Source organism: Toxorhynchites rutilus, chromosome 1, assembly GCF_029784135.1.
Source record: "Toxorhynchites rutilus septentrionalis strain SRP chromosome 1, ASM2978413v1, whole genome shotgun sequence".
NCBI lineage: Eukaryota > Metazoa > Arthropoda > Insecta > Diptera > Culicidae > Toxorhynchites > Toxorhynchites rutilus.
Genome location: NC_073744.1, coordinates 27056285 through 27128161, shown reverse-complemented (window position 1 = coordinate 27128161; position 71877 = coordinate 27056285). Strand labels below are relative to the sequence as shown.

Sequence of the window (71877 nt, the reverse complement as noted above, 5' to 3'; positions counted from 1 at the left end):
TTAAAGCTATTTCATGAAAATATGACATGTTTGGAAATGGAATAGTCCTACGTCAGAAATTTGAGAAATGTTTGTTTTTTATTGCATTTATTGCACCCTAAAACCTCAATATGCCTAATTTGGTTTCATTTGTTTGAATAATTCTCGCTGATTTTTCTAAATAATTCAAACGAATTTTAAGCCAAAAAAACCTAAACATCATCATTTTAGGGGCTGTCCACATACCACGTGGACAACTTTAGGAGGGGTAGGGGTTACGACAATGTCCACGGTTGGCCACGGTGAGGGGGAAGGGGGAGGGAATAATGTTCACGTGGACACGTAAGGGCCCGAAATCTTCGAAGATGAAAAATGAAGACTCTACTCTCAGTAGCTTCGCTTCGACTAGAACTGCTTCGGCAGTCGCCGTCAACAAAAAGTGAATTGACTAGTGTTGGAGATACCTTGCACTGGTTCACTAAATTGACCAAAACGGCTTTAATTGTGAATTTAACAAAACGGACTTTATTATAACTTCGATTTAGTTTTGAGTGACACACGGATGCTGCATGCTTTTACATGCGAATTTATTGGAGGCTTATACACGACTAACTTCTAATCTGAGTGGACTGTATTTTTATAGATTTGGTAGCGGAAACAGTGAGTAATTGGGAGAGTGGCGAACCTAATCTGAATTCCCCACTGCTTTTGCTCTTCGCCACTGGAGTCACTAAACGAGAGTTAGTGTACTTTGAGTGGATTCCGTTTTATAGCAAATAATCTTGCTAACTTCAACATTACCGGCCGCCTTGAAATGCCAGTAATTTCAATCTATCTATCTAACAGAATAATAATATATATAAAGAAATTGCCTATCTCTATGCTAATTCATTTGATTTTTTCCTTATAAATGTTTTTTAATTCACGTTTCCATTTGCGTTCTTTTCACGTTCTTATACTGATTGATGATTTTCAGGTGGTCTTCTTCCTTCAATGGCGATGTCTTCTTCTGGTGGGGTTCTTCTAGTGGAGTGGCATTATCCTTCACTGGGCCCATCTGCGCCCATCTTCTGTCACGATGGAGGGACGTGGTCCTCGATTAAGTTTAACTATTTAATAAGATGAGAAACGATTTTTTAAATGAAATATGTTATGCTTTAACGACTTCTCTGAAGCGGTGGCTTCGAGCCACCGCGAGCGCTCCAAGCGCCGATGATGTTGTTGCATTCTTCGTAGGTCTCGAGATTGATTCTTCTGTGATTGATGAGGTGTTGAGCGATGTTCGTTGTACGTTGGCGTCTTCGTTGACCTTGGAAACAGGATTTGGCTGGCCAGGTTGTATCCTACTGTCTTCGTGCTTCCGAGAGTGGTTGATGCGGATGATGGACCTGCCAAGAATGAGAGTGTTGTTCTCACGAAAAACTTTGCTTATTTGAGTAACGTAACTGAGCGTGGAGGTTCCTTAACCTCCACTGTTTACAAGTCGCCCTATATTTTAATAGAACTGGAACATCGACATAAAACTGAATTGAGCGGGTCATCTTCTGGAATTTCTACGAGATGATACTTGTTGAGAGATTTTTTTTTTTATTAATTGTGGTTTTCGATAACATCATTGTCCTTGATTGGCAGGACACAAATCTTCGCTATCGCTCTGGTGTATGTGCCGTCCTTGGTTTTTACCTCCACGACGCGCACATTACCATCTCTTCCTCCGTGGACAGCTATGATACGACCGAGAGCCCATCTAAGTGGAGGTTGATTCTCGTTCTTGAGTAAAACCATCATTCCCTCCCTCAGATTCCTTCGCCTCTCCGTCCATTTAGTGCGATTTTGAAGGTCTGAAAGGTACAACGTGGACCACTTTTTCCAGATTGTCTGGAGATGTTTTTGAACCCTTTGCCATCTGGATAGGGTGTTTTCCTGGAGATGATCTAGCGATGGTTCTGGTATCGCGGTCAACGGCCTGTAGACTAAGAAATGACCCGAAGTCAAACTTTCCAAATCCATTGGATCATTACTGAGTGGTGTTAGGGGTCTGCTATTCATACAAGCTTCGATTTAGGTCAGTAAGGTGGAGAATTCTTCTGGTGTGAGAATTTCGTTGCCAACCGTCCGTTTAAAATGATATTTCATCGATTTCACGGCGGCTTCCCACAGACCCCCGAAATTTGGAGATCTGGGGGGAATGAATTTGAAGTGGATTCCTTCACTAGCCGCTTCTTGTGCAATTGCTTGCTGCGACATTTGAGAGTTGAAGAATTTGCGTAGCTGGTCTAATTCCCTTTTTGCGCCGACAAAGTTTTTGGCGTTGTCGCACAGTACGACTTCTGGATGTCCACGTCGAGCCACGAGACGTTTCAAAGCTGCTAGAAAACCTGCTGTTGTTTGATCGGAAACCATTTCGCAGTGTACTGCTTTCGTCACGAGGCAGACAAAAATAGCCACGTAACAGACTCGAATGTCTGCTTTTCGATGAGGGAATCGAATGTTGAAGGGGCCACAGTAGTCTACGCCTACTCTTGTGAATGGTGGAACTGGATTCACGCGCTCCGCTGGCAAGTCAGCCATTAGCTGGTCCTCGACCTTTGGTTTTACTCGGAAGCATCTAACGCAGGTTGGAACACTTTCCTCGATAAATTCCTTAGACGAAGTGGCCAGAACCGCTCTCGTACACTGGCGATCAATAATTGTTGACCCGCGTGTAGAAGCGATTGATGAAAGTGCTTTACTATCAGTAGTGCGAGTGGATGACGATTATCGAGGATGATAGGATGTTTCCTACTTGAACTGATGGGGCATTCTCTAATCTACCTCCTACCACAAGGATATCTCTCGTTAGATGAGGATTTAATTTTCTTAGGCGTGATGACGATTTGACTTGTCCATTCAATTTTAAATCTACTATTTCATCTGCGAAGCTTTCGTTTTGAGCTACCTTGATCAGCTGATTTAATGCTTCCTCGCGTTCGATATATGATATATATCCAGTTCGTGTATTTGTACGATTTTGGCAATTAAAAACGAATCTGCGACACAATGCAGTTATTCGTACAAGCGAAGACAGTGTTGATTTCAGTGTGAATAATTCGTTAGGAGCTTCGACATGTGCTGCTGCTGATACGACGACTTTCTCTTCTAATAATGATGCGTCTAAATCTTCAATTTGAGTTGAGTTAATCGGAGGCCACGAGCTTCTCGGGTTGCTCAACCAATCTGGGCCTTTCCACCACAAATGATGGTCAGCAAATTCTTCCGGTGTAATGCCACGTGATATGGCATCTGCTGGATTGTGTGTTCCAGCGATATGGCTCCACATACCTGATCGTGTCAGGTGTTGGATTTCTGACACACGATTAGCAATAAAAATGTGCCAGCGGGATGGTGGTGACGATAACCAACATTGGACGATGGTAGAATCAGTCCAAAACTGTGGTCTTGCAGAAATTTGGATACTACTTATGATCTTCTCATACAGGTGACTGAGAACGAGGGCGGAAGATAATTCTAGTCGAGGTATAGTCATCTTTTTCTTCTTACGTTTGGTATCATCTAGCGGTGCGACTCTAGAATTCGCAGTAATTAGGTTGACCGAAATGGATCCGGAGACAGTAATACAGCGGAGGTAAACACAGGCACCGTATGTCTTCTCCGACGCGTCACAAAAACCGTGGATTTCCGCAGAAACAACATCATTGCTAAAGGCAATCCACCGTGGGATTCTCAGGTTTGTCAGCCCAACCATGCTTGAGCGATATGTGAGCCACCATTGTCGAAGCTCTTCCTTTAATGGTTCAGTCCACGAACACCCTTGTTTCCAAAGGTCCTGGAGAAATATCTTCGCTTGGACTATTACTGGTCCAACCAGCCCAAGCGGATCGAAAAGGCGAGCGAAATCGGATAATATTATTCGCTTGTTAATCTCGGTAGATTTATTCCACTGAGGTACAGTGAATTGAAAATAATCTGAATGTGGCTCCCATATCAGACCCAACGTTTTAATGGTTCTTTCGGATGAGTCGAATTCAAGAGAATTACTCATGTTTTTCAGAGAATCTGGAATCTCTGCTAGGATTTCGGGACAGTTTGAGTTCCACTTTCTAAGTGTGAAACCCGCGCTTCGGAGTAGTCGAGTCAGTTCGTTATATATTTTCACGCCTTGTTCCGCGTTATCTACACCAGATAGGAGGTCATCCATGTAGAAGTCCTCGGACAGTATCTTCGCTGCCGTGGGATACTGCTGCTTGCCATCAACTGACAATCGCTGAAGGCACTTCGTGGCCAAATATGGTGCTGATGAAGTCCCATATGTGACAGTGGTAAGCTCGAAGGTTTTAATCGATTCGGTACCACAATCTCTCCACAAAATTCTTCGGAGACGGTAATCTGCTGGGTTGATGTTGATCATTCGGTACATTTTGGCTACATCAGCCACGATGGCAAATTTTCGGAGACGAAATCGGATTATTATTGAAAGTAGATCCTGTTGGATCACAGGACCCACTAATAAGACGTCATTCAGCGAAACCCCTGAGGAGCTCGCGCAGGACGCATCGAACACGACCCGTAGTTTCGTTGTGGTACTGTCTGGTCGTATCACAGCATGATGAGGAAGGTAATAAGGGTAGGGCTCCGAACCTATTTCCTTCTCTGCTACAGAGATTTCTCGCCTGTGCTTTAAATTTAAATATTCGTGTATGAAATCACTGTAAGCTGTCTTCAGCGAAGGGTTAGAGTCCAAGCGACGCTCCAAAGATAAAAAACGGCGCATGGCAATTGAACGGGATTCACCAAGCCTGGCGATTACATAATCCTTTTTCGGTAACGTGACATTGAATCTACCTGTTGAATCACGAGTGGTAGTTTCGTCGAATAATTTTTCGCACATCGATTCTTCCAATGAGAGAATGCTTGTTGTACGACATGTTTCTAACTCCCAAAATCGCGTAAGAATGTCGTCTATTTTTTCCTCGGTACATGGGTGTGAGAGTGTGGTCGATTCGATAGAAAATTTATCTGCTATTCTGCCGGAAACGATCCATCCAAAATGAGTATTGCGAAGGCTAGGTTCTCCTTTCTCCAACTTGAATTGACCGTCAACTAACAGGTCAAAAAACACTTGGGCCCCTAGGATTATGTCGATGCTGCTTGGGTTGTGGAATTCTGGATCCGCTAGCACAATGTCTCCAGGTAATCTCCATCTACTGACATCGATTTGTTTGACTGGTAAATCTCCGGTTACTTTAGACAGTACGTAAAATTGAAGTAGGATACTGAACTCTGATATTCGAGAACTGATTGTAGCAATAACAGATTGATTTGAAACCACGCCAGCTTGACCGATGCCTTTCACTTGAAGATTTTCTCGACGACGCTTACACTTCAATTTCTGAGCTAGGTTTTGTGTCATAAAAGACAGCTGAGATCCAGAGTCTAATAATGCTCGAGCAAATATTTTATGGCCGAAATCGTCAATTATGCCCACGAGGGCGGTAGAGAGAATGACGGTGTTCGAATAGGTTTTCGTGTTCACCGACATGACAGTGTTATGACTAGTAGAAGGGTAGTCTGTGGTGCTTGGGAACTGTGGTTGATTGATGCTTGGGTTTTCAGTGTGGGTGGATGGAGATTCTTTGTGTGGCAGTTGTATTGTCTGAGTGTGTGTTGAGTTCGGTGCTTGGTATATGGATTGACTCTGTGGTGGTCGCGGGTTCGGTCCATTGTCGCGTCTTCTAGGTTGCGTATTCGGGTGCTGAGCTGTTCTGGTTTGGTAGCAGCTGAATGTAGGAGAGTGTGATGGCTTTTTCCACAAGTATGACATGATCCTTTAGAACAAAAGCGTGCAATGTGACCTGGCGATAAACAATTCAAACATAACGACCTTCGTTTGACTTCCTCCACACGATCTACTGTTTTAAGTTTCGTAAATTTGTTGCACTTGAATGCAGAATGCATCTGCTCACTGCAGAAAGGACACAGCGTTGATTGCTGAATTGCTGTATGACTGGTTGCAGATGGACGATATTGTTTAGTGGGCTCCCCTCGGGTTGATCGAGCGGAAGCAATGTTCCGTAAAACTTGGCATTGATTTTTCAGAAACTCAATTAGTTCACTGTAAATCGGTACATTTTTCGAATTATGGTGGCTTTCCCAATTCCTGAGAGTGGCGGAATCTAAGCGTTGACACACCATATGCTGTAAGATGGTACTCATCCCATCTACTTCTTCACCCATCTTCTGTAACATCATGAGATTGGTTTCGAATTCACCCACGATTCGGTTTAATTGTTCATAGGATTCCCTCTCCATTGGTTTTATAGAAAATAATGCGTCTAGATGAGATTTTATTATAAGCTTTTTATTCTCGTAACAATTATTTAATGCTTGCCACGCAATATTATAATTTGCTGTCGTCATTTCGATTGATGAAATCTCCTTCAGAGCTTCCCCCGTCAATGATGTTCGCAGATATGTAAACTTGTCGATAGCCGACAAATGAGAATTGCTGTGGATGACGCTTGTAAAGGTGTCACGGAATGTAATCCACTCCCGGAGTTTTCCGCTGAAAGAAGGCATCTTTAATTCCGGGAGTTTGACCCTAGGCTGCGGTTCTGATGTCGTCGTGGATTGAGTTTGCGCTCGGGCTGAACTGGAACTTCCACCTGCAGGTATCGTGAAAGCAGCCAATGACTGCCGGAGATCATAATATGTGTTTTCGAACTCTTGAATCACCTTGGCGTTTTCCAGTTCCCGTTTCTCTTGGATTTCAGCACGCAAGAGAAAACTCTCCTCCTCGGTTTCTACGGACTCCACAAACTCCTCGTCATTATCATGATCGTCAGTTAGCAATTCGATCTGCATACGTACTTCTACAAACTTATCGAATGTCTGGTCCAATTTGTCCATTCGTATTGGTATAGAATTTCGATCACGATCCTCCTGGTAATTCCTGATGAAAGTTTTCAGGTTATCAATAGAACTACGTAGAGTACGTTCCTTCTTAGACAGAAGTCGCATATTTTCCATGGGCATGGTTATCAGTTTTTTATCACTGCACCAATATAATAACTTGTGATTGACAGCGCGTAAATGTAGCGATTCGGAAAACTTTCGACTCGAAAACCTCGCGATACCACCAATAGAAACATACAGAGAATATCAATTATAAAATTTGAGATACATCAATCCAGGGCTCAACTCAGACAATTAATTTATTATATTGTAAACCACAGAATGCATGCATCAATTTTATTGTTTCATTTATTCCACCTATTGTTTCAACCACGTTTCTCACTTTCGCAATGGCAACCTGTCCATGCAAATCAGGTGCGCACCACAGACATACCTGCTTTGTTCTACTTAGCCTTTGTTCCAATTGTTCCAATTGTTCCAATTGTTCAATCTTTGAAATTCCGCGTGGTAATAATTTCCTCCCAGCATCCGTGCAGCGGTGATGATGAAATCAGCGGACGATGAATTTTCCTGTCCTCCGCGATATAGCAGTTCTCTTTTTCGGCGCCAATTCCAGCTTCTATTGCTCAACGCACAATGAACAATGTGACGATGTGGATTCACTCTGGCTTTTCTCAACTTCATAGAAACTTTTTCCGGAATCCGGTTCGTACCGGACCAAATGTTGGAGATACCTTGCACTGGTTCACTAAATTGACCAAAACGACTTTAATTGTGAATTTAACAAAACGGACTTTATTATAACTTCGATTTAGTTTTGAGTGACACACGGATGCTGCATGCTTTTACATGCGAATTTATTGGAGGCTTATACACGACTAACTTCTAATCTGAGTGGACTGTATTTTTATAGATTTGGTAGCGGAAACAGTGAGTAATTGGGAGAGTGGCGAACCTAATCTGAATTCCCCACTGCTTTTGCTCTTCGCCACTGGAGTCACTAAACGAGAGTTAGTGTACTTTGAGTGGATTCCGTTTTATAGCAAATAATCTTGCTAACTTCAACAACTAGCGTTGACTAGTGATGATGACTGATGAACTGGTTCAGTCAGTGGTTATTTGAACTGACGCGACTAATGAATACAAATATGGGCCCTTTTTTCAGAAAACGAGACGAGCAGACGAGCGCTCGTCTCGTTTATTTTCATACAAGGTGTTTGTTCACCTTGTTGATTGAAAGCATCGGTATTCTTCTGCTCCGCCTTTATATTCAAAAAATTTTTCACGGCTAAACTAGTATTGCATAAGCAATGTATGTTTTCAACTGCAACCATCAAATTCAGTTCAGTAATTGCTAGATTTTACAGATTTTCAAATGGGCCTCTTCCAAACAACACAACCAAATGTGAACATTGAACTCATATCCAGGGATGCTAGATGACTGTTTTGAATATTTTAAGGGTCTTCACATATCGAACGAAAATGAGTAATTCAAAACAACTATTTTATTGGAAATATATATATATATATATATATATATATATATATATATATATATATATATATATATATATAAATTATGCCGTGACTTAACTCGCGGTTTAAAAAAAACTTTTATTTAATTTCTAATTACCCTTTTTATTCGTTTATAACACTTTACATTCGGTTCATAAACCTTTATGCCCGTATTCAACTCGGCTACGCTCAAGACTAAATTCTATAATCGTATTACAAGGCTTAAATAGACTACATCTGCTGATCTCATTATTTCCGTCGGTGGTTCGAACCTGATCGAACCTTTGTTCGCGTCGTTCGATTGATTTCCGCGGCGTCGGCAAATGTTGGTTTACACGCGCGGTGTAACTTTGACGCCTCTGTCTGTTGCTATGGGTTCGGCTGGGCTTTTGCTGACGTCTTGACTTCTGGGACGCCTTGGTCGGTCGGTTGTGGTGTAACGCCTCCCCCCTTAGATTCTCGTCCGTCCTCGGACGATCTTTCGAAAAGGACGAGACTCGGTAATGGTCCAAATTCTCCTTTTCCAATGGTTTGTTTAAGTTCCGTGGTGGTTCCAACATGGCTTCGAATTTCCAGAGTTGCTCTTTCCTTCGCTTTGAATCTTCTGTCGATGATATAAATGGTAAAAGAACAGATAATGATTAGCATGAGGAGGACTCCTCCTCCGATGGTTGTTGTCCTTTTTGAACGATGCAGGTCTAACTTTATGTCCTGCAGACTGTTAAGGTTTTCCAATTTGAGGTGGTTGATTTCATTATTCTCCTCTGTATAGTTTAATTGTATCAACTTATTTCCGTATATTGGGAGAAGGTATTCTTCACTATTTCCAAAAGTTACTTGGTTATTGAAGGTGATGTTCATCACTTTGATTGTACAGTTGTTTGTTTCGATGATTGTCGGGGTGTTGATCAGTCTGGAATTGTTGCATGAATCAGAGATCAATACATTTTTGTTTGTGTCAACAAGTATGACTCCTTTCTTAATTTCTTCGACACGGATGGGTTGTCTGACGGGTTTTATGATACATTTTGGTGTTTGGTGATTCAGAAGGTTATAGATGCAATCATCTTCGAGAAGGGTTGTAGCTTCGCAAATGTCGCAAAGTTCGCTTTGTCTGTAAATGATGTCTCCATGCTTTGCCACCAGTTTTACGTCTGTGCTGATTCGTGTACTGTTTATGTTGAGCGTCTGAATGTTGATCAGGTCGAACTCGTTGTCCCCGAGGATGGGTATTTTCACCAGTATTATAATTTCACCTTGGCTTACAATAACGCTTCCTGAGCTGTACTGGAATATTTGATCTAAATAGTCTAGCTTTAGCTTTTGAGCATTGAGTCTGTTGAAAATGTACTTCTTCTCTTCAAATGAAAATAAATTTCTGTTTAAAATGTTGAGTTTAGCAAACTCGATTTGTTCTTCAATATTTCCGAGAATCTGAATTATAGAGTCAAGGTTTACAATCATGTTGATATATTCCAAATCTGCTCTGGTTACCAAAGAATTGTTCCTCTGTTCCACAATCTGTTTATTGATCTTTTTGAGTACGTCTGTTATGTTATTAATTTTGTTTTGTATTTTTTCGTTAATGATTATTTGTCTTGATATAGATTTCGATAGTAAATTTTCCTGTTTCTCTAAAGTTCCCAAACTATGGTTTATAATTTCTAAATCGTCATTATCAGGGTTTCCTGCTATTAATTTTATTGCTGTTCCTAATGCGTTTACTAATGCTCTTTTACTTCTGTGGGAATACAAGCTCATCAATTTACCTTTTGAGTTTTGTATTTTGAAATCTAAAGTACTTCTTAAGTGGTCTATAACTTTAATATTTCCTGCGATTTTTTCAATGTAATTGATATTATGTTCGATAGAGTGGATATTAATCTTTTGGATAATTCTCTCGAATCCTATCCTAATCCTGACTTGTTTTAATTTTATGGCAATTATACCATTGTTGTGAGATAGATCTTTAAGTTTTGTGCAATTTATTATGACGATGCATGAAAATCTGCAACGAGAGTTAAATAATTGATTTATCGGTTATTTCTTTATTCTATTTTTGTGGATTTTAATATTATTGACGTCTTCAAATGTTAGTTCGTTGTTGTGTTTAATCGTTGTTATTTTAAACGGATCTTTGTCCTTTGTTAAACGTTGAGAGTTTTTTATGTATTTAATTTCGCCTGGTTGAAGATCTTCAGGTTTTTCGTTATTCATATTTTGTTGTTCGTATTTATCTTTTCGTCTATTTAGTTCGATTTTAACTGCAGATTGCAGGTTTTTAGATTTTTCAGATATTTCTTCCATATTCGTAGATCCAGAGTTATTAAAAATCAAATTTCGCGGTTGGGTTTTTATTACTGAGTGGAAACTATTATTGTAAATGTCGATGGCGATATTTACTTGCTCGTTTAATGTTAAATCTTTAAATTTTGCTTTGTTTGTGCGGAAGGTTTCAATTAAAGTGGAGTGGAAACGTTCCACGATACCATTTGAATTGGATCCACTTGCGAGGTGTATCTCTATATTGAGATCATTTAGGAATCCCATAAAGTCTATGGACCTGAAAGATGGCTCTTGGTCACTCACTATAGTTTGAGGTCTTCCAAAATTTCGAATGTGTTCGGTTATTGCGGTTTTGATATCAACTATTGTTCTTGTGCTTAATGGAATCGCGTTTGCAAATTTTGAAAATGAATCAACTATGGTGAGCCACTTTTGACCTTTTAGGAAGAAAATGTCAATGTGGACTCTGTCGAAAGGTTTCTGTCCAAATGTGCTTTTTCTAATTAGTTTGGGTGGATTTCTGTCATATTTGGCTTTTTTGCAAATATCACAGGAATCGACATAAATTTTGACCTTTCGATCGAGTTGCGGGAAAAAGTGTGTTTGTAGAATCTGGTTCCGGTTTTCTTTGATTCCTCTGTGTCCGTATTGGTGAATTCTTCTTATGATCTCGTCTTGCTCGACTTCCATTCTGATGTCCTCCAACATGGTCTCTGAAATAAATACTTTGTAAATAATATTTGAGGAAAAATGTTTTTTATACGTCTCCTGCACTAGTTGTGCTAATGAGATAGGTACTTTTATACAACTCAAACCCTTCGGATTCAGGGTCCGTTTCAACGTTTCAACTATGTCTTCTTCGGTGTATGTTCTTTTTACTATTGTGTGTCTGTGATATTTTGGAAAAATTTGTTCGTAGGCTGCAAGTTCTACATTTCCTATTTTGAATATGACTTGTGTCCGAAAAACGTTGATAGGTCTCTCAGTATACCGAATAAAGTAGTCATCACTCGTATCCGCTGAGTGTACTGTCGTTCCGTCACTTTCGTCGTCTGAAGGTTCGTTTCCTCGCTCAGAAGGTTCAACATTTAGGGAAAGCGATGATTGCGAGTGTGCGTTCAGGTGTTTTTCTATGTTTACGCGCGACAGCGCGTCGGCGACAACGTTTTGTTTTCCCGGTTTGTAGATTAGTTCGTAATCGAATTCCTCTAAAGCCAGCTTTCCTCTAATTATTCTGTGGTTAGCGTTCGTGAAAGAAAATGTTAGTGGTTGGTGGTCGGTGAACATTTTAAACTTTCTACCATAGAGGTATGGTCTGAAATGTTTCACTGCCCATACTATCGCGAGAAACTCCTTTTCGGTAGTGGAATATCGTTCTTCCGTTTTATTCAAAGTACGTGAGGCGTATGCGATGGGTCGGTCGTTACCTGCTGGCCCTTGTGACAACACTGCACCAATAGCGTGGTCACTCGCATCCGTTGTTAGTGAAAATTCTTTGCTAAAATCAGGGTAAATTAATACCGGGTCGATCGTCAGAAGTTGCTTACACTTTTCGAAGCATGTTACTACTTCTGGTGTAATTTCGAATTCAATATCCTTTCGGAGAAGTGCTGTTAACGGCTTTACAATTTTTGCGAAATCCTTAATAAATCGCCTGTAGTAGCCAAGCATTCCTAGGAATTGTCTCACTTCTTTTTCGCTTTTAGGTATTGGCCATTGCCTTATTGCATCAATTTTGTCGCTGTTTGGTCGTACTCCCTCTTCAGAGACTGTATGACCTAAAAATTGCGTTTCTTTCCTAAAGAACTCGCATTTGTCCAGCTGAATTTTTAGTCTTGCTTCTTTCAATTTTGCGAAGACTTGCGACAAATTTTTCAAGTGCTCTTGAAGCGAGCTGGAGAAGATGATGATATCGTCCATATAGACGAAACAACATACTCCTACTAAATCTCTCAGAATGCAATCCATGACTCTTTGAAAAGTCGCTGGGGCATTCTTCAAGCCAAATGGCATACGAGTAAACTCATATTTGCCACCGTTTACGGAAAAAGCAGTTTTTTCTGTATCTTCCTCCGCTAATTGAATTTGGTGGAAGCCAGAAACTAAATCGATTGTTGAAAAATATTTCGCCTTTCCTAATTTATCCAGAATATCCGTAATTTCTGGTATAGGGTATTTGTCATTAATTGTTTTCTCGTTTAGTTTTCGGTAATCGATCACTAAACGGAATTTTTTTCGTCCAGATGCATCGGACTTTTTAGGAACCACCCACACAGGTGACGTGTAAGGCGAGATTGACTCTTTTATGATTCCGTCTTTCAGCATCTTTTTAACTTGCTCCTGCACCTCGCTTTCGTACACGTAGGGGTACTTATACGATTTGGAGTGTATCGGAATACTGTCCACGGTGCGTATTTTATGTTTAATTTTATGGGTGAATGATAACTTATCACTTTCCACATATAAAACGTCGTTGTATTTCCTGATCAATTTCCTGAGGGTATATTTCTCCTCCTCATTCATATGATCGTCTCTTATGGTGTAATTTTCAGAGTCAACCTTTTTCGGTAGCTCTGTCAGCTCGAATGGGTCAACCTCTGTATCCAAGTCATTGCAAAGCTTGATCTCGTTCGAATTGATTTCCATCGATTTTTTTGTATAATTTTGCACTGCTACAAAGGCTGTGTTATTAGCACTTCTGTAGAGGCCTGGCAAGATAGAAAATTTTCCGTGAGGCTTTTCTTCCTCTATAAGAAAATCTCCATTTTTCTTGGTTTTCAATTTTATGAACTGATATTCTTGTTCATTTAAATTGATTTTATGTTTCTCGGGAAATCTCTTTTTCATTGCGAAAGTTTTTCTCCCGATCCTCAATGTATTTTTACTGACGTCGATTTTAGCATTTAAATTTCTCAATGACTCGTATCCGATGAGTCCATCGAAAAATTTATGAAATTTGAAAATGAAAAATTTCAGTTTTTTATTTATAAGAAATGGGTCGAAGGAAGCGGATTTATCGATTGGAAAGGTTCCCTTAATGTTGGTTACTTTTGAAATCGGTTCTGTTTTGCAGTTTTCTATGTTTACATGCTCGGGTGATATGTAATTTTTGTTCGCTCTTGTGTCGATCAAAAATTTCATCTCGCCTTTGGATGTTGCAATGGTGATGTAGGGAATAAAGTTATTATCGTTCATTATTTTTCTTTTTGTAGCGCCTCGGCCACGTGAAAATTTAGTTCATCGTTGACGAAATAATCGTCATCTTCCGAATCGAGGACGGATTCGTCCAGCTGTTCCGAAGTGTCAGGTTCTGTTTGATGATTTTTGCTGTGTTCTGCTGTTTCGTGGCTGTTAACCTCTGCCCGCGATTTCGCTGTCCTCATCGAGACATCGTCATCTGGCGGTGGAGCTCTAGCTTTGAATTTCGCAGACCCGTATGGTTTTTGATTATGCAAGTTATTGTTAGAATTTGAGGTGGATGGCTTCGCGTTAAAGTGATTGCCATTACTATTGGGGTTGGGAGACGGTTTCGAATTATGTGAACCGTTACTATTGTTGGATCTGATATTTTTATTTGTGTCAGATGGTTTTTGGTTTAACTTCTGCCTATATGCAGCGTTGGCATATTGTATGGTGATTGCATACGCTTCCTCCAGACTTTTAGGTCTGTAGCTTCGCACGTGCATAGACAATTCCTCTGTGAGCCCATCTATGAATCTAGTGAGAGTCATAAGGCTCACTAGATTATTTATTGCTCTTGTAGAGTTGTTATAATCATCCATTGTCGCTGCTGTGGATTTAATAGCAGTGTCTATGGTTTTGATTCGGTTGTAGTATTCAGTGATGGATTTTTTTCCTTGGTTTATATAAAACAACGATTGGATATGAGATGTCAAATCTCTCCTATCGCCGTATGAATTTAGAATAATTTCTTTGATTTCTGCCCAACTGTTCGGGTTGCCGGCAGCAATCAAAATTTCTTTGGCCTCTCCCACGATTTTATTCTTTACCGCTCTGACCAATTGGCTGTAGACCGGATCATCTCTTTATCTTTCAAAAAGATGCAGGGTGTTTTCGGCGTCTTCAAGCCATGCGTTTGTTTCCCGTTTGTTTCCGGAGAATGTTGGTAAATTCTTAATAGGATCCGGAGTTCTAAACTGCATAAACGGATCCTCCGCTTTTGCTTTAAGTGTTCTCAATTGCCCAATCAGTTCGTTCTGATTGTGAGTTAGGCTCCTTATGTGTTGGAGTAACCCTTGAATTGTTATTTCTTGTTGCGGAATTGGTGCATGATCATCCAATTCCGGGGCCAGAAGTTCCGGAGAAATCATTTGCTCCCGCTCGGCCATTTTAATAAATTTGTTTTTTCAAAAGAGTTTGTTCTTTTTTTTTTTAAAAAAACAATCTTACGTACTTTATACGCGCGAGAAAATGTGTTGTTCTACACTTCACTTGTTAATGAATTAGTTATTCACTTTGTGATATATCAAGTGTCCGCTTACCACTGGTGGGGGCTCGCACTTCTGAATTAGTATTTTGTTGTGTTAGGTTTAGATAATTGTTCGTGTTTACTTACAGGAAGATTACTGCTTTCATCTCCTGGAGTCTGGGTAGGTTGAATCGGTTTCCTCGTAGATCGTTCGTTCCAGGTGGCGGGATTAGTTTTCCTAACGGCAGCGAGTCCTTGATTTTCGCTCAGGGGGTCCTCTCGCTTGTTCGTTTGGTTTCTTCAGTAGATGTAAACTTCTCCTCTTTAACTCGGTGGCGGTGCTTCCAGATATCCGCTCTATAAACACTACTCACTTCGTTGTACCACTTGGCCAATGACTGCGCCAATAATGCCGTGACTTAACTCGCGGTTTAAAAAAAACTTTTATTTAATTTCTAATTACCCTTTTTATTCGTTTATAACACTTTACATTCGGTTCATAAACCTTTATGCCCGTATTCAACTCGGCTACGCTCAAGACTAAATTCTATAATCGTATTACAAGGCTTAAATAGACTACATCTGCTGATCTCATTATTTCCGTCGGTGGTTCGAACCTGATCGAACCTTTGTTCGCGTCGTTCGATTGATTTCCGCGGCGTCGGCAAATGTTGGTTTACACGCGCGGTGTAACTTTGACGCCTCTGTCTGTTGCTATGGGTCTCGGCTGGGCTTTTGCTGACGTCTTGACTTCTGGGACGCCTTGGTCGGTCGGTTGTGGTGTAATATATATATATATATATATATATATATATATATATATATATATATATATATATATATATATATATATATATATATATATATATATATATATATATATATATATATATATATATATATATATATATATGTATATATATATATATATATATATATATATATATATATATATATATATAGATTTAAAACTTTTCTTGATAAATCGTTGATTAGGTAAACAAACATTGCTCCCATTAAATTCATAATAACAAAACGTCTGAATGATGAACCCATATGCTCGAGGAAAAATATGAATGGAACCAAAAAAATATATGAAACTTATTCCTTTTTGTTATGTTTTTTTAATATTTTGGCACTGAGAAAAGAGTATCGATTGATCAATTTTAAAACTGTTTGTGGTTTTTCTCAAAACAAAAACATGTCTTCTCATCTGACATCACTGATCATACCGAGAAAAAATGATTGAAGTCTCTCCAGTCTACCAAATAAAACATTTCAATGAAACTCGTGTACTGGAATTGGATATTTTGCTCGTCTCGACAGTGACTGAAACCGAGACGAGACGAGACGAATTGCACGTCTCGTTTTCTGGAATAGGGTCCTATGCCTCTTCATTCAACTGACTTCAATCCACATTTCTACCCCCTAGGAACGAAATTGTTACCCGCGTACTCAATCTTATTTTTACGTACATATAAAGAGAAACGTAAACTTGATTTGTGATGCAAAAAAGTAGTTACCCCAACAATGGACGGTTTATTATCGTGAACTCAAACCAACGAACTTAGACAGTTATCAGGTATGCTATAAAGGTCCTCGCGTTAGTATTATTGAATAGCGTGGAAAATAGCGCGCACACACACTGCACGCTATTTTATACGTGTGAGTAATTTTCGTGTACGACACAAAAAGTCACAAGAGGGTTGTGTCCGAGACACGACCGCATAGTTGACGTAGGATTCCGTTAGGCTATCTGTTGATTTTAGATATGCTTGAAGAATTACATCGTTAAACTCTTTGATAATGATTTGGTGACCCTGAAAAACATACCAAATGCCGTCCTCTGTAACCCTAGATGAGATGCCTCCTGTGTTATGTATGATGAAATAAAGAAAAAAAACTCACCAATGTAATATAAGATAATTATCAATACCGAACACAATTATCAATTTTTGTCATCAGTAAAATTTATACATTAATACAGTCATTTATACAGTAGAACCTCGATTATCCGCGAAAGAGAGTTCACTTGTAATTCTATAGAACTTTCCGGAATTTGCCAGAGAGCGGTAGGGTCTTGTTCTTTTGTTTTGGTCATGTCTTTCACATTATCTTATCACAGGTGTAAACGACCTTACAGATGGATAGGTTAATGATTTCTGTATTGATAAAACATAGTTTTCGTGTTTAAATGTCTTTTTTTTGTGTCAGCTCCTAATTTTTAGCCCTTTTTTTGCGTTATCCGCGGTAAGCTAGTCCGACTATTCCGCGGATAATCGGGGTTCTACTGTATAAAATGAACATATGTGAAATGAAAAACGTAATTTTCTTTTATAATTTTTATTTTTTGAGTGTTTATTCAACCTTTTATTCAATCCAATTTTTAATTGTATTAACAACAACTAATACTATATGTAAAGCATATGGGAAATCACTTTTCGGAATATTTCTTCACTTTTCCAATTTTTCTCGCCGTATGAACATTCCTTGGGTGAAAATGAACACAACAAAACAGACAGCTCAAACCGAACCACCCGTTCTCGAGTAGGAACACGCCTTGGTTTTTATTTATGAAAATCGAAATGAATCATTTCTAATTTCAAGTCATTTTTAACACAACTGCTACCATATACAATTTTACACTTACACTTGTGCTAAATTTTTCACAATACACTATCGGTCATTGATATGAAATTTCACGAAGCAACCACTATTGAAGTTCTAAATTCAAATTTTATTTGCTAGAATTAATCGTGTCACTCATCTTACATGCAAAATAAAAATGCTGCCGACTTGCACATATTTGCAATGCCGATTTCCCCAGGGCACCCTGGTGTTGATGTCTCTGTTAGGGAACCGCCGCATGTGTTGTCAATTTCGACCAATCAGTAGGAGATATTTCTGTTATGATAGGGGTTGAGATTTTTCAATTGTTCGATGTTAGTTTCATGACATATATTATTATATTCAATGTTAAAAAATTGTTATGGAGTGCCGAAATCGATTGACGCAAATTTCATCAATCCATCATGAAATGTATGAGCAATAAGTGTTTGAAATTAGATAATTTTCACGATGTGCTCGATTTTCGATTTTCAATTTGTACCCCAATATGTTCCCGAAAGACGTAATCCTATGTCAAAAAATCTAACTCACCTGTAGTGTATGTCAAACCACGTTGAACACAACTCACTGCGCTATCTGGTTGTAAAACTAACCCCTTTATTCCGCGCGGCGAATGAGTTGAGATGACTTAAGTCACTGCATTCTCGTAGGCGAATGGCGTGACTATAGTTTGTCACTAGGTGAGATTTGAAGTCGTATCCTCATATGTTATCGACTCGGATATTAAAACGATGTTGAAAAGTAAGGTAGCTTCCACAATGAAACGATAAACTTTGCTATTTTACGTCCCTCGCCGCGTAGAATAAGGGGTTAAAGCAAATTCGTCAATTCGCCGGGCAGGATAAATGGGACTAACCTATTTACAAAACCCTATTCACCGCCTTGGCTGCGTTCTGCTGAAAAAATTATAAACATATACCACAATGACAGTTCTCGCTGTCGGCAAGGTCGATTTATGTTTTGAATTTATTCGGTCCGTGTCCGTGAAAGTTACATATCATTAGTTGCCTCCCAACTAAATACGGATCCGGAAGCATCCCCGCTGTGCATTTTGTTCACCAGCAATTGTGTTCAACATATCAAAACTTGTGAGTAGAAGACTTTTTACGTACTTATTGAAAAGGGGATCACCTGGTTTGTTTTGAAAACAGCCCGGAACACGTCACAAAGACGCTAATTAGGAACCATGTACCAAATTATATAATTTTGCACAACGCTTAAATATTCTTTATTTGGAAGTGTATGATTTTAAGGCTTCTTTTTCTAGGACAACAATTTCAGTCGCCGCACACATTAACCCAAATTCGGAATGGCCGCTGCAATGGGACGTAAGCTGGTCGACAGCTTGAAGAGCAAAGAGTTCCGAGAGTACCTGATGAGCACCCACTTCTGGGGACCGATAGCGAATTGGGGCATCCCGCTAGCGGCAATGGCCGACTTAAAGAAGGATCCGAAAATTATCTCCGGTACAATGACCACTGGTATGTACGTTCCGCAGAAAAATCCACAAAAAATTCAACCGAGCTTCATTGTCCATTTTCAGCCCTTTGCCTGTACTCGCTGACTTTCATGCGCTTTGCGTGGCGTGTAACGCCCCGCAATATGCTTCTGTTCGCATGCCATATCACAAACTTTACCGTTCAAAGTGTGCAAGGTGCACGCTGCATCGAATATAACTATATGGGAGGAAAAAATCGTGTCGCGGCCCAGGAACCAGCAAAGCTACCTGTTGCCGAAGAGGCAAAGAAATAATGCCCCGATCATATAAGCTCGTACTGTGAGGGGAGATAATATCAGTTAACCAATAATATAACTGCGATAGACGCTCTATTTTGCATAGATTAGATAAAGGGGAACAGTGGTGCAGATGGGTGCTCTTCTATGAATTTTATCCTTATCATTTGTCGAACTATGACGTATTTCCTTGCACAAATGTTTGTGTGGTGCATTAAATTTAGGCGAAATGTTGAAAACACATCGAGAAGGTAGCCCAGGCCAAGCTGGAATAGATTGTATTGTTAGAACGATTCAATGTATAGTTGTTAGTAGGATATTTGAAGCACTTTTGCCCATTCGTAGTTAGTGTGCACAAAGATTTTTGTGGGCGTTTTTAACGACGACAGCGAGATTAATATACCTCAGAGTGGTTGAGTTCAGCAAACTGAACCAAGCCAATCATTGGAAACACTCCAACTCCAAGGCGCTCAACGTTTTTTCCGGAATTTTTACGCAAAGGTAAACACATTAACAGGGAGGAAACAAGTCATATAATGAAAATCATTTCCAATCAATGATTCGTTTTAGTGAGAAGGACGAAATAAATCAAACATCATGAAATGTAAGATCAAAAAGTTTACACGTTTTTGGGGAAATTATTTACAACCCGTATTCTCAGAATACACAACATAGGGAATCAAATAAAGTGATAAAACTCTATTGCACTATTTTTTGCTAAGATGACATTTTTCCCATTGCCACTAAAGATGAAGAGCACATGCATCAACTGACTACATGTGTATAAACTAGAATGGAGTTCACAGTAGCTGATTGGAGTAAAATAACCATCCACTGGCCGATTATAAAAACAAAACCACAAAAAACATAATTTTAAAAATAACTGCGATCTCAAGCCCAATATTTAACAACGTTCAGTGATCTTTCCAACATCAAGAAAAAGACAAACTTCTGTGCATATTATCTCGTCAAATATTCACGTTAAAATAAAGGGAAAATGTGATATAAGAAATTCTACAGTCTTCATAATTTCATGTTCTGTACATTTAATGTCAATGTGTTAAGATCAGTCACATAACTGTGTAATTTGGCATTCCATATCTTATAACTCTAATGACTTGATTGGGTGGAAATGTTTTCATTTCACTTACCTCTTGTTTTCCTCTGCGTACTTACTATGGATACATCTGGAATGATTATCTGTTCATCTTCATAGTCTTCATCCTCATCATCGTCATCTTCATCGTCCTCTGCGTCATCTTCGTCGTCGTTGTCGTCCACCTCGTCCTGGTCGCCATCGTCCTCCTCCTCGTCGTACTGCTTTAGGCGCTCATCGTCATCCGGCTCTATCTTCACACTAAATTCCATATCGTGCTCATCGTCCTGAGTTTGTTCCGAGTCCAGATCCGCGTTCGACTGCTGGTCCGCATAGTACGATGTGTCGCACGTTGCATCATCGTCATCCTGCGTCGGGTGCCCATGGTCCCCTCCACGCTCTTCGATCGTCCCAAAACGGCCCCCAACAACAATGAAAACTTTACATTTTGTACACTTCCACGCAATACGGCCATCTCGTACCAACCGGTCGGATGAGTAGCGATAACCTTTGTACAGAACGAAACGCTGACCACGCTTCCCAGGAATGAGTTTGTAGAAGATGGATTCCTTAGTCTTGATGTGCTGCATGTAACCCTCGATGATGGCATCTCCATCGTAATCGTCCTGTCAGAAATATAACGAAGCATTAAACTACATATAATAATTCCTCATGCCTCAAACGGCACTTACACTCTGCTTGTGGTTATGTGCCCAATCGCTCTCCCTAATCACCTTCCCTGACCAATCAGTGTAAACATTAGCGGGGCAATTGAACGAACTTTTCTTAAAGCAAGACCACTTGGTATTCTTCCGTTCTATCCGCGGAAAACCAAAGTCGTACCCCTTGTGTATCATCACATTCCACTTGGACTTCGGATTAAACGGCTTGCTTGTTGTTTCGTGTCCATTCATCGGTTGCATCATTTGCAGATTGGAATTCTCCCCGTTACGTTCCTGTCTGCTTAAAGCACCGCAATTCGACAACGGTGTCTGGACCATATCAATCTGTGCAGGATGATTGTGTGGATAACCATTGGTCGTACAACTGCTGAAATCAACCCCAATCGAAAGAACCGCCCGGCAGTTCAGCTTTCCACTGTGTTTCATACATCGCCAATAGGTGGTTTGTTTTTTGGTAGTCCTTGCGCACCAATATTTGTACCCATCGCAAACAAGCTGCATTCGACTGCCACTGTTGATCAACTGATAAGACACCTGCCGACCCGTACGCAAATCCGTGATGGTGCCATCTACCGGGAAGCGTTCGGTTTGTTTCTCTGGATGGTGATTGTGTCGATTGGGTCCCCTCGTAACTGTGCCATTGGGAGCCACCTGAATCGCTGCTCGGCATTTAAGTTTCGACTTGTACATACACCGCCAGTGCACATTCCCATTCGCACGAGTAGACGCGCAGGTATACCTGAATCCACCGTGGTAGTAATCTTGTACATTCTCTCTTCTGGCTCTCTGCTTTGGCAGTGGTTTTAAGAACTGTGGCTCCATTTGTATCCGCGGGCTTCTGAAGAAGCCTCTCTGAACACTTTCCTCATTATCATCTTCCACATCTCGGACATCGAATTCATCCGAATCAATCAGTTCTCCTTCCGAATAGTCAACCTCACTGTCGTGGGTGTCCGCTTGGCCGTTGTTACGTTCCACCACTGCACAATCATCCTTCTCCTCTTCAGCGTATCCGTCGGCGTGTTTTTGGCGGCTACGTAAAATCGAATCGTTCGCCAGACATTGCTCTTTGTAGAAGTAAAACTTTGTAACCTCCTGGATGCAGATAAAACAGATGTACGTGTCGAAATCCTCGTCAAAAGTAAGCTACCGATGAGAACAAAGACCCGAACATCACATACTCATTCCAAAAACATCAGAGCATATTATTGACACAAAATCAATATTATCAACCCATTCCATCCATCCTCCCCTAAGACATTTTATTCCAACTCACCGCTATTGTGAGACAGTTCAGAATCCGCTGCAGCAGTGTTTCGTTCGGCATTCCATCCGGGGGAAACAGTGGCTCAAGCCGTTGCTCCTTCGAAAGACACAATCGACACAAGCGGTGGGCAGCACTCGCAGCAACCTTTTCCCTATGATGTCCTTCCGGAAGTTGAGTTCTTTGCTGCGGTGGATACCAAATGGTGGAAGCCATTCCTTGCTATTGCCAAAGCAAACGACTTGAAAACAATATCGCACAACCTGGGTCCTTTCCAAATTTAGGATTAAAGCTATGTAACAGGAGGACTACCTGTGCCAATAATATTTGACGATAAGCTGTTGACAGTGGTTTTACGGATTTTACTGTTTATGAATGAGAGTGTATATATTTGGTAGACCGGCATCCTCTGCCAAAAAAAAGGAATATTAACCAGACGCTCAAACAAGGTGGAGCAATATTTCAGAATTCATTTCAGTTTAGACCAAGGTGAGCATATATATACTAAAGGTGAGACCGTGCCAATAAGTTCGCGATGAGAAACGGTATAAATATAAAGAGGACTGTGGAAAGGGGTTTGACTGCAAAACGCGGGAAAAATATTTCCATCACCTTACTCATTACCAAGTCGCTGTACCGTATTGTATTTATCGGGGTTCAAGCCAAAACGGGTCTATGGTACCGGGTGAGGCCGTTTCGTCACTAAGTTGGTAAGGGGAGTGGTATATGGAAACAGTACGGGAGAAAGCAGAACGGGAATCATTTGCTGGAAGCATGAAAGATACAGACTGTATAAAATGTCAGTTTAATGATATACACGATAATGATAATGATATATCCGTTTGATATCGTGAAATCGATCAATACGAAATTGTATATGCATATCATGCGGATGCAGATTGTGAGTCGCAAGGCAATAAAGTGAAAGGCAAAACGATTTGTCAAAATTGCCGTTTAACTGTATTCTCGTATAGAACAAATTTATTTACAAATATGAATCGTATCTAAGAGCATCCCCACCGGTTGCTTGCTATAAGCGTTGGTAATTTAACAACTTCAATCGTTGCTGTTTTGAATAGCAACCCATTTTCGCACCAGTTGCCATTTTACTACTTTCTTTTTCGCACCAGTGGTTGCCAAACGAGGCAAAAAATTATTATTTTATAAAACAACTTAATCACAACCAACGCAGAACGGAGAGAATCAAAACCAAATTTTGACGATAAAGTAACTACTGGGACGCCAAAATTATGAAGCGGCTACTACTTGGGGCGTGCGTAGTTATTTTACTCACCCGAATGGTGACTCCCGGTGTGGTTGCCAAATTATGTTGGAGGGGTGCCTAATTGTGTTTAGCTACCGAATTTAGCAGCTGGTGGGGATGCTTTAAGTAGTGTATCTGTATGCATGTTTTTGGTGACGACAGCGAATGAAAAAATTATTTATTTTTTATCCAAAATATATATTTTTATTAAGGCTCATATGGCGTCAGCTTGACGGGGCCGAGAGTTCAATATTTCGACCATGTTTGCCTTTCAACTATGTTAGTAATATGTAACCGATTACTTGCGGTTGGCTCGAGGTTAGTATTACAAATGTTTTCGTAATTGTGATGTTGCTGTTTCCAATGCATTGTACGTGTGCACGACACGGGATACTTCCTATTGGAATGCAGCTGACCATTAATCAGCAACACCCCCCTAGTATGTACCCCATATCTAGCGTGGTGCGTCTTCTTGACTCGAGGAATCCAGGATAGAATGGTCACTAGCCGGCACAAACATCAGCTCGTGTAGAGTTGTCATGAGCGGTACAACCTTTGGCTCTTGTTGAATAATCAGTGGACTGCACAACCTTTGGCCCGTGTATCTGTAAAGAGTACGTGTATGTATTTCCGCGACTAAGTAAAAGTTTATAGATTGGATAGGAGGGATATGAAACAGGGACACAACGAAGGAAACATCATTAAACGTTGACATCGGCGTTTCTGAGGAACAGGTATAGATGAAGCAGAAGATCAGTATCAAAGTTACCTAAGATGTCCCGGACGGGGATATCCGATTGTCCGCCTTTTGCTCCCAGTGCAGCATGGAACCGGATACACGACCAGACAATATGCTCGATGTCGTGGTAGCCATCGCCACAATCACAAAGATTGTTTGCTGCGAGCCCAATGCGACAGAGATACGCGTTTAGGTTGTAGTGATTGGACATAAGCCGAGATATCACGTGAATGAAATCATGACCTACATTCAATCCCTTAAACTCGTCGAAACCTTAGGGATAATCGTGTGTAACCAGTGACCGAACTCATCTTCACTCCACATGCGCTGCCAACTAACGAGTGTGTGCTATAGAGGAATGTGAAAAAATTTGTTATAAGCAATTTTTTCAAAAAGTGTGTCTTCTGAAGCACCGACCTTAGCTAGCGAGTCCGCTTTCTCATTCCCCAGAATCGAGCGATGAGAGGGAACCCATGCTAAGGTAATTTTGAATAATTTTGTTAGGAAATAAGATTAGCGTTTATCAACTTTCATTGAGCGAATTGCCTCTATTGAGCTGAGACTGTCTGAAAAAATAAAATAATGGTCGATGGGCAATGTTTCAATGATCCCTAGTGCGTAGTATATCACACCCAGTTCAGCGACATACACGGAACAAGGATCTTTGAGTTTGAAAGAGGCACTGGAATTTTCATTGAAGATGCCGAAGCCAGTGGACCCGTTTATGAATGAACCGTCAGTAAAGAACATTTTATCAGATCTAACTTTCCCATATTTTTCCGAAAATATCGACGGAATAACATTGGAGCGTAGATGATCTGGGGTTCCATGGATTGTTTGTCAAAAATCAAAAATCAAAAATGGATCAAAAATGACAGAGGAATTGCAGAAGTATGGGAAGCAAACTTGGTTGGAGATGCCTGGTGAAGGGTGCACTTCATGGGTAAGGTACTCATAAAGACATAAAACTTGACTGAGGAGTTAGTTGGAGTAGATTTTCGAAGTTATAAATCACCAATAGATTCATGATCTTGCAACGGACGAGAAATCTGTAGAATAATTCTGTGAACCGAAGAGTAAGCGGGGATACTCCTGCCAATTTTGTTTCAAATGCATTTTTGTTTCAAATACGCAATGTGTATTCCCCAGGTACATTTAGAATCAAAATATACTCCAAGGTATTTGAAAAACATCGAGTACCTGATCGGTTTGCCGGATAAGTTAAGCTGGAATTGGGCGGGTTCGTGCTTCCTAGAAAAAATGACCATTTCGGCTTTCTCCGTAGAAAATTCGATACCCAGCTTGAGAGCCCAGCCCAGAAAAAATTATGCTTCCGATAATTTTTTTTGGTTTGATATTTGTTCAAACACTATTTTGTTTGTCACTCTGTAATAATATACAGTGATAAACAATGTTAAACATCAAACATGGAAAAAATCGAATGAAATATTTAAGGTAACCTAACCGTGTACCGGCAGATTCGAATAACAAACCGAAAAATATTATTTATATCCAATAATTGAATATTTGCTTGTCGTGTTTTGTATCGAATATATATGAACAGTACGCGTTGATCAAATGTTATCGGTCGAAAAGAGTCAAATATTTGGCTCCGTTCAAACAATGTATGAGCACCCTAACTTTTCTGTTTTCCTAATAATATTATAACGTGAACGCCGATGTTACGCCATAGAGTACTAATTTGATATGAGAAAAATAATTTTCTTTCAGAATTTTTATTTTGAAAGTGTGTTCATTTCTTCTGCAAATCCATATTGTCATGCCTACTCCCCCATTTCGTAATACGAAGCTCAATGCCGTCAACGCGAATTCGTTCGATGAATAATCGATTTCTGTACCCTTAGAAAAATCCTCGGTCGAAAACTACTAAATACATTTGGTAATGCAAAATTAGTAGAATGTACAAATTTTTTGTACATATTGTCAACAAACCCGCATCCCTACCAGAGATTAGTATATTTTACTCGATAACATTAGTAAGCTTGGATATTGTCATATCTGAAAATTGGTGAGAAAAGCGCGTATTAACCATTTTCATTGTTCCCATAAGGCAATACGGAGGTATAATAAGGATATAATTCTGATACGTGCATTTTCGGCGAGAAAATGTAGCCGATATTGGGCTTCCGAATCATGGTTCTGCTTGACAAATGTGTTTATTAGTACGGTCGAAAATGACTATAGATTGGTAGCTAGGTAGTGCGGACAGAATCAAAACGGCTGTCAAAAAAGATCCAATTGAAATGTCAAAAGAGATCCAACGATCAGGAGTGTTATTTTTCTTATGATAATCAACACTATAAAAGAGGTATTGTTGTCAAGGGCAATAATAAGTAAAATTATAAAATGAACGAACTACATTTTTCCGTCAATTGTTTAATTAACCATTGCATCTCTAAAAGACCATCTCAGCCTTTCACTGAGCAACGCATTTTTAATGTCCCCTCTCTTTGTCATAACGTTTTTCCGAACGTAATAAAAACAAACAAAGTCAGAGTCACGTAAATGTTTACTCCTGCGATTTGGAAATATTCGATAAAAAGTGGAAGGAAGAGCTGCCAGATGATTTTTAAAAAAAGTCTGTAAAAACATGTGAATGTCTGTTAAAAATGTGGAAAAGTCTGTAAAAGTGTGCAGATCTATAGAAATGTCTTTTAACGTTAATTTTCACTTATTCATTAATACTTTGTACATCACGATGCACGTAAGATTGTATTCTGTATATATATATATATATATATATATATACAGCCATTCCATGCCAAACTAATATAGTGGTTCTCAGCTCTTCGTCAAAAGTGGTAATTTTGTTCTTTATCGCAAAACATTAAACTCGTATTTTTTTAATTTGTCATTAGGGTGCCCATTTCCATTTTAGGGTGATCCCAAAAATCATTTTTCCACTTTTTCCCAAAATGACTTTTTTCAAAAATTTATAACTTTCAACCGATTTAGATGATCGACATATCAAATTTAAGCCAATGAGCTTTAATTGAGAAATATTTAACTTGCATATAATATGGATCCTATTTTTAATATGGATTGAAAGCTGAGAACTTTTGCATAAAATATCTCGATATCAGAGATGCAATTTTTTTCGTTTTTGAAATATGATTTTGCAAAACTAATCGATGGTTCGAAAAACAATTTTTCCCCATTTTTCCCACTACAAAAAGTCATAACTTTCGAACTATTGGACCGATTCATATCATCGACATATCAAATTGAAGCTTACGAGATATATTTTTTAAAAAAATATTACTTTTGCGAAAAAAATTGAATTTTGTTTTTGTAATTATGGATTGAGTTAGTTTTTCATAGTTTTCTCGGTTAAAGATAGGAGCGCTATATTTTTTTATATTTTTTATGGAAAGCTGAGGAGTATTTACTTAACATATCTCGATATCAGAGATGCTATAATTATCGTTTTTAAGTTAGAATTTTGTAAATTTAACATGTTTTAAGTCTTCGATCAATATTCATATGTGACTAAACTAGACCTATGCTACTAGAATCCAATCTTCCCGCAAGTGTGAGTTTTGCTTATTGGCTTCAATTTAATATATCGATCATCTAAATCGGTTCAGTAGTTCAAATGTTATGATTTTTTGCAGAAAGTTATTTTTGGACAAATGGGGAAAAATGATTTTTTTTTAAATCATATCTAAAAAATGAAAAAATAGCAACCCTGATATCGAGATAATTGTGTAAAGAATCCTCAGCTTTCAAGAAAAAATATAAAAATATATAGCGCCCTCTAGTCCAAAGTCATAAAAAAAATAAAAAACGACTACAATCAATAATTACTAAAATATAATTATGTATTTCGCAAGTTAAATATTTTTTTATAAAAGGCTAGGTCAATTTTATATGTCGATCATCTAAATCGATTCAGTGATTCAAATGTTATTAATTTTCATTTGTCATTTTTGGGAAAAAGTGGAAAAAAATGATTTTTCGGACCACTTAATAACTTATGTGCTGTAAGTGTGTTTAAATGTTTCAACGATCTACACATACATACATACACATACATACACAAACATACGCGTTGTTAATTTTTATAAAACACAGTATTTCTCCGTTGATATATTGGACATCCACCAAGGCTTGCGGTCTTGTCGTTTTTATTTTTAAAAAAATGCAGTGTATATTTTCCATCCGCCATGCAAGGCTATACAAGTTTTAGACCACCACACGGCCATGAACCATGTCTGTCGTAACAATATCGAACAGTAACCCATATTTCGTCATAAGCAGACCCGAAGGCAAATGTAAGTTGTTGAAAATAGAATGAAAATTTTTATTCGATGTTGTTTAAATACATAGGTTGCATAGTCCTGACCCTAACTTAACTATTTTTCAATAAATCTCCTTGCATTTCAGCAAAACAATCTTGTCTAGAACAGAAAATAATTATCAGAGACAATTTTCGTTCAAGATTTTTCCTTACCTGCAGAGAATGCAATTCTCGCGTAACTTTTGAAAAGGTCCTATGTAACAAATGTAAACAAATCGTGTTAATGGATGCACGCTATTAGTTTTCAATCATTGAATGTATTACAAAAACAATCGTTCACGTATCTATCTTCTTCATCTTTTTGTCGCCGATACAAAAAATATCCAATGTACAGATTCGAATTTTAAGCACCCGGCTGTTACTTCGGACGCCACTTTCCTCCGACGGCCGAAACGTCCGAAGTAACAAAGCAGTCAAAACAACTCGCAGTCGTTCTTCGGTCGTTTTGGAATTTGTTTCTTACAGGTGTTGTTATCGATTTCAGTGCAATTCAACGAGTGATAACAATAGTAATCAGTCTTTAGAACGAAATGCTGATATTTGGATTGTTGTTTATTAGTTAGTTTCAAATTTTTATAGTGCAACGTAATATGTCCAATGTGCAAACGCGGGCAGTCAAAACGTCCAATGTAACATTTTTCGCTCCGAGGCTTCAACCTTAATCTCAAATCACGGAACAATAGTTACAATTGGTTTTACGAAGTTATTCTTGACAGCTAGTGGTGAAAACAGTGATAAAGATTGATAGCTTTTAAGACAATTCGCGAAATAATGTTCGGGTCTTCAACTACGTTTTTCTCGAGTTGGCGGAAATGTTACATTGGACCTTTTCAAAAGTTACGCGAGAATTGTTCATTAATTGTGAATAACCGTATCCTCTTTTTCGTCTGCAGTGATGTCAAGGCGAGAGTACTTATGTGTATGAGTTCCAAACATCATACACACCAGATGGGCCAACAAGAAGGACTGCCGGGCCGCAGGTTGAGTATCGCTGGTCTAACGTCATGTGTATTGATATATACTAAATATAATAAATTTTCTGTATTAAAACTATGGAAAAATGTCATATGGTGAGTCAAATATTTTTGATGTGATGAATGTTTTACAGATATGTCTGTAAATTTACAAACATATTTGTAAATCTGGCATCTCTGGTGGTCTGAGAATTTATTGCAAGAAATCGCTTGAAAACATGCAAGAATTTGCTTGAGAATGAAGTGGATTGAGTCCGCACCACTTAGATTGGTAGTATTTACCAAAAAATTCGTTATATTTACTAATTATTTCTCTCAGTGTAGGAAGTATTCGATTAATCGAACGATTATCGGGGATCACTACCAGTAAGCTTGCGATGCAGCCCTGTTGCGTGATGTCATATGGCAGCAATAACAACGATGTTATAAATCATAAAAATGAGCACTCTGACTCGACCGAAATCTCCTCGGACGCCAAATTCTGGCAAAAATTTCGACAAGGAAGAAAGTTTCTGGGACAAAATTGGAACCCTTGGCAGAAAGAAACGTATTAAAGAAGGTATGTAGTGAAATAAGTTCTGAAACGGTCATATTTGAGACGTTTTATGAACCCAATCCAATGGATGGATGGATGGCGAAAGAATTTATGCCGTTTATGGGCATGTGAAAAACATTTTATTTTTTACGCTCAGTTTACTCTCAAGAATTTGGTTCCGTTCCAAAGTACATGGTTGCATAATGCTGATATTCCAAATAAACGGCGAAGAATTAGGATAATCCCTAACAGTTGGTGTGGCTATTAAGATTTGGGTTTCCCTTGTGATGGCTGTGTGGGTGAATCATTGATATGGAGGCGTGCGAATGGTATGAATGGATTCATTCGGTGATGACATCATTAATCTTTCGCCAGATGTAAATATAAACAACTGTATCGATCGGAAGGATGACAAATTTTGTTTGTTCTATTCATTTGTGAGACGATTTGCCATTGTTCCATTTTTTTTTCAATTTCTCTAGTCCAAGAAGTTCAGGAGGAGGGCAAAATAGCGATCGACTCGCCAGGTAGTCCAAATGCTCCCATCATTCCACCAGAGGACTATAATCTTGAGGACAACGAGTCCCGTTCGATCATACCGCCGGCATCCTTACAGCATCCGCACGTCCGGGAACTGCTCCAGGTGCTTATCGATTGGATTAATGATGAGCTGGTCGAGGAACGGATTATCGTCACCGACATCGAGGAAGATCTGTACGATGGACAAGTGCTGCAGAAACTATTCGAGAAGCTGACCGGAAATAAGCTGAACGTAGCGGAGGTCACACAATCAGCCGAGGGGCAACGGCAGAAGTTAACCGTTGTGTTGAATGCGGTCAATCATGTAACTTGGTTTATTTTCTATCTCTCACAGGAAGTACTAATGCAACATTGCTGTTTCGCTTTCAGACGCTTGGATTCCATCATACTATTCCTAAATGGTCGGTCGAAAGCATACACACGAAAAATATTGTCTCGATTTTGCATTTGTTGGTAGCGCTGGTACGCCACTACCGCGCTCCAATTCGGCTTCCTGAGAATGTCTACGTTACGGTTGTTATGGCTCAGAAAATCAACGGGAAATTAACGAGCAAGTAATGGTCTTCGAGGTGCAAGAATAGGACCTTTTTTTATAAAACATTCATTTAATCCACAGGCAGTTCCAGGAACAGATCACCCAACAGTACGATGATGTGGGAATGCGCTGCGAACGGGACGCATTCGACACGCTTTTTGACCACGCTCCGGAAAAGTTGGCGGTAGTGAAAAAATCACTAATCACCTTCGTCAACAAGCATCTGAATAAGCTGAACTTCGAGGCGGCCGATTTGAGTGCCGACTTCAAGGATGGGGTATTTCTTTGTCTGTTGATGGGTTTGCTGGGTGGATTCTTCGTGCCACTGCACGAGTTTCATCTTACGCCAAAGGATGCCGACCAGATGGTGCACAATGTAGGGTTTGCGTTCGAACTGATGTTGGACCAGGGTTTGAAACCGAAGGCGAGACCAGAAGGTAATTTGGTGTGTCTGTAGGTTTACTGTTATGATAAATCTTTTTACACACACAGACATCGTCAACATGGATCTGAAGTCCACTCTGCGTGTTCTGTATACTCTGTTTACAAAGTATCGCAACATTTCTTGAACGCAAATGGAGATGCTATATGGTAGCTTAAACCGCGGTACCCGGTTCGAATGGAATACTGACATCATATATTCTGAAAGTGACAATTTCATGGGAATGCACAATAGGAACTAACTTCATAGTATTAAACCAAGTGTCTTAACAAAATCACTAGTGAATAACAAAGTTTTGTAACAATGAAGCGAGAGCATCTTTTAACTTGTTTTCCCCTTTTAGATGGAATGAGATTTATTTATAGTGCACTTATTGTTAGTAAGGCAATTGTTTATGAAAAGATAACTTATAAAATTATTTACCTAATAAAACATAAAAGCGAATAATTAACAAGCTATATTTTTCGTGACAGTTATTCTGAAAATAAACACCTTTTCTATTGTCTCATAGAAACGACTGTAAAAATAAGAAATAGAAGGAATAGATAGGACAGAATAGAAGGACAAATAGTCGAACGTGGATAAAGGAGGTCCGGCATAGCGATGAATATTTTCCATTGTCCAAGCACTGATTGCCGCTACTCTCACTATTCAAATTGTCTTACGGATTCACATGTAGTAAATGTTTATAAAGTCCACATTTTATTGGCGTCAACGCACCCCTCATTTGAGCAAATTTTTCATCAATCATCAGATGATTATTTGGTACGTATCCAGACCTTTTCTGGATTATCTTCTTCTTCTATCTCCTATATAATAAAACCGCTTAAAATGGATTTCTGTCTGTCTGTCTGATTCTTATGGACTCGGAAAATACTGAAGCGACCGACATGAAAATTGGTATGTAGGGGCTTTTGGGGCCGGGGGAATTTCTTGTGATAGTTTGAGACCCCTTCCCCGCTCTAAGGGGGGCTGCCATACAAATGAAACATAAATTTCTGCATTACTCGAAGGAAGGAAGGAAGGTCTTGAATTATAGAGACTTTAAACTTTTGCAGTTCATTCGTCTCTAGCCTTGAGAAAGGCCCTTTGAAAACTCTACTCTACTCTATTACTCTACTCCAGCGCTACCACCTCCGCCCTCTTGCCTTGAGAAAGGCACTCGATCCTTCGCCATCCAGCTCGTCCAGCAACGATGTTGTCCAGTCGGTGTCCACACAAAGAATGGTTGGATTACTCGAGAATCAATCAAGCAAACGAAACCAAATTTGACATGTGGAGGTTTTTAGGATACAATAAATGTTTCTATGGTGGTTGAACATTCCTCCCCCCCCCCCTCTCTAAGGCGGGGGTTGCCATACAAATGAAGCATAAATTTCTGCATAACTCGAAAACTAATCAATCAAATGGAGCCAAATCTGGCATGTGAAGGTTTGAGGTGGCTTGAAACGTTTTTATGGCGGTTTGACACTCCTCCCTCCTCTCTAAGGTGAGACTACCATACAAACGAAACACAAATTTCTACATAACTCGAGAACTAAACAAGTAAATGGAGCCAAATTTGGGATGTGAGGGTTTTTGGATACGAGAAATGTTTCTATGATGGTATGACACCTCTCTCCTCTGAAATGGAGACGTCGAAAATAATACACATAAATAATATACATATTTCAACCAAACATGACAATTGAAAAGTTTCGGAAAACTCTGAAGGAAAATGGGAAAATTAGCAAAATTCAAGTTCGCATATAAGGTATGGCTATTAAATAACGAGACTGCGCGCCAGGAGGGCGCCCTAGAGGGGTGGGGGGGAAAACGAATAGTGCGTTCGGTAGCTTGAAGTGTTTGCTACAAACGTACGAAAACATGTTTTTGTCATTGTAGTAGTTTGCGAGCAGCAGTGGTTTGAATGGAACGTGGTTTGTAGTGCGCGTCGAAAATCATGTATGATGAAAAACACGAACAACAACGCACCTGCCCATAACGCGTTGTCGGTGAAGCAATTTTTAGCCGATAAGGGCATTCCAGTGCTCGAACATGCCCCGTACTCGCCAGATCTAGCCCCATACAACTTTTTTCTATTCCCCAAGATCAAATCCGTGTTGAAAGGGACCCAATTTCAGTCCGTAGAAGAGGTAGAAAAACGTATGGAAAAGTGTGTGAGGAGCCAAGGGGAGTATATTGAAGGGGAGCATATCGTTGTACCTTTTTAAAATATAACCCTTTTTCGTAACTAGTCTCGTTATGTAATAGCCATACCTCGTATTTTCTACAATTACATAGAGACACACGTTGTTATCCCATTTGATGTTTGCGCTAACGAACTTGATTTTCGTTCGAAAGTGGGAATGGATTTTAATGTGATAAAACGCACTTCTATATCTTCCTCTATCTATATATAAAAATGGATCACCAAATGTGTTGATAATAGCAAAATTCGAGAAAGGAATTGTCCGATTTAGGACTGTCTTTATTCTATCATATTTTCTGTATCAAACATTTATTCCATGTACCGGAGAAACATGTTATTTGCAAGTGGTTGAAAAATCTTCGAGAATTGTATCTAAAAAAAATATTTAAGAGTATTGGTAGAAGTACTAGGAAATTTATAGTAAGAGGTAATTTCAACGGGTAGACTAGAAGATCAATCAATGAACAGTTCTGCGATTGGACCCATGTACGTGCGCTTAGTGAAAAAACGTGAATGTGATAACGAAAAATAAATTTTGGGCGGGACGGAGTTTGTCGGGTTAGCTAGAAACACATAAAAATATTGTAAACATCATGGTTGCACACTATTTGTATCAGATTTATATATCTATACTAGCTGACCCGGCAAACGTTGTTCTGCCATATAATGTATTTGTAGAGAATATTTTGGTTGGTAAAAAACGAATATACTTCAAAAGAATTTGTATGTTATCGTTCAGATCTGTCAAATTGATCTAAGTGATGATTTTCCCAGCGAAACATACATGTGCGTACCTCTTATTTTCGAATTTTACCTTTTTATTCTAAATATCCATCTTATATATAAAGATATGCATAGTCAATTCTATCGAATTTTTCCAATCATCTCAAATATTTTCCAATGTACTCTATCATTATTATTTGGGCGAAGACAAACTCGCAAAACATATGGACGTCGTAGATCTGATCAACCGTTCTCCCGTGATGATGAGTTATACGTACGTGGGAAAAATTCTCTCTTTTATATATATATATATATATATATATATATATATATATATATATATATATATATATATATATATATATATATATAGATCATGCAATTAAGGCATCTCGATTACCATGTTCCAGAACTCCTTAGGTCTTCTTCCCTTTCTCCTTCAGAGTTTTCTGAAAAATTTCAATTGTCATGTTTGACTGGAATATTTTTGGTTCAAATATGTGTAATATTTTTATGGGACCCCCTCTCCATTCTAGAGGAGAGAGGGCTGTCATACCATTTTAGAAACATTCCTCATACCCAAAAACCCTAACATCCCAAATTGTGCTCCAGTAGCTTTCGAGTTATGCAGAAATTTGTGTTTCATTTGTATGACACCCCACCCTTAGAGAGCGGGAGGAGTGTCTAATCACCATAGAAATATTTCTTGCATCCTAAAACCTCAACATACCAAATTTGGTTTCGTTTGCTTGATTAATGCTCGAGTAATTCAGAAATCTGTGTTTCATGTGTATGACAGCCCCCCTTAGAGAGGGGGGTGGAGAGACCAACCATCATAGAAACATTTATTGCACCCTAAAACCTCAATATGCCTCATTTGGTTTCATTTGCTTGATTGATGCTCGAGTAATGTAGAAATTTGTATTTAATTTGTATGGCAGCACCCCCTTAGAGATGGGGGGAGGGGTCTCAAACTATCACGAAAACCTTCCCCGGGGCTAAAAACACCTACATACCAATTTTCATGTTGATCGGTTCAGTAGTTTCCGAGTCCATAAGAATCAGACAGATAGAAATCCATTTATATATATAGATGAAATTTTTCTCGGTGTGATACTGATAAAGATTGTATCGACTTCTCGATTCGATTTATTTAATAGGGCTCATTATCGTCGTAAGTGTAACAATATCTATTTGTTTCCTCGTATTGCCATTTTGATGGAAACTTTTTCCAACATCAACGAAAAACAAAAACTTTGTTTTGGTGTAGACATCACACGCTGACGAAAACAAGTACGCTAATTTGCAAAGATCTTACTAAAAAGATTAATTTATTTGGAGAAATTTAAGGTGTACACTCAACTTTGCAATGCTTAGAATACAGATTGTTCTATTGTTTTTTAGAATAAATAATTAGTAAAAAACTTCGCGAAAGTGTGTGTGTGTTAATGCATCAAAACAATAAATATATTCAAAATATTTTGTACCAAATGACATAGCACCGATTCGAACTATGGTTGAGAAGTTATTTCGGTTACCTTCTCAGGTAGCCCATCGATAATCTCCGACATCGCGATTTGAGAATAAAATAGAGTACTTGGCGTGAAAAATCATAGAATATATCGCCGATTTGATTCATTGTAAAGAACTTCTTTCGGTGACCTTCTAAGGTAGCTTAATAATAATCTCCGGTGTAGCAACTTCGGAATACAAGAGAGTACTATGCGCGAAAATCATATAATAAGTCGTCGATACGCGATTCGAGTCATTGTAGAGAAGTTCTTTCGGTTACCTCCTCAGGTAGCCCATTCAGAACCTTCAGGGATTACAATAGAGCACTAGGCGCGAACGATCTCATAATATATCGTCAATTCGAGCCATCATAGAGGAATTCTTTCGATAACCTTTTTAGGTAACCTAATATTAATAATCTCCGGCGTCAGGGTCCGTTTTAACATAATCACATCACTTACCGCAGTGAATCCTAATTCTTAACCCTCCCTACTAACAACTATCCCTTCCATGATAAACGCTAGGGAACCACGCTATAGAGGCGACCCTTCTGGCCTTCGGGCGGCGAATATCATACTAACATTACTTCCCTTCCTCTGGTGACTGTAAGGACGTGGCCGGCGTCGTTATTTACCATTTAAAGCTCGAATCACCAAAAATTGCACAACGAGAATGATTTGCTAGTCCCAAGCTGAAACGTCCTGTTGCCAGTGGGAGTGAGATGGACTGTGAAAAGTCTGTTTATTCTATTTCCAAGGAATGTCCTGCGTCTATAAACGGAAATAAAATCACCAAAGGAGGACTGTATAGAAGCTGACTGGTACCAAAAGCAAAATAGTTGAGGGTAAGTCCGTTTATACTGGTGAAGAGCACAATATCACTGCTAGGTGGATTAATTTGATTTTTTCATCATTTAACCCTTTCACTACGAGCAACGCCTATATATGACATCAGGGTGATACTGCACATCGATCACACCAGCGCGATATGCACACTTTTCGGCGTAATGCTCCGTTCAGCGGTACAGTATATACAGTAGGGTAACACGCGGTGATTTGGTCATATGGGGTGATTTGGACCACCCCTTTATGTGGGGTGACATGGGCACGTTTCTGTGGGGTGAATTGGTCCTATAGGTTTGAGACTTTTCTTTGGTCTAATTGATTCCAGATGCCGCTAAATTACAAAAAGAGGATGGGCAGACAACGTTGGAAGAAGGAGGAGCTTGAACGAGCAACGCAGGCCATCGAGAACGGATTTTCTTTGACCAAGCATCAAACGTGTTTGAAAATGCTCGACCAACAGTGAAAAGATTCATGCAGAATTCGAGATGATGTCAATCCAACTTTTCTGGTCTGGAATCTGGCCAAGACACCTGGTATCGAATCCAAAACATTGTTACTGATTGTACCATTATCCCAAAATACATTACATAAACATAAGTATGTTTTTTTCTATGAAACACACACTGGACCAAATCACCCCACAGACGGTCCAAATCACCCCGCATCAAATTTTAATGTCCAAAAATCATCTCTTTTTTTATTTTATGATATATTTGGTAGATTGAAGCTTTATATAATGATTAAACATTATTTATTGAGAGAAAACAAGTGTAGCTCAGTATACAATGTGACATTTTTTATTTAGACCGTATTGGTTTGGAAATATTAGGCGATTTGCATAGGTGGTCCAAATTCCCCCTTTTCCCCTAAACAGTATATTGAATTGTAAGAAACTGCATTAACTTTAGGCAAACATGAGTTTCCAAAGATACAATTGAAGTTCTTCTTAATATGTCCGTCTTACTCACACTCCCTCTACTTTGTTGAGATTTCTATGCCGGATAAAGTGCGCTACATCATTCGTCTTCCTAAGCTCGAAGCCGCCGGACGGTTTTATATCGTTATCGTCCATCGTTGAAGTGATACCGTTATTTTCGTGGCTGGTGAAGTGAGTGTTGGACACTAACGGGATTCCCTGTGAATTCATTGAAGCAGACACAACAAGCGAGAGGAAGAAACCCTGCACGCGAGCGCTGTGTGCTGGTGTGTTATCGCCGTAGCACCGTCTTCGACATCATCACCGCGTGGTGGATATCGAATCCACTGTATCCCCCTCCCCAGCTACGGGTGCTGGGATGTCGCTTAAACGCGTTCCCCCCTCAGAAGATGTCTCTTCACAGGAAGAGTTAACTCACCTCAACAAGCCTCCCTCAAGAAAATTTGCAAACCTTTCCTCTTCACCCCCTCATTCTCCCGCTCCCGTTTCCGCTCAACTCCCGAACTTGCCTCCCAGCCCTACTGATCCCGCTCCCGCTCAACAATCGACCTCGACCTCCCCCTCAGTTGCTTCCTCTCCTCGTGTCAAGGTCTATCCAGAAGATTCACCTGGAGCTGGCCCATGGGTTGTTTTTTTCCGGCCCAAACCGAACGGAAAATCCATCAATGTCATTCAGGTTTCGAAAGATCTGGCAAGATATTATTCCTCCGTGGTCGAAATCTCTAAGGTTAGACCGAACAAACTGCGTGTTGTCGTGAGTGATCGGAAACACGCAAATGCAGTTGTGATCGACGAGAGATTCTCCCGAGAGTATCGTGTCTACGTGCCGTCCCATAACGTAGAAATCTCGGGGGTGATAACTGAATCGGGTCTGACGTGTGAAATGATAAAGGAAGGAGTTGGTAAATTTAAAAGACTCCCGTTGGTGAGCGTTAAAATTTTGGACAGCCGCCAACTAGGGAAAGTATCCCAAGAAAAGGGAAAAACTAAATTCACGCCGTCAGACTCGTTTCGAGTAACTTTTGCTGGTTCCGCTCTCCCTGACTACGTCATGGTGGGCAAATTAAGACTGCCTGTGCGACTCTTCGTGCCAAAGCCCATGACTTGCCAAAAATGCAAGTCAGTTGGTCACACTTCAGATTATTGTGCCAACAAGGAGCGCTGTGCCACTTGCGGAGAGCAACATGAGGGGAAATCCTGCAGTGCGACTGAGCATAAATGTCCATATTGCGGGGGATCCCCACACGAGCTCTCAGTTTGTGAAACTTACAAGAGTCGCTGGGAGAAACAGAAGCGCTCTTTGAAGGAACGCTCGAAACGCACTTTTGCGGATATTTTAAAGGGCGCTTCTCCACTGGCCCAACAACAACAACCAATCATCACACAAAATGTCTTCGCCACGTTGCCCGTTGACGAAATGGAAGCGGACACAGCTAACGGGGGCACACCGTTCATTTTCCAAGGGAATCCCCGGCGCAAAAATGCGACCACTCCCAAAGTTCAAGGACAAGCCCCTCCGGTTATACCTCCTGTTAGCATGCCTAAAAAATCGAGTGCAGCGGACAAGCAAAATCAGGTTCCTCCTGGCTTCCGTGGGAATAGTTCACCTTCGAACGACCCAGCACTCGAGGGGACATCAAAAACCCCAAATGTCCCTATTTTTCCGTCCAGCTCAACTCCCCAATCGGGATTTATAAAGTTGTCTGACCTTTTGGACCAAATCTTCAAGTGTTTTAATGTTTCCGACTCCATCAGAACCATTGTCATTTCAATGCTTCCAGTATTAAAGACAATTTTGCAACAATTGATGCAAACATGGCCCCTCCTTGCAATGATTATCTCTCTTGATGTCTAATTCAAATAGAGAGGTCGGAGATATCACTGTTTTACAGTGGAATTGTCGTAGTCTTATCCCTAAATTGGATACATTCAAATTTTTAATTCATAACTTCAATTGTGACGTTTTTGCTCTGTCCGAAACTTGGCTTTCTTCGCGAGATGATATCTCTTTCCACGATTTTAATATTATACGCTTGGACCGTGTTGACAGATACGGAGGGGTGCTATTGGGGATCAATAAGTGCCACTAATTTTTTAAAATTGACCTTCCACCTATTGGGGGGATCGAAGCTGTTGCTTGTCATGCAAACATCAGAGGCAAAGACCTTTGTATTGTCAGCTTGTATTGGCCTCCGAGAGCTGCGGTTAGCCGCAAGCAACTTGTTGACATGTGCTCACTCCTTCCTGAGCCACGATTGATCTTGGGAGACTTCAACTCTCACGGAACTGCCTGGGGGGAACAGTACGACGACAATCGTTCATCGATGATATATGACCTTTGTAACAGCTTCAATATGACCGTTTTGAATACTGGGGAAACAACACGTGTTCCTAAACCTCCTGCTAACCCAAGTGCTCTTGACCTCTCGCTTTGCTCGAATTCATTATCGTTAGATTGCAAGTGGAATGTAATCCAGGACCCCAACGGTAGTGATCACTTGCCAATCAAAATTTCCATCACCATTGGTTCGAATTCTTCTGAATCTATAAACATGGCATATGACCTCACAAGACACATTGACTGGAAAAAATATGCGGACGCAATTGCTCTAGCCATCAATTCCAGAGATGGTTTGCCTCCATTGGAGGAGTATAACTTCCTTTCTCGTTTGATATATGACAGCGCGGTTCGCGCTCAAACGAAACCCATCCCAGGTTCCACTTTTTGTCAAAGGCCTCCCAATCCATGGTGGGATAGCCAATGTTCCAAGCTTTATCAGGATAAATCGAACGCATTTAAAGCTTTTCGGAAACGTGGAACCATTGAGAATTTTCAAACGTATTTTGACCTTGAAAATCAATTTAAAAACTTGATCAAAGGGAAAAAACGTGCTTATTGGCGAAATTTCGTGGGAGGTTTGTCACGAGAAACGTCAATGAAAAAATTATGGAAAGTGGCTCGAAACATGAGAAATCGCTCTTCATCGAATGAAAGCGAAGAATATTCACATCGATGGATTTTTAATTTTGCACGGAAGGTTTGTCCCGATTCCGTTCCTGTGCAAAAAATTGTTCGAGATATACCACAAGATAGGTGCGATCTTGATTCTGAGTTTTCGATGGTAGAATTCTCTCTTGCTCTCCTTTCTTGTAACAATTCGGCTCCAGGAACGGATAGAATTAAGTTCAACTTGTTAAAAAACCTCCCTGATGTGGCGAAACATCGCTTGTTGAATTTATTCAATCGGTTTCTGGAGCATAATGTTGTTCCAGATAATTGGAGACAAGTGCGAATTATAGCTATTCAAAAACCCGGAAAACCCGCGTCCGACTTCAATTCGTACCGCCCAATAGCAATGCTGTCTTGTATACGGAAATTGTTGGAGAAAATGATCTTGTTTCGCCTTGATCGATGGGTTGAAACGAATGGCCTACTCTCAGATACACAATATGGGTTCCGCAGGGGCAAGGGGACGAATGATTGTCTTGCGTTGCTTTCTTCAGAAATTCAAATGGCTTACGCCGAAAAAAAACAAATGGCTTCAGTATTTGTTGTAGTGGACGGAAAAAAATAGCTGATTTTGATAGCTTTATTAATGAAGCGCTTCAAAGCTGAAAGTTTAACATCTGTCAGAAACTAGGTGAATAAAGAATATGTTCTACATACAATTCAGTTTCCTTCCAGTTACTTAAAGTCCAACTAACAACGTAATATATCCAATAGATTTCGCTCTGCTCGTCCAATTCGCCTAAGCTGAAATTTCTTATATTTTAATATTCGCTGATTAATTCAGTATCTTCTAACCAATATAAATTTCTGTCGCATTCAATGGTTATTCTAAGCATCCGTAGTAAACACCGCCGTCCAAAACAATAAGCCGAGATGTCAAACCGTTGTAGCTGTTGGCTGCCTTTGTTGTGCAGGGCTACCTAATTCGTCCGGGTTACCAGGGGTATTTTGCGGCGGCAACATCCTCCCCCCAATGGAACCTTCGGCTTTCGAAGTTACATCACTTTCAACAAACTCCAGAACAGCTAGTTTTGAAGATGGACGTCTCAGTATTCCTCCTGAGGTTTGTACTATAACTTGTCTGACGGCACCGTCTGCTGCTGTAATCACTTCTAGAACTCGTCCACGGGTCCATTGATTCCGCTTTCTATCGTCAATGATTAGCACCAACTCTCCAGGTTGAATGTTTTTCGTTTTTCCAAACCACTTTGTACGCTTCGTGAGTGTCGGCATATATTCCCTCACCCATCTCTTCCAAAATCTATCCAGTTGCTTTTGCAGAGTTCTCCAGGATCGTCTCAGTTCATTAGCATCGCCGATGTGTTGGACCGAAGGCTGTGTAACTCCTGATGAACTGCCGAGCAAGAAATGGTTTGGCGTTAAAGCTACCTGTTCCGTTGACTGTAGCGGTAAGTACGTTAGTGGACGACTATTAACTATCGACTCAGCCTCCACTAACAGCGTTTGGAAAGCCTCGTCATCTAGTTTTAGATCACCATAAGACGTTGACAGTGCAGACTTGACTGAACGTACCATACGTTCCCAACACCCTCCCATGTGGGGCGCGCCGGGGGGAATGAACCTCCACGTCGTGGAAGCGTTGGTGAATGTAGCGGATAACCCAACATATATCTGTTGACGAAGAATTCTTTCTGCGCCATGGAAGTTCGTTCCATTGTCGCTATGTAATTCTATAGGAGCTCCTCGACGATTGACGAACCTACGTACACTCATAATGAAGGCCTCCGTCGTGAGGCTGTAAACAACCTCCACGTGAATTGCTCGTATAGTTAGACACGTAAAGAGAGCTACCCATCGTTTTTAATGACATCGTCCTCTTTTTACTAAGATTGGTCCGAAATAATCCACTCCAACGTACGTGAAGGGCCGAACAAAAGGTGATAGTCGTGCTTCGGGTAGTGGAGCCATTTGTGGAACAACCGGACACGCTTTTCGCATTCTACATAGCAGGCAGCGGTTGGATATATTTCGTACAACTCGCCGCAAGTGTGGGATGCAAAACTGTTGGCGAGCTTCGTTCACAACTGTCTCATTATAGCCATGTTTAAACTTTCGATGCAAATCTTCCAAAATCAAATTTGTTACGTGATGTTTTTGAGGAAGTATCACTGGGAATTTTACACCATAGGCAGTTCGCTTGGCTGCTCCAATTCGTCCATCGACTCGTAGGACTCCCTGCTTATCGACCTTAGGGGTGAATTGATAAATGGAACTAGTCCTTTCAACTGTGTTCCCAGATCCCGTCAGCATAGCCATCTCTTCTGGATACGATTCCCATTGTGTCATCTTGAACAATGTTATTTCTGCTTTTTGCAATTCGCTCTGTGTAAGATGTCCAACATCTCGAACGTCAGCCGCCTTGTGAGAATTCGTTACAAATCTGTGCACGTATGCCATTGTGCGTTGGAGCCTACTCCACGAAGAGAATCGCTTTACATCTATGATCATACCCGATGCGTGTATTTCTTGATGTGTATAGCACGAACGTAGCTCTTCTTCCCCTGAATCGTCTGGTATTGAATGAGGCCATTGGCTCTCTGGAAACCGGAGAAATTTCGGACCACTAAACCAAGTACTCTCACTGTTGAAGTAAGGCCCAACGCCCCATTTCGTTGCTTCGTCTGCTGGGTTCAGTTCAGATCGGAGCCAACGCCATTCTTCTCGTTTCGTGGTTTCCAGAATCTCTGCAACCCGATGGGCTACGAACGGTCGATATATATGAGGATCCTTGTTGATCCAAGTGTGAGCTGTTTGCGAATCTGTCCAGAAATACCGTTTGGAGATAGAGAAAGTGTGACCATCCACCACCAGCTTCATCATGCGCGAGCCCAGGACACAGGCCTGAAGTTCTAGTCTAGGAATACTCATATGTTTGAGTGGGGCTACCTTCGCCTTGGCAGCAACCAACGATACCTCAACCTCTCCTTGAGCGTTAATTATATGGAAGTAGCATGCGCAGGAATAGGCAGTTGGACTAGCATCAACAAAGACATGAAGCTGGACATTCTCAAAGCTGAAGCTATCTGGACGACGAAAGTAACAGCGGGGAATTCGAACTTTATTTATGTCATACAGTATTTTTACCCAATCCCGCCAGCGTTGAAAAATGTTATTATCCACTAACTCGTCCCACTTCGTTCCAGCACGCCACACGTCTTGGATAAGAATTCTACCGAATATAAGATACGGTGTAAGAAGTCCCAACGGGTCGAAAAGAGTCATCACGCATTGTAGGATTTGACGCTTAGTAGGTATTGTGTCATTTTCGATTATTTTCCTGATGTTTTCTCGCATGGTCGTCTCGAAATGGATCACATCCTCTTCACTGTTCCACAGCATACCCAGCACACGTTCGGGAGTACCAGCATTCTCTAAATTGAGATTTTTCTCAACCTTTTTCGCATTTTCTCCTAGGTGCTTCAGAACTGCCGGACTGTTGGAGCACCAGTTGCGGATCTCGAAACCTCCTCTTCTGTGTACTTCTCTAACGGCTGTTGCCACTCGTTTGGCTTCTTCTTCGTCGGGGAAGCTATCAAGATAGTCATCCACGTAGTGGTTATACAGAATTCCTTCGACGGCTCTAGTGAATTCTTGTGCGAATCTCTGAGCGTTTGTGTTCTTCACAAACTGTGCAGTCGCTGGTGAGCTGGTTGAGCCGAACGTAGCTACATCCATCACAAATATTTCGGGATCGTGGGAAGAGTCAGGGGACCATAGGAAACATTGTGAGTACCGGTCGAGCCAACGGATAAAAATCTGGTGAAACATCTCCCTAATGTCACCGACTACTGCCACCTGGTGTTGCCGAAAATGGAAGATAACTGTTGGTAAAGACGCCAACTTATCGGGCCCTTTCAATAGCATGCCGTTCAACGAAACACCATCGACTTTCGCTGAGGCGTCCCATATAAGGCGAACTTTCGAAGGCTTTTTTGAGTTGACTACTGCACCTAAGGGCAGGAACCAAATTCTACGAGGATCGACAGCCGCTAATTCTCCGACTGATGCACGATGAGCATAACCTTTGTCGATGTATTCCTGTATCTGACGTTAAATATTTTCCTTCAAAGTCGGATCCTTTTCCATTCTACGCTGCAAACAGTGCAGCCTTTTGATGGCCATTGGATAGCTGTCTGGAAATTCAAAAGCATCGAATTTCCACAGGAGGCCTGACTCGAATCGATCGCCCACTGAAACTGTGGTTTCCTGCAGTATCTTTAACGCCCGTTGATCTTCCTTAGACATACACTCGTTTCTTGGACGAGCCCCGACTTCCTCGATCGAAAAATACGTCTTGATCGTTTCATCCATAGATTCATCTCTATTGCATTCGCAGATATGCATGTTGACAGAGGGAAATCTAGCGTTCCTTTGACCGCCATAGACGCACCATCCAAGCCGAGTTTTCACGGCCACTGGATTACCTTCTTCTCCTTCCCGTGTCTTCAAAGGCAGTGTCAATTTGAGATTGTCAATTCCAATAAGCAAGCGAGGTACAGCGCCACGGTACCCTTCGATTGGAATTCCTTGAAGGTGTTGATAGTGCAGTTTCATGTCATTGATTGGTAGCGTTTGCACCGGTAGGTCTAGTGACTGGATTGTTCCGACATCATTTAACCAATAACGCTTCATCTTTCCGATTCCTGATATTTCAAATGTAACTCGCCTGGATTGCTTTTCCTCGCGGGTCACGTTGCTCGTCCATTTCAAGCATAGTGGCTTATCATAGCCATTGACTTCGAGATTGTCCGCCAAACTGCTCTCTATCATCGTAAGAGACGAGCCCTCATCCAAAAAGGCAAATGTATCTATGCTACCAGTACGACCGTAGAGGGTAACTGGTACGATGCGGAAAAGAAGTTTCGATAGTTGATCTTGATGCACATGATGATCTTCTGTCTGACTCTTCCTCTGAGCTGCTTGTACTGAGGAGGAGGGGTGTAACAATGGGTGATGGCGATACTGACAACCATCGACACCACAACGAGTGGTGCTACGGCATGACCTTCGTCCGTGGCCAAAGAGACACGTACGACAAATTGCTTTGCTTTGTATCGTTTTCCAACGTTCATCGATTGACATGGCCCAGAAAACCCTGCACTCCTTCGCTCGATGTCCGTATTTCCGACAAATCAAACATTCAATTCCCGCTGAATCAACGGGGCGCTTTTTAATTTCTATTTCTTCCAAGCATTCCTCATTATCAGCATGAACGAAACTCTGGTCTATTCGTCTTTGCTTTTCACGTCTGACTAATCGTTCGCTTGCATTGAACGATGACACGCTGTATGCATCTTCTACAATCCCTTCCATAAACATGCTAAATGTCTTTAAATTAACGGTAGGAGATTGATTTCGGTAACCTGCCCATTTCATTTTGTATTCTGCGGGTAGTTTGGCCACCAGATCTTTCAGTAGTGTTGGATTGGCTAAGTGTTCTTGTAAGTTCGCTGCAACAATATGGTCACAAAGTCCTTATACCATTGTTCCGAAGTCGATCATGGTCTCGAGTTTGTCAGCCCTCGGAATCGGAGTGGATTTAACTTTTTCGACGAACTCTTCAATGAGTATTTCAGGGCGGCCAAATCGCATCGTTAATGACTCTATCACCTGAGGAACGGACGCTGGAAGGATTAATCGGCTGCGCACGCATTCCCAAGCGATGCCTTTCAGGCAGCGCTGGAGGCGAATCATATTTTCACCGTTGCTATACCCGCAGGCCTCCGTCGTATAATTATAGTTGCTGATGAACACGGGCCAGTCCGCGGGGTCGCCGGTGAAAACGGGTAAATCACGTGGAAGGACCTGTCTGGCGGCTAGTTGCTCTTGTGACGGCCCAAATCTTGTTATAGCACCATCCTGAGACTGTATTTGTTCCGCTGCTACTCGATGGTGAAAATCACTCTGCTCCGAGCGCGCGTGGTTTCGCCCAGGTGTGAAAAAAATCTTCGGTGGGTCCACAAGGGGAACCGTATGAGAATTGTTACTCTCTTGTCCCGAGGGCACGTTACTCCGCAGCTGTTCGGGTACGAAAGGGACGTTTGGAATATTTTGTTTACCGATGTTGACTGAATCGATGCGTTTGTTCCCTCCTGCAAAATTTCCGGGCTGCTCCTGAGCAGTTGACCAACGGTGGTTTAATAGAGAAAATGTGCCATCTGACTGCTCTTTAAAGCGTGTACTATTCCGTGTCTCTTCGCAAATTTGAGCTGTGATCGGTTTCGATATCGTATTCTCCACTGGTGAAATTTCCCAATTCACACCGTTGATTTGGAATAAAGATTGCTTTGTGCTTCCAGAAATATTCCCGCTGAATTTAGGAACCGCTCCCTTATTCGTCGTAATGGGCGTGGGCTGATTTGGTTGTTTATGTTGTTGCAATTCAACCTGAAGCTGAGTCAATTGAGCTTGCAGCGCCTGAATTTGCTCTTGTGACTCCTCTTCTCGAAGCTTTAGTTCCTCACGCAACTTCTCGACCAGCGAAGGCTCTGTGAATTCAGGTGTCACTGATTGCCCGGTCTGATCGACCGGTTTCGGTAATGATTGTGTGGCTGGAAGATTATCGATGCTGGTAGTGGTTCCTCCCACTGCGCCTTCGTTCGCGGCTGTAGTTATTGGTTCCTCTGCGTGTTTGCGCACCCACTGATTGGTACGAGTAGATGAGCTCACAACGCTGCGGCCGCTGCGAGCACTACGATTTTCGCTCTCTTCTCGCAGGATCATCAGCTGATGTTTCTCTTCCAGGTGTCTTTTCTGCAATTCGTGCTCTTTTAGCATTTGCTGCCTCTCCAACTTTTGTTGTTCTGCTAAGCGGGCCAAATATTGTTCGTGTCGTAACTTCTGACTAGGGGTCCCAGACCTGGCTGAAGTCACAGAAATACTCTCGAGTGTGTTTTGCACAGGAAGACATCGCGAACAGATCCAATCGCGATTTGCTATGGAAGCTGTAACTCCGGCACACGAGAAGTGCCACCACTTGTCGCATTTGTCACAACAAACGTAATTATCGGCAGTATGAGGCCTATCACAAGCTACACAACCGGACATTTCCAACTCAGCTGTCTGTACAGAGTCATTTGTATTCATGATTGAATTCTTTGAAGATTGTTGTAGTGGACGGAAAAAAATAGCTGATTTTGATAGCTTTATTAATGAAGCGCTTCAAAGCTGAAAGTTTAACATCTGTCAGAAACTAGGTGAATAAAGAATATGTTCTACATACAATTCAGTTTCCTTCCAGTTACTTAAAGTCCAACTAACAACGTAATATATCCAATAGATTTCGCTCTGCTCGTCCAATTCGCCTAAGCTGAAATTTCTTATATCAATGGGTTATTTTAATATTCGCTGATTAATTCAGTATCTTCTAACCAATATAAATTTCTGTCGCATTCAATGGTTATTCTAAGCATCCGTAGTAAACACCGCCGTCCAAAACAATTAGCCGAGATGTCAAACCGTTGTAGCTGTTGGTTGCCTTTGTTGTGCAGGGCTACCTAATTCGTCCGGGTTACCAGGGGTATTTTGCGGCGGCAACAGTATTCTTGGACATAAAGGGGGCCTTTGATTCTGTTTTAATAGAGGTTTTGTCAGACAAATTACAATCTCGGGGTCTGCCGCCTCTATTGAATAATATGTTATATAACTTGCTTTGTGAGAAACATTTGAACTTTTCTCACGGAGATTCGGCAGTAAGTCGGGTCTCTTACATGGGCCTCCCCCAGGGCTCATGTTTAAGCCCCCTTTTGTACAACTTCTATGTAAGCGACATCGACAATTGCCTTACACAAAATTGCAGCCTAAGACAACTTGCAGATGATGGAGTGGTGTCTGTCGTAGGATCAAACGAATCCGACCTGCAAGGACCCTTACAAGATACTTTGAACAATTTTTCAACCTGGGCCATTGGGCTAGGGATCGAATTCTCCACGGAGAAAACAGAGATGGTGGTTTTTTCTAGGAAGCATAGACCAGCAAAACCAAAGCTTCAACTTTTGGGTAAACCGATCACTCATGCTATGTCATTCAAGTATCTTGGGGTCTGGTTCGACTCCAAATGTACTTGGGGGGGCCATATTAGGTATCTGAGTAAAAAATGCCAACAAAGAATAAACTTTCTCCGTACAATTACCGGCACCTGGTGGGGAGCCCATCCCGAAGATCTTATAATGTTGTATCGAACAACTATTCTCTCAGTGATGGAGTATGGCAGTTTCTGTTTTCAATCAGCTGCCAAAACACACCTCATTAAACTCGAGCGAATTCAGTTTTTTTGTCTCCGTATCGCGTTGGGATGTATGCCCTCAACGCATACCATGAGTCTCGAGGTTTTGGCAGGCCTACTCCCACTAAAAGATCGCTTCAATTTATTATCTCTTCGGTTCTTCATCCGGTGTAAGGTCATGAACCCATTGGTGATCGGAAATTTTGAGCAGCTGATCGAGCTAAATTTTCACTCCGGATTCATGAGTTCATATCATGAATTCATCTCCATGCAGGTTGATCCTTCTTCGTATACTCCCAACCGTGTTTGTTTTCCTGACTACATCAATTCCTCTGTACATTTTGATCTGTTCATGAAGGAGAAAATCCATGGAATTCCAGATTATCATCGATCGGGGATCGTTCCTACGATCTTCAATGCAAAGTATGGGCGTGTCAAATATGTACTTTACTGATGGGTCCTCTATGAATGAGTCCACAGGATTTGGAGTGTTCAACGAATTTTTTAGCACCTCCCACAGTCTTCAGAATCCTTGCTCTGTGTATATTGCTGAATTGGCAGCAATACATTGGGCGCTGGACAGCGTCGCCTCACGACCTGTTGAACACTATTACATTGTAACGGATAGTCTTAGCTCTGTCGAAGCTATCCGTTCAGTGAGGCCGGAAAAGCACTCGCCGTACTTCCTTGAGAGAATACGAGAAAATTTGAGTGCTTTAACCAGACGCTGTTATGTCATTACCTTTGTCTGGGTCCCTTCACATTGCTCAATTCCGGGTAATGAGAGGGCTGACTCATTAGCAAAGGTAGGTGCAATTGAAGGCGATATTTATCAGCGTCAAATCGCTTTCAATGAATTTTATTCTTTAGTCCGTAAAAATACCATCGCTAACTGGCAACGTAAGTGGAACGAAGATGAATTGGGTCGGTGGTTCCACTCGATTATCCCTAAGGTTAGCCTCAAACCATGGTTCAAAAGTCTGGACTTAAGTCGGGACTTTATTCGCACCTTCTCTCGACTCATGTCCAATCACTGTTCGTTAGACGCGCTACTCTTTCGTTTTAATCTTGCCTATGGCAATATCTGTGCTTGTGGCCAAGGTTACCACGACATCGAACACGTTGTTTGGTCGTGCGAGGAGTATCTTGTTGTCAGATCGAATTTAGAAAACTCTCTTCGGGCTAGAGGAAGGCAGCCCAATGTGCCGGTGAGAGATGTGTTGGCTCGGTTAGACCTTGATTACATGTCCCAAATATATGTCTTCCTAAAAGCTATCGATCTTCGTGTGTGATTGTCCTTATATCCTTATATTCTCCTTTTCCTTTTCCTTCGCGAGAAATCAAATCCCTTCTTACTAACAATAGAATAAGGTGAAATGTAAATACATGTTAGATATAAGATAGGCTTAAGAATTAAGTATGATGAATGTGAGTGCGAATGTGAGTGTGAACATTGTCAACATATCCTTATATCCCATCCTTTTCCTGAAACTAAATGTCACCCTTCTAAACTCGAGCAAGCCGCGAGTAATCGGTTCTCTACCTCATTAACATTAGAATTAATAAAAAATGTTTATGTATACTTGTAACTATACAGATAGGAGTTTGGCTCCTTTAAACTTATGTAACTGAGCCTGTAAAAATAAACGATTTAATAAAAAAAAAAGTGCGCTACACATACAACGTCCCGTCACCGTAAAGTCAACGTAATGGAATGAAATATCAAATATCATTTCATGGAAATCGTTCACATACACCATCAATGGCAACTTTCACGTCGGCAAAATAAATCCCAGAGAATAGTTGACGGGACGGTGACGGTGACGCTGTATGTGTAGCACACTTAATACGCCTTGAATGTATTCTGGCGTGGCAAGCTCTAGAATACGCATGACTAGTGATCCCCGATTTTTGAAATTAATCGTTCATCAACTATTCGAATACTTTTCAGTAGTTTGTTATTCGATACGATTAATCACCCCAAGTAATCGATCAATCGATTAATCGTCACACTGAGAGAAATAATTAGTTAGACTAATATTTCTTATTTGCTAGAAAGCCATCTGGAATCAAAAAAGTGTTCATTCCGCCTGATAATCAATTGTTATCTTTTACGCTCCTCTAAACTCGTAAACGACGATCAATGCCGTCAACGCGAATTGAGCTTCGTTTACGAGTTTAGGGGGCCGTCAAAGATAATTGATTTGATTTTTATTTGATTGATTTTTAGCAGAAAACTGCAGCAGCCGTCCTTTTTTTCCTCTGGGTTTGGATCGATTAAATGACGTAAATTATTCGTTCGCTTCGATTATTGGTTGCGCAGTATTCGTTCGATTAATAATCGATTCCTGTAGGACGCATTCGATTAATCGAACGATTATCGGGGATCACTACGCATGACCTCAGTGCAGGTCGGAAGAAATTTCTTTGACGAAAAATCCCTCGGCCAGAACGGGAATCGAACACGAACCTCCGGCACGATAATGTGCGACGCTAACCACTCGGCCACTGGAGCACAATTTCAACTCGCACACCTGGTTAATTAATGTCTCATAGCCAGCTAGTGCGTTTTGTGGATGTGGGGTCAAAATTGTCTCGTTCTATCATTTTTTGTGAGGTTTGAGTTTGTGAGTTTTTGACGAAAATCCACATCATTCGAGATCGTAACAGTAATTATAAATAAAAAATGAAGATTATAAAATGAACACATTGTAAAACTTACCAACGATTCGTCTTAGTCTAGCGACGATGCCAAAATTGTTGATAAACAGCTGATCGAACATGTTCACATCAAAACAAACGTGGATGACTGTGCCAATCAACCCGAACATACCGGTGCTTGGCTCTCATCTAGAGTTCGATCTTTATTTATAAATCAAATTATTTCTGATCCCAGTGTGGCGTCAAGAAAAGAGAAACGGCGCTTTTTTGGTCGAAACGCAAATTATCGTCGTCGTTATTTGTTTAGTTTCCACATTCTTGATTTTTATTTAGTGGTTACACGTAACACAGGTTACAATTATGTTTCGATAGAAACTGTTTTGTTTTATTATTGTGCTTCAATAAAGGCACTTTTGCACATAATATAATTTCCTTACGAATATTTAATATATATATATATATATATATATATATATATATATATATATATATATATATATATATATATATATATATAATATTTTAGTTCACATTATCACTAAAAGCTACTCAACTGTTACACGGTAGAACAAATAACATGAAGTAATAACTAGAGAATGTTCCGACTTTCTGCAGCCAATTTACTCATCCAAACAGATGGTCCTCAGGATCCTCTCCACGACGGTGTACGGATCACAGTTGGAACTTGGCCGACGGTCCTCGAAATAGCCACAGCCCTCATCGGCAACACCACGCGGGATACGCACCGAGGCTCCACGATTAGCCACACCTAGTTTGGAAAAAAAAGTACGGAAAATAAAATCGAATGCTGGATGCAGCGGGGCTAGCAACTTACCGGCATTAAAATCGTGAATTGAGCTGGTTTCGTGCTTTCCCGTCAGACGCCGCTCGTTGTCTTTTCCCCCACGGGGGTCGTACGCACGGATGTGTTCTTCGTGACGCTTGGAGAGCTTGGCAATGGCCTGCTCAATCGGAACGATACCACCCTCCTCACGCATAGCTTTCGTTGAAACGTTGGTGTGTGCACCAGCCCCATTCCAGTCACCCGCCATCGGTTTTGGATCCAACGTGGCGACGATCTGTTTGAAGTTTGAATTTATTAGGTTATGGAATTGAACAGGTTTGCATCAGACAAACTTACTCCAAACTCCTCGGCGATTCGATGCAGCAAGAAGCGCGCCATCCACAGATCGTCTCCTATGGAGACACCTTCACATGGTCCCACCTGAAACTCCCATTGGGCAGGCATCACCTCAGCATTTGTACCGCAGATCTTCACCCCAGCGTACAGACAAGCCCGATAGTGGGCATCAACAATGTCACGCGCGTAAACCTTGTCCGCCCCGACGCCACAATAGTACGGACCCTGTGGTCCCGGGAAGCCATTCTTGGGCCAGCCAAGCGGCCTCCCGTCGATATCCAGCAGGGTGTACTCCTGTTCGATCCCAAACCAGGGCTTCTCGTGGGCAACCTGATCGCAAACCTCGCGACAGGCTCGGCGTTTGTTCGACTCGGTGGGCGAACCGTCGAAACGGTACGTTTCACACATCACCAGCACGTTGTTGCCCCGCCGGAAGGGATCCTTGTAGATCGCAACCGGGTGCAAATAGACATCGGAATTGTGACCCTGCGCTTGGTAGCACGAGCTTCCATCGTAGTTCCAGATGGGTAGATCTAATGGAGACAAAGTGTGGGATTAATTGCTTGGCACGTGCGTCGGGAATGGGTAATTCTAAACTCGCAATAGCGAATGTTACACGTGATTAGCACTACCTATTAGCACCCTGCGAACGGGATCGGAGACCTGCGGCAACAAATGAGACAAGCCGTCCACGTGCCTCGATTGTGTAAATATTGTCTTTCGGTCTGCGATTCGCGCGAGCGTAGAAGCACTAAATGCACAAATTACCGGAAATGTACAATTAAAAATGAAGTTATCGTGAGACGCAAAAATTATGGATGTTGGAAGCAGTTTTTTGATTTTGTGTTGGTTTTAACACCCTTATTCAAACAGGGTTAAAATTCCATTTCCATGAACCTTCAATCGCTGTCCACGTTCGTGACACTAGCAACTCCAGAGCTATATTTATATATCCCGCACAAAATCGAGTGGAGGTCGCCGTAATTTTCCTATTACGAATTAACATCCAACAGTACTGGATGCACCGAACCTCATTTGTCTATCTGTCTACTATCGAACGTAAATTGCAATCATTCATTTGCAACGCGGTGCACTACACTCGGAATGATTACGACTGCGACGCGTTTTATCGTCGTTAGCCAGAGAGTGTCGTCTAGTAGAGAACAGGGAAATAACATTGACTTTGAAATTGACGCGAGATCTCTCAGAAAAGTGTATGTGAACGCTGGCAGCTTCGGTGCACCAGTGTTCCGTTGTAATGTCGTAATGCAGTCGTTGACGCCTAATTAGTCACTCGCTCCGGCAGCACACACTAAACTACTCACCACTTGGCTTCTCGGGGATGAAATCAAGGGTACGGTCCTTGCAGCGAACGTTCTCATCGGTACCGTCGATCCAGATGTAGGTGGCTAGCACTTTGTCCTCGGGAAAGGGCAAACTCATGTACTTGTCCAGCAGGGTCTTGTTGATGTGAGCGTTGGGGGATTCCTCCAGGGTTTTCGACATCCTGAGGAAAGAAAAGAAACGTGAAGATTAGTTAAGCTGTGGGGTATGATGAAACAAATTCAGATAAGTTCAGATGTTTTTCATATCTATAAAAGGTCATCGAGTTCACTCTGATACTTTACTCTTAGTAACTCACATAAATTTATTCACCATCGTAAAAATTCACTTCGGTCCTTCACTCACTATTGCAAAACTCTCGAACTATGCTCTCCTTCGGCGTCCAGCTTCGCACTGCGGAAGATCACCCCGATATTATAATTTTATATCCCACCGAAACTGCCTTGAGGAGGTGTGAAAATTAGCCCCGTTCCAGTAAGGCTCCGGGCAAGCCAAGACGGAATTCGTCCACGAGCAAGCCACGGGAACGCACACAGCTGGCCCAATAAAGATTCCGCTAATCATTTATTTACAGCGAGCTGACTAAAATGGTCGGAAAGCGGTTCGTGTCGGATTTGTTTCGAACCGGATGAAATGTTGAATTTTGGTTGCTAATAGGTGCTACCTTTGTGATGGGACCTTATTATTGATTACGCCAAGCATGTGTACAAAGGTCGAGTGTATAAACTTTAAACAGTCCATCATCATTGTTTGAAGTCCATTGACCCTATGAGGTTTGCTCTCTACTTGCAAATAGGTTCTGTACACGGTGGATTGTTTAAATAGTTCTGGATGAGCATCAAGTAGTGATAATCTGTTACCATTTTTTTTTTCAACAATTATTTTCGAATCCTATACATAATCGAATCTCAAGAAAACAATTTTTTCATTAATGTATGAATGTCAAACATTAATAGAAAAATAACTTTTTTGTGATTCGATTATGTATTGGATTCGAAAATTAACGTTGAAAGTGAAATTGCGATTATATATTAGTCTGTCAAAAAAGACCTGCGGTATTTTTTTTTGAATTTTCATTTGTTCATAAAATTAGTTACAATCATCTGTTTTAAGTCAAATATCCCAACGAGATGCCAACTTCATAATACCCCTGTTATAGAAGCTCGCTTCCTTATTGGCAAAAAACTCGGATAGCCAATTTTCACAGGCCTCTTTTGTGGCTAACTTCTGACTACCTAGCTCGTTCGCCATGGAATAAAACAGGTGGTACTCACTTGGTGCAAGGTCCGGACTATACGACGGATGCAAAAGAACCTCCCATCCGAGCTCCCGGAGCTTCTGGCGCGTCACCAAAGAAGTGTGTGGCCTGGCGTTGTCCTGATGGAAGACAATGCGGCCTCTGTTTATCAAAGATGGCCTCTTCTTCATGAGTCCTATCTTCAAGCGGTCCAGTTGTTGGCAGTACAGGTCCGAATTGAGCGTTTGGCCATAGGGAAGCAGCACATAACAGATTATTCCTTGACAATCCCACCAAACACACAGCAGAACCTTCCTGGCCGTTAATGAGGGCTTGGCCACCGTCTGAGCCGCTTCAGCGGGCTTCGACCACGACCGTTTGCGCTTCACGTTGTCGTAAGTGACCCACTTTTCATCGCCAGTCACCATCCGCTTCAGAAACGGGTCGATTTTGTTGCGATTCAGCAGCGATTCACATGCGTCGATACGGTCAAAGATGGTTTTTTGCGTCAACGTGTGTGGCACCCATACATCGAGCTTCTTTGTGATTCCAAGCTTCTTCAAATGGTTAATAACGGTTTGATGACTTATCCCCAGCTCTTGGCCGATGCTACGGTTGCTACTATGCCGGTCTTTCTCGACTAATTCAGCGATTTTGTCGCAATTTTCGACGACAGGCCTTCCGGAGCGTGGCGCATCTTCGACGACCTCTACACCAGAACGAAAACGTTGAAACCATCGTTGTGCGGTGGAAATGGAAACTGTATCGGGTCCATAAACTGCACAAATTTTATTGGCAGCTTGAGATGCATTTTTGCCTTTGTCATAGTAGTACTGTAAAATATGTCGGATTTTCTCTCTATTTGCGACACTATAACTCACGAACGACTTAACCAAACAAAACACTGTCTAGGACTATATTATAGCGCGCAAAATACCTCCAAATACCTTGCTTCGACAACTCGCAAGCAGATCGGTCGAACCTATATTTGATCCGATACAGGTGTTTTTTTTACATCCGTTTCTAGTGTGTATTTTTTCATCTGGTGCGCTGCGAGCGAAGTAAAGCTCATAAAAAGTGGTGCGCTATCGAGACAATCCGGCAGCAAGACACATCATCACACACGCTACACAGCGGCGGCAAGTAGAAGTTTATTTTCCTCTTTCTTCTTCCATCATTCTGAATAGCTTCTGTGCACGATTTACACCATTGTTTAAACTTTGTGTTTACCAAATCGGCAAGCGTTGGAATTAGGGGTGTCCATTTTGATACATCACCGTTGAACTATTATTGGAACTTTTTTCATTTTCAAATTACACATAATAACAAAAATTGAAATAAATAAAATTTTCAACAATAACTAATATAGTAATATAATTTCTTTTACTAATTTATATTTTCCAAATTATTATATTCTGTTCATATCGAACAGTTGTCTACTTCTTCGTTTTTATTAATATGGCAGAGGGCGGGGAGGATCCCCCATCCACGCCAAAGAATATATCAGATAATGAACCTCCTCCTGAAGAGCAGGAGGATGAAACAGAAGATGAGGAGGAAAATTCTGTTTACGAGATAGAAAGCTCTGAAGATGAGGAAAAAGACGAGAAGCAGGATTTTCGTCTAAAAGAATACCCTGATGGCGCCAAAGGCCCATTTATCGTATACTTTAGACGAAAATCCAAACCTCTTAACGTCATTCGCATCTCAAAAGAGTTGACACAGAAATTTTCCGAAGTTACCGAGATTACTCGGATGGGGCCAGACAAATTACGAGTTGTCGTCTCCAGCAGAACCCAAGCGAATGAAATAACGCGCTGTGATCTCTTTGCGATCGAGTATCGCGTATACGTACCCTGTTGCAACGTTGAAATAGACGGTGTAATAAACGAAAAGGGTTTGACTCGAAAAGAGATACTCGATGGTGTCGGTCGCTTCAAGAACTCTTCACTTAAAAGTGTGAAGATTCTTGCATGCGATCGACTGAAATCTGTGTCACTTAAAAATGACAAACGGGTCCTCAATCGGACAAACTCTTTTCGTGTGACATTTGAGGGTTCCGCCCTTCCTAACTACGTTGCAATAGGTGCACTTCGTTTACCTGTTCGGTTGTTTGTACCCCGGGTAATGAAATGCAACAAATGTATGCAACTCGGTCACACGGCCGCCTATTGTTGCAATAAAAAACGTTGCGCAGATTGTGGAGAGAGCCATGATGAGAATCCTTGCGCGAAAGAGCACAAGTGTCTTCATTGCGGCGGGACTCCTCATGATCTTACTCAATGCCCGGTGTACATACAACGAGGGGAAAAAATCAAGCGTTCCTTAAAGGAACGTTCCAAGCGGACTTATGCAGAAATGCTTAAGAGTCCCGTTCCAACGACTCAGGACAATCCCTACTCCATTCTGCAGAACGACGAGCCTGTTGCTGACGCTCCCAATGCAGGAAGTTCCGGTACATCGCAGGGTGCCATCAGGAAAAGAAAAATTACTTCTTTTCCATCACTCCCCAGAAAGAAAACCGAAACTTCCCAAGTTGGAATGAAAACTCGAATCGAACGTGCTGAGAATAGACCGAAGCAAGTACCTCCTGGTTTAAGCGGTTCTTCTACGCACCAGGGGTCCTCAGCACTTCCCGGAGCAGCACCCAACACGTCTGCTCCTTTTTCGCGGTCGAGGCAACAGCCACAATCTGGCTTGCTTGCGCTTTCTGACCTGGTGGACAACATTTTAAATGCTTTAAATATAAACGACCCTCTTAAAAGCATAGTTTTATGTTTGCTTCCGATTGTGAGAACATTTTTGAAAGAAAAATGTGGTTTTTTGGCAGCGTTCATTTCCCTCGATGCCTGATTCAGTGCAAGAGGTCAAGGATTTGACCACTGTAATACAGTGGAATTGCAGAAGCATTATTCCTAAACTAGATCAGTTTAAATTTTTAGTTCACAGCTCTAACTGTGATGTATTTTCTCTCTGTGAAACATGGCTTTCTTCAGCCGATGAGCTGAATTTCCACGATTTCAACATTATTCGCCTCGATCGAAATGACTCGTTTGGTGGCGTACTATTGGGGATTAAAAAATGTCACTCCTTCTATAGAGTCACTCTCCCATCGATGACAGGCATTGAAGTTGTTGCTTGCCAGACACAAATCAATGGCAAAGACCTCTGCATTGCTTCGATATATATCCCTCCCAGAACTACGGTAGGCCGCCATCAGTTCTTTGATACTATCGAGGCAATGCCGGAGCCGCGGGTAATCTTAGGTGATTTTAACTCCCATGGAACAGCATGGGGATCACTCTACGATGACAACCGTGCCACTTTGATTTATGATCTGTGCGACAACTTCAAATTGACAGTTTTGAATACTGGGGAAGCAACCAGAATAGCCAACCCTCCTGCACGGGCAAGCATGCTAGACATATCTCTATGCTCTTCTTCGTTATCCCTGGATTGCATGTGGAAGGTAATCCAAGATCCCCACGGTAGTGATCACCTACCAATAATTTTATCGATCGCTAATGAATCAAGCTCTCGTGAGTCAGTCAATATTTCGTATGACCTCACGAAGAATATTGACTGGAGAACATTTGCGGAAATAATATCTGAAGCAATTGTTTCAATGCATGAACTTCCTCCACTCGAAGAGTATAACTTTATATCGAGTTTGATTTACGAAAGCGCACTTCAAGCTCAAAAGAAACGTGTACCGGCTACCACTTTCCGACGTCGTCCTCCATCACTTTGGTGGGACAAGGAGTGTTCAAAGGTCTACCTTGAAAAATCATCCGCTTTCAAAAAATTCAGGAAAAATGGATTAGTGGAATGGTTTCTAAAGTACCAAGCTCTAGAAGCCAAACTAAAAGGTTTGATTAAAGCAAAAAAGCGTGGATATTGGCGGAAGTTCGTCAATGGTTTGTCAAGGGAGACCGCTATGAGCACTCTTTGGAATACGGCTAGGAAAATGCGTGGCTGGAACCATACAAACAAAAGTGAGGAATACTCTGACCGTTGGATTTTTAACTTTGCAAGGAAGGTTTGCCCCGACACCGTTCCTGCACAAAACGTCGTACGCGACATTCCACTTCAAAGCGATTATGAGAATTTTTCGATGGTAGAATTCTCAATTGCCCTTCTCTCATGTAACAATTCAGCTCCGGGGTCGGACAAGATTAAATTCAACTTGTTGAAGAATCTTCCCGACTTGGCAAAACAGCGTTTGCTGAACTTGTTCAACAAGTTTCTGGAGCTGAATATTGTCCCGCATGACTGGAGACAAGTGAGAGTGATAGCCATACGGAAACCCAACAAGCCGGCTAGCGATCACAACTCGTATAGGCCGATTTCAATGTTATCCTGTATTCGTAAATTGTTAGAGAAAATGATTCTACTTCGTTTGGACAAGTGGGTCGAAACAAACAATTTGCTGTCAAATACGCAGTTTGGCTTCCGCCGAGGTAGAGGGACAAATGATTGTCTCGCTCTGCTATCTTCTGAAATCCAAATCGCATTTGCTCGCAAAGAACAAATGGCTTCCGTTTTTCTCGATATCAAAGGGGCATTTGATTCAGTTTCCATGGAAATTCTCTCAGAGAAGCTTCATAATCGTGGACTTTCACCAATTCTTAACAATTTCCTGTACAATTTACTGTCAGAAAAGCACATGATTTTCTCTCATGGCAGCTCGAAATCTTCTCGTTACAGTTTTATGGGCCTACCACAAGGCTCCTGCCTAAGCCCCCTCTTGTACAGTTTTTACGTCAATGATATGGATGATTGTCTAACTAGAGACTGCACGCTGAGACAACTTGCAGACGATGGAGTTATTTCCATCACGGGTACTAATCCCGTCGTTCTGCAAAAGTCGTTGCAAGATACCCTGAACAATCTGTTCACGTGGGCCCTCAAGCTGGGTATCGAATTCTCTACGGAGAAAACTGAAATGGTCGTTTTTTCTAGGAAGCACGAACCCGCCCAATTCCAGCTTCACCTATCCGGCAAAACGATCCAACACTCTATGTTTTTCAAATACCTGGGTGTATATTTTGATTCTAAGTGTACCTGGGGGAGACACATTGCGTATTTGAAACAGAAATGCCAGCAAAGAATCAATTTTCTCCAAACAATTACCGGAACATGGTGGGGTGCCCATCCAGGAGACCTCATTCAGTTGTACAAAACAACGATATTGTCAGTGTTAGAATATGGCAGTTTTTGCTTCCGATCTGCTGCCAGGATTCATATTCTCAAGCTGGAGAGGATACAATATCGTTGCTTGCGTATAGCCATGGGGTGTTTGCATTCGACACATACGACGAGTCTCGAAGTTTTGGCAGGAGTGCCCCCGCTTACTCTTCGGTTCACAGAATTATCCTACAGATTTCTCATCCGTTGCAAGATCATGAATCCATTGGTGATTGATAACTTCGAAAATCTACTACAACTGACTCCTCAGTCAAGTTTTATGTCTTTATACCATGAGTACCTTACCCACGACGTGCACCATTCACCAGGCATCTCCAACCAAGTTTGCTTCCCATACTTCTGCAATTCCTCTGTCATTTTTGATCTGTCCATGCGACAAAAAATCCATGGAATACCAGATCACCTATGCTCCAATGTTATTCCGTCGATATTTTCGGAAAAATATGGGAAAGTTGGATCTGATAAAATGTTCTTTACTGACGGTTCATTCATAAACGAGTCCACTGGCTTCGGCATCTTCAATGAAAATTCCAGTGCCTCTTTCAAACTCAAAGATCCTTGTTCCGTGTATGTCGCTGAACTGGGTGCGATATATTATGCATTAGGGATCATTGAAACATTGCCCATCGACCACTATTTTATTTTTTCAGACAGTCTCAGCTCAATAGAGGCAATCCGCTCGATGAAGGTTGATAAACGCTCATCTTATTTCCTAACTAGAATAAGACAACTATTGAGTGTTTTGGTCGAAAAATTATTCAAGATTACCTTAGTATGGGTTCCCTCTCATTGCTCGATTCCGGGGAATGAGAAAGCGGACTCGCTAGCTAAGGTGGGCGCTTCAGAAGGCACACTTTTTGAAAGGCAAATTGCTTATAATGAATTTTTCCACATTCCTCGTCAGTATACGCTCGTAAGTTGGCAGCGCATGTGGAGTGGTGATGAGTTCGGTCGTTGGTTACACACGATTATCCCTAAGGTCTCGACGAGTGCATGGTTCAAGGGATTGAATGTAGGTCGTGATTTCATTCGCGTGATATCTCGGCTTATGTCCAATCACTACAACCTAAACGCGCATCTCTATCGCATTGGGCTCGCAGCAAACAATCTTTGTGATTGTGGCGATGGCTACCACGACATCGAGCATGTTGTCTGGTCGTGTATCCGGTTCCATGCTGCTCGCTCTCAGCTCTCTAGAGCACTGAGAGCACAAGGCAGACAATCGGATATCCCCGTCCGGGATATCTTAGGTAGCCGGGATCCTGATCTTCTGCTTCATCTATACCTGTTCCTCAGAAACGCCGATGTCAACGTTTAATGATGTTTCCTTCGTTGTGTCCCCGTTTCATATCCCTCCTATCCGATCGATAAACTTTTACTTAGTCGCGGCAATACATACACACACTCTTTACAGATGCACGGGCCGAAGGTTGTGCAGTCCACTGATTATTCAACAAGAGCCAAAGATTGTACCGCTCATGACAACTCTACACGAGCTGATGATTGCGCCGCCATTCTATCCTGGATTCCTTGAGTCGAGAAAGACGCACCACGCTAGATATGGGGTACAGACTAGGGGGGCGTTGCTGATTAATGGTCAGCTGCATCCCAATAGGAAGTATCCCGTGTCGGGCACACGTACAGAGCATCGAAGACTGCGACATACCAATTATGAGAACACTTGTAATACTAACCTCGAGTCAACCGCGAGTAATCGGTTACATATTACTAACATAGTCTAAGCAAACATTGTCAAAATATTGAACTCCCGGCCCCGTTAGGCTGACGCCATATGAGCCTTAATAAAATATATATTTTGGATAAAAAAAAAAAAAAATACCTTTCCAACAAGCTATAGTATGACTCGATACAATGAATACAACTAGAACTACGCGCTTACAACGACACCTCGCGGAAATACCGCAGGACTTTTTTGACAGCCTAATATAATCGAGTCCGACCTGTATATATATCCGGGATATATTGCTCAGTATAGTGCGGGGATACTTCTGATACTACAGTTTCTCAAACTCATCCAACAGAAATGCTTTTCGATTCTGTCTCTTTTTCCCCACATTTCTAATGAAATGATATTCTTGACGTAAGCTACGACCCCGATTGTGGGGATTGAGTCATCAACGAAGAGATGTCCCACGCAGAAGCCGCGAGACAATGGTGGAATACCTCCTAGAATGCAACGTTGTGAACAACCGATTTGGAAACTTTATTAGATCTAGCACTGCAAACTATCTGCTCTCTAGATTCGGGTTTCAGGGATCCTGGAACCGACGTTCAGTCGGTCAGAACGTTAACAGTTAATAGTGATGCGACCGGTGAGCGTCTTTTTTGGGAGCCCTTGATGTTGAGGAGCTGTTGTTCCAACAAGAAGATGCACGTAGCTTGACGTAGGACTTTGGTTATTGGGGACAACTGTTATTGAAATGTGTTTTTGCAACTACTCAGAAATTAATAATTTTAACTCATTCAATATAGTAACGCATCGAAATCCGAACGCTTAAGCGCTTACGACAATAACTTCAACTACTAAAAAATATGATCATATCATAGCATGGAAAATTAACGTTTCCATAGAATTAGTTCTATGGGTTCTGAATCACAGTATGCCAGAAAATCATGTTATATTTGTTCAAAATTTGACATTTCTTTCATCATGTCGTGGTTTTAAATCCGGACCCTTTTTTAATCACGATTTGAAAGCCGGTCACTTATGCTTTTAATTCCGGACACGTGTTTTCTTTGCATTTCTTTGAGAGAAATTATTTATTAATTATTGTAGAACTTATTAACGAATATGTCGAATTTCGTACCAACGAGAGAATTTTTGCGGGGAGTGTTACTCCATTATTTTAATATGAAGAAAAAAGCTGCGGAAAGTCAACGCATTTTGGTGGAAGTTTATGGTGACCATGCTCCAGCCGAGTGGACTTGTCCAACGTGGTTTGCACGGTTTAAAAGTGGTAATTTTGACTTGGAAGACGAATAACGTTCCGGACCGCCAAAAAAGTTTGAAGATGAAGAATTGGAGGCTTTACTTGATCAAGATCAGTCACAAACGCAACAAGAACTTGCAGATATACTTGGAGTAGCTCAGCAAACCATATCCGATCGCTTAAAAGCAATGGCAATGAATGCAATGAATGCAATGAATGATCCGAAAGATAGGACATTGGGTGCCGTATGAATTGAAGCCACGGAACGTCGAGCGCCGTTTTTTCACGTGCGAACAGCTGCTCCAACGGGATAAAAGAAAGGTTTTTTTTGCAGCGAATCGTTACTTGGCGATGACAGGTGAGTCCATTACGACAATCCTAAACGTCGGACAACGTATGGATACCCAGGCCATGCATCAACATCGACGGCCGCGCGGAATATTCATGGCCAGAAGGTTATGCTGTCTATTTGGTGGAACAGCTGGGTGTGGTGTACTATGAGCTGCTAAAACCGAATGAAACCATTACTATGTGTTGTTTTTAACACGTTCGTCGCTCAACGCAACATTTCTGAGTTCCTTGCGGGACCCATCTTGCGGATAAATTATAAAATGAAGATCGAACATAGTTTGAAGACATATTTTACATGATCTAGCAATATTTTCTTCAATTTGGAGTCGAATTGACAACAATAACACATACCAAAGTCATATTCTATCAAGTTTCTTTTAAAAATCCTATTCAATTTGAACGAGGAAAATGTCGCCCATATCTTGATGAGGGGGCGCCAAACGTGTTAAAAATAATCAAATAGATATTCCAACATTAACAAGAATAACTCGACATTCTCTGGTTTTCTTATATCGGTGTTCATAAATGACATAAAAATCAAAATTAATAAAACCATCTCTACAGAGATATTAATCGATCGTTCGTCTGTTTTGTTTTGTTTATTGAATTTGACTGAAGAGGATAAGACGCGACACTTTTTCAGTGCATTCTTAAACTCGAATAGCTAGCTTGACTTGCTGCAACTGCTTTTCATTCGACCCTTTTTTTAGCGAACTAGTGCTTTCGTACCGTTCGCGAACGATTTGCCCATCTCTATCCAGAGGGTAGCACCCGAATTGTATGCAAACATGTTGTATGTTGCTTTCCTCCCATATCGCAAGCAGCGAGTAAAATCTAAAAAACATACCCACTTTATTTGCTAAATTGTTTACTTGTTTTAATATCTTCACTGATTGCGTTCTAATAAAAAAAAGTTAAATAAATTTCCTATCTAATGAATGTAGTATAACGTATATCGCAATAACGATTATACGTAATATTCACATGAAATTTCTTAATTTTTCGTAGAGTGACCCCCCTATATAGAAATCAAAGACACAGTCCTACGTTAAAAACCAACCTTTAAACCCCATTCACGTGTCACTCTGTTCGTCGTTGTTGAATATTCATAACATCTCAATCATTATCGCTACGCATTGCATTCACCCACGCGGTGCATCTATTCATCCAGTTTGTGCACTATTAATTCCCCTCCCAGCTGGGCTGCTCGCCGACATTTGCATATTCCCGAACTGTGTGATAATAAATCAATCATCTATCACATCGTAGCCCTATCAAGTGCAAGGTGCACATAGGGTTCCGGAGCTACCGGGATATTTATCAGCGCGCAAAACTATTTCGATTCATCAGGGCAGTAGAGCCTTACTCCGCATCAATAGCTGGTGCCGTAACGATCCGTCAGTCTAATCAAATTACTCAACAATTGAAAATTAGATTATCTTTACGCTACTATCATTAATTGCGAACACATATGGCCGTTGGTTGTTTTTAAGTTCGAGGCAACTTTATACTGCGTCCGAGCTTTTAGTACTTCCACTCGTTGCGATGGCGAATGCTGTTGATGAGTGATAGGAGGGCTACCTATTAGGCCATCAGATATTTCTCGGTAATTTGTAGGATGTTTGTTTGCATGTCATCATGCCTAGATTAATTACCGTCACTTGGTTTCTGAACTTGACGACCTTGAGCCAGACAGTGTCAGATAGAAGAGTGATGATAGCGAGAATTGCACCTATTGTTTTTGTCACCTGAATAAGGAGGTTCTATGGACTAATTCGCCTAGTTTAGTTACATCAGTTAGTCATTTCTTGCATTTTCCCTTAGTTTTCCGCTATCTATTGCGGACTAGAAGACTCAATAGAAGACATACAAACATTCTGTCAAATATATACCGGGAATTTGTAATTCTAAATTTTCCCGTTCATCATATTATTTTTTCGAAGTTGACGTAGGACTAGGTGTAGGTGGATAAATATATAATATAAGGCATTCAAAGACGGCCGAAAAGATATGAACGATGTGTCACGTCAAGGATGACTAATAACCTATTCAACTGATGAAAACATCGACGAAATAAAAAGAAAGGTGTTCGGATATTGTCATTTATATTGAGGAGCCCATAAACTAATCCATGAATTAGATATCTCTCACCTGTCTCGTGATATTTTGGTTAATGTTTTGGGCATGAAAAAAGTCACAGCACGACTAGTGCCAAAAAGCCCATTTTTCTGCAAAAATTTCATCGCAATCATGCTTGTACGATCAAATTCTTATCCCCCGTTCATCTAACGCATAATTACTGACGTCGATATAAATTCCGGGTATATATTTGATAGAATGTAAGAAAGATGACCGGAGACCATCAAACAAAATGTAATATATTAAAAAAACTACCAAATATAAGTTGTGATCGAATCAACATGTGACGATCAACTGATTTCCTCAAAGAATACAATGTGTAATGCTGGAGCATCAACATCTAAACCGAATGCGCCGCACGAACGAATATCAGTTGTAAACAGTTTCTAACATAGCTGAGTCACCAGTTTTTTCTCTCCAACGAAGTAGTAGTTACTGTCGCTACCATACAGAAATCCCAACGGCAGGCCTATGACATGTATTACAGAAGAAGTTATGCGAAAGTGTGATACCGCACAGGTTCCTGCTTCGCATTCCATTATATTCGATTAAAATTATTTATACTCAATCAATGCTGTCGATAAATGCGGCTAGCTTCATCAAATATCCGAATGCTAAACTGATCTCGATCAAGGAAAGGAAGAGTATCATGAAGTGCTTTGGGGCTGTCCTCATACCACGTGGACAACTTTGGCGGGGGTAGGGGGTACGAAAATTTCCACGCTTGTCCACGGTGCCGGGGGTGGGGGTACAGATAATGTCCACGTGGACGCGTTAAACAAATATTTTTTAAAAGTACATTCAGATCTGTTTTCAAAAATAAATGAAATCTGTTCTGCTTTTTCATGAGTTTTGGTCATGTCGAATATTTTTCCATATCATCGAACTTCTTCGCTGAAATATGTATTCTGAATGAAACTGGGTAAACGGTGAGCGATCAAGCTTCCATTGTTAGTAGAGGATCATCATTTTCAAGTTCTAAGCTACGTCATTTTTGAGCATAAACAGAACTCTGTGTTCTAGGTCCAGGTATTCACGAGAGAAAGTTTGACATGGCGAACTGCTGATACATTTTTATCTGCAACGCACATGTGGGATGTTGATAACCTTATGGAATGGCCGGAATATTTGGAGGATTTTACAAATAATTTGAGAAGGACTTAGCGAAACGAGTGCTATCCTAATCTCTATAATACCTGCTCAAAACAGAGTTCTGCACTTTGTAGAATCAGATTCAGTCCACCTTTTCAGATGGACAGTACTCTCGTTCCCGAATACTTCTCGAATTTAGCGTCCATTTGGCGACGTTATCTTTGATATAGCTGATTTAGGTTTACTCAGCACCGGAGAGCAGCTTTTTAACACATTGCGGAACGCTCACGAGATTTCTCGTGTTTCGTGTTCCGTCTGTTACGGATGGATCACGAAATAACCCGTGTTCTCTACACTTGAAGGTTAAATCCTTGGTTTGCTAAGAATCTAATGAGGCTTGCCATCGTCTCATCCACATCGAAAGAAACGATCTCATTAGTGGAATTGGAACAAATGGAGCGTTCAAGTGTGCCCCAAAACGTGCGGTCCTTAATGTGTTAAGAATCATTCTGTCCCCCCGAAAGAAAGATTGGGGTGCTACAAGTGAGATTGCCGTTAATCAGCATATTTTATTACGACATTTGTTTTTTTACAAGGAGGTTTTGAATCCGGGGTTGCACTACATATTCTGTACCACGACCAAGAGGAAACTCTTATCTATACGATCAATGGCATGGTTGAAATCACAAGCGATAAGTCTTCCTGCTCTATATTTGGAATTAAGCTTGACAATTCTACGTTTTATGGAATTAGCCGCATTGAAAATATTTTCTTCAAATTGGAACATTTTAGGCATTCAAAATATCGTTTTCTTTGTTCTAATTATCGTTTCAATATCTTAACTAGTATCTTGCAACCAAAGTTCAGTAAAGAAGTATGCCTAAACCCATTGGTTGTTTTTTATTCGAATGCTTTCGACGCATTTTTTTTGAACAGTACTTCGATTAGTTTCAATTAAAACAGTTTTCAATTGTGCTAAATCATTTCAGAAGTCTTCAGAAAAACTCTTTTTCATAGACACTCGTTTTTTGGAGATTTTCTGCAGGCGAATTACATTTCTTCAGATGTTATTTTATGCGTCGTTTGATTATAGATTATTGATTCCGCTGTGATTCTTTTTTTTTTTCTTGATTGTACAGTGTTTACAGTACTTTGAAGTAATCGAAGAAATGTTTCTAATTTCAGTAGGATTATTTAGGGTGCAAATGTCGGATGGAATCAATAGCGTTTTCGTTTTTGCTTTGGTAACACCTTTAGAAAAGCAGATATATATTTGTCGTTGGTTCTCTCGAATTTTTCCGAAAATCGATTTTGAAGGAGTATACCGAAGGAGGAGCTTAATACCGGTTATTATAGTGGCATTATCACATAAATGATTGAATAGGTTTTCATACACATTAGAACAAATGCAATGAAAAAGAACGAATTTTTGTTATAGTATCTTCAACCCACCATTTCATACAGTTTCCATTACCGAGCTTTTCCTGCAGCCAACGATTTCACACATTTTCAAACTATAAGATATATTGGTAGGAAGAGCGTGATCAATATTACATGAATAGAATTTGGAACAAACTGAAGAGCGTTACAAAAAAGTTATTATACAAGTATTTAAAATAACTTTTCGGGCAATGTTAATGAAAAAATCAAAGAATAGAAAGCAATTGCTACTACTAATAAATCCTATTTGCATTGTTTTTTTTTTTAAAGGATATTTGATTTAAGATTATAATCAGAATAAAACGATTTCAATGTTGCAGTTCCCGAAAGTAAAACAGTTTGCGTTACATCGAAAGAACGATGTGCTACTTGAGTCGAGTATTGTCTAGAATAATTTTGCATCACGAGCACACTGGAAGTCATCTGGATATTCAATGCAGAGTGGCCGCTAGGAATTTGTTAATAAAACATATTTACAATGCGCTGGTGTAATCTTAACCTATATATGGAATGGCACGCGTCCTCTGAAAATCCTCCAAACGGTGACGGAAAAGGTTTTGTATTGCACTGACAACAGTCAAGTTGAGATACTGGAGCTGGACAAAGTACAGTTGATAAGTTTTAGAACGTTTGCCTACTTCATCTTTTGAATATATGATTCGTAGCGACGAATGAAACGGAAGATTTCTAGTTACCATTAACAAAAAAAAGGAAAATGTGTTTTGTCTTGAATTGTTTTTTTTTTTGTTTTTTTTATTAAACACCAAATATAAAATAAGACTAATTTATTTTTTCAATTAAAATATATGAAAGAATGTCCACGAGGACAACAGGGGAGGGGTATAGTCAATGTCCACGCTTGTCCACGGAGGGGGAGGGGGAGTCTAAAATCGTGCTTTTTCTGTCCACGTGGTATGTGGACAGCCCCTTTCTGCTCTAAGGGTGCTCATACACTGTTTGACCGAAGCCAAATATTTGACTCTTTTTGACAGATAAAATTTGGTCAACGTGTACTGATCAAATATTTTCTACACAAAACACGACAAGCAAATATTCAATTATTGGATGCCTAGAATATTTTTTCAGTCTGTTCTTCGAACCTGTCGGTACATGGTTAGGTTACCTTGAATATTTCAGTTGATTTTTCCATGTTCGGTGTTTGATATTGTTTACTAGTGTTGAAAATTGAAGAGTAGCAAACAAAACAGTGTTTGTACAAATATCAAATCAAACCTTATCTGTCAAAAAATATCAAATATTTGACCTCCGGGCAAACAGTGTACGGCCACCTTAAGTGGATAAATATTTTCGGATGCCGATGACACCCGTAGCAGTGATAGAACATCGAATCATCAATCTTTTGAATGTTTGTTGAGCATTTCGCTTCGCCGTACGACCTTCTTAGAGCTGCATAAATATTTAATAACTCTTAACAAAGCCCTTTGTCGATCGAACCAAAATAAGTAGACAAAGAGCAAAATCTGGCTGGAAAAGCTTCCCAACATTCATTTAATTTTCACCACGCGCCTCCATGTGCGATTTCACTAAGCTCACTTTGAAAACAACAGTCAAAACACGTCTTCTATCTTCGATTGCCATTTCTTTTTTTTCTTCTTTTTGACTTTAAGAGGCTTTAAACTTTGGGGTTCATTCGCCTCTAAACATTGCAATTTCAGGTTTCTGTTTGCACCCTTTGACAATAATGTGCAAAATAGTTTTGTTCTGTTTTGATCAACCAATCGTCATTTGCAGCGAATGTGTATGTTGGACTTCGCAAACCGACTTGTTTCGCGCCTCTAGCTGCATGTTGGAGTCACTGGAAATTTCATTAACACGTTGACTGCCACCTACGAAATAACTTATATCTATTCCCGAACGGTGACTAGAGAAACGCAGTTTATTCGACCAACGTCATCGTGGTGGTAAGTTCAATAATTTAGTCGCACGCTTCGATCGCTCTCGCAGATGACTACTGGTGTCACTAATTTAGTAGTTATATAAAAATCGAGGAAAAAAACAAACAAAACCACTCACTTTACGGCGGAATCTGCGGTTGCCGGCTTCCAGCTACTTTACTCAGGCGGAGAGAAGGACACACCGGGGAAGTTTATTGTACGCGGGACACGCTTTTCACAGCTGATTCTCGAAATCACGGAAATACAAAATACCGTTGCACTTGCTAAAATGTGGGTACACACCGTTCTGCGACTGACGAACGACTGTCCGGAAGGGATTGAGGCGCACAGCATTTATACTAGCATTCGGGATGAATTGAAACTGACACAACAAGTGGCGGACGATGCAAGCGTGCGAGTTCTCTCTTTCTGGTTCGCTCATTCTCTAAGTTAGATGGATTACAATGGGTGGTGCAGAAAAAGGGTTGTTGTTTTTGTTTGTATGCTACTGCAGCTAGTTTTGGTGATAGTAGATGGAAGGCGAATAGATTGACAACGGTTATCTGTTGCTTCCCATGAGAGGTACATTGGTAGGTACAGTGTTGTTATGATACGCGTATTAGTTGTTCCAAATTGCAATCCGAATAGTTGCCTCTGGTAGTTTATCCCCAAATTTCAATGATGGAAACATTTATGCATACGTTTCCACATCGAGCTTGTAGGGATAGCGATACCGATACAAACGGTCTGTCGCCTGATGCTTTGATTTATATTCGGTTAGATAAAAATATAATGAGGACTCAAATTTGCTCATTGACAGCACATTTATAAGTCTCGTTTTATAATTGACGATCTTGATTTACAATGACGGTCGACCAGTCCTTCCGTGATTTGAAATACCAGATGGGGCTAAGGATATCGTGAATTCAATGATTTTGATTAGCATTCATGACTGTTTCATGTTTTCCTTCGAATGAATTCCCTTTAAAACGGCTGTGTAACAGCATCACAAATGCGTGTATCCAAAATAGAGGAAATCTTTTTAATTTACTTTAACTAATTTCACATTCCAAATGGTA

The 71877-nt window shown here is 40.8% G+C and overlaps 5 protein-coding genes across 7 annotated transcripts; 2 read left to right on the top strand and 3 right to left on the bottom strand.

Annotated features, from left to right (window-relative positions):
* The first annotated feature begins 18679 nt into the window (after window positions 1-18679).
* Window positions 18680-20185, top strand: LOC129762861 (mitochondrial pyruvate carrier 1). Of its 2 annotated transcripts, XR_008740733.1 has the most exons (4): window positions 18680-18837; window positions 19017-19230; window positions 19293-19984; window positions 20054-20185. XR_008740733.1 is itself a non-coding variant. In XM_055761427.1 (3 exons), the coding sequence occupies exons 2-3, from the start codon at window positions 19059-19061 to the stop codon at window positions 19499-19501; spliced, it is 381 nt and encodes a 126-aa protein (XP_055617402.1). In that variant the 5' UTR covers window positions 18680-18837; window positions 19017-19058; the 3' UTR covers window positions 19502-20185. The 2 variants fall into 2 exon arrangements, 1 of the variants encoding a protein (XP_055617402.1); XM_055761427.1 differs by having other exon boundaries at window positions 19293-20185.
* Window positions 20186-20512: 327 nt separating this feature from the next.
* LOC129762860 (uncharacterized) lies at window positions 20513-22914 on the bottom strand. Its single transcript, XM_055761425.1, has 3 exons — window positions 22539-22914; window positions 21272-22408; window positions 20513-21205 (listed from the first exon to the last, which is right to left on the bottom strand). Exons 1-3 carry the CDS (start codon window positions 22740-22742, stop codon window positions 20627-20629), a joined length of 1920 nt encoding a protein of 639 aa, XP_055617400.1. The 5' UTR covers window positions 22743-22914; the 3' UTR covers window positions 20513-20626.
* Window positions 22915-30215: 7301 nt separating this feature from the next.
* Window positions 30216-32327, top strand: LOC129777301 (beta-parvin). Its single transcript, XM_055783522.1, has 5 exons — window positions 30216-30383; window positions 30842-31203; window positions 31269-31453; window positions 31516-31871; window positions 31927-32327. The coding sequence occupies exons 1-5, from the start codon at window positions 30263-30265 to the stop codon at window positions 32001-32003; spliced, it is 1101 nt and encodes a 366-aa protein (XP_055639497.1). The 5' UTR covers window positions 30216-30262; the 3' UTR covers window positions 32004-32327.
* A 10588-nt stretch (window positions 32328-42915) lies between these two features.
* Window positions 42916-44883, bottom strand: LOC129780054 (uncharacterized). The gene has a single exon (XM_055787932.1). It carries the CDS (start codon window positions 44881-44883, stop codon window positions 42916-42918), a length of 1968 nt encoding a protein of 655 aa, XP_055643907.1.
* A 7406-nt stretch (window positions 44884-52289) lies between these two features.
* Window positions 52290-71143, bottom strand: LOC129769848 (glutamine synthetase 2 cytoplasmic). 2 transcript variants are annotated; one of them, XM_055772356.1, is made up of 5 exons: window positions 70938-71143; window positions 54467-54648; window positions 53142-53674; window positions 52836-53079; window positions 52290-52769 (listed from the first exon to the last, which is right to left on the bottom strand). In XM_055772356.1, the coding sequence occupies exons 2-5, from the start codon at window positions 54645-54647 to the stop codon at window positions 52621-52623; spliced, it is 1107 nt and encodes a 368-aa protein (XP_055628331.1). In that variant the 5' UTR covers window position 54648; window positions 70938-71143; the 3' UTR covers window positions 52290-52620. The 2 variants fall into 2 exon arrangements, with proteins under 2 accessions (XP_055628331.1, XP_055628322.1); XM_055772347.1 differs by lacking the exon at window positions 70938-71143 and adding an exon at window positions 54784-54815.
* Window positions 71144-71877: the final 734 nt, after the last annotated feature.

What these genes read in the sequence shown, in the direction of transcription:
- LOC129762861 (XM_055761427.1), top strand. Translation starts at nt 19,059, where the DNA reads ATGGCCGCTGCAATGGGACGTAAGCTGGTCGACAGCTTGAAGAGCAAA. An exon ending in CTCCGGTACAATGACCACTG is followed by an intron (nt 19,231 to 19,292) that starts GTATGTACGTTC and finishes GTCCATTTTCAG; the next exon opens with CCCTTTGCCTGTACTCGCTG.
- LOC129762860 (XM_055761425.1), bottom strand. Translation starts at nt 22,742, where the DNA reads ATGGCTTCCACCATTTGGTATCCACCGCAGCAAAGAACTCAACTTCCG. An exon ending in TGAACTGTCTCACAATAGCG is followed by an intron (nt 22,409 to 22,538) that starts GTGAGTTGGAAT and finishes TCTCATCGGTAG; the next exon opens with CTTACTTTTGACGAGGATTT. An exon ending in CACATAACCACAAGCAGAGT is followed by an intron (nt 21,206 to 21,271) that starts GTAAGTGCCGTT and finishes TATTTCTGACAG; the next exon opens with GACGATTACGATGGAGATGC.
- LOC129777301 (XM_055783522.1), top strand. Translation starts at nt 30,263, where the DNA reads ATGAGCACTCTGACTCGACCGAAATCTCCTCGGACGCCAAATTCTGGC. An exon ending in TGTTGAATGCGGTCAATCAT is followed by an intron (nt 31,204 to 31,268) that starts GTAACTTGGTTT and finishes TTTCGCTTTCAG; the next exon opens with ACGCTTGGATTCCATCATAC. An exon ending in AACGGGAAATTAACGAGCAA is followed by an intron (nt 31,454 to 31,515) that starts GTAATGGTCTTC and finishes TTTAATCCACAG; the next exon opens with GCAGTTCCAGGAACAGATCA.
- LOC129780054 (XM_055787932.1), bottom strand. Translation starts at nt 44,883, where the DNA reads ATGTTTCACCAGATTTTTATCCGTTGGCTCGACCGGTACTCACAATGT.
- LOC129769848 (XM_055772347.1), bottom strand. An exon ending in CATCCCCGAGAAGCCAAGTG is followed by an intron (nt 53,675 to 54,466) that starts GTGAGTAGTTTA and finishes TGTCTCCATTAG; the next exon opens with ATCTACCCATCTGGAACTAC. An exon ending in GAATCGCCGAGGAGTTTGGA is followed by an intron (nt 53,080 to 53,141) that starts GTAAGTTTGTCT and finishes AACTTCAAACAG; the next exon opens with ATCGTCGCCACGTTGGATCC.